General features: G+C 39.6%; 1 protein-coding gene across 1 annotated transcript; it reads right to left on the reverse strand.

Annotated features, from left to right (window-relative positions):
- Positions 1–2,452: 2,452 nt before the first annotated feature.
- Positions 2,453–28,989, reverse strand: LOC115021607 (lysophosphatidylcholine acyltransferase 1). Its single transcript, XM_029452141.1, has 14 exons — positions 28,543–28,989; positions 17,927–18,066; positions 16,487–16,701; positions 12,418–12,530; positions 12,047–12,107; positions 11,460–11,518; positions 8,285–8,319; positions 6,914–6,968; positions 6,504–6,586; positions 5,794–5,919; positions 5,091–5,244; positions 4,505–4,603; positions 3,918–4,059; positions 2,453–3,664 (listed from the first exon to the last, which is right to left on the reverse strand). The coding sequence occupies exons 1-14, from the start codon at positions 28,663–28,665 to the stop codon at positions 3,432–3,434; spliced, it is 1,638 nt and encodes a 545-aa protein (XP_029308001.1). The 5' UTR covers positions 28,666–28,989; the 3' UTR covers positions 2,453–3,431.
- Positions 28,990–72,089: the final 43,100 nt, after the last annotated feature.

The raw sequence follows: 72,089 nt of genomic DNA on the forward strand, positions 1-72,089 counted from the left end.
TTAGACCTTCACATGGTAATTTCTTTTCAAAATAAACAAAAGAAAACTGCATGAGGGGTTACTGTCGCTCAATACATTTCATTCTGGGTCAGGTCTTGAATATCATTCTTTGTTTCAGTTGAAATTCACAATCAGATTCCCCAACTATGGACACAAATAGTATGGGTTCCCTTATACATACAGAGGGACTTGTATAATTAACCACCTGTTGTAAAATCACATCAATTGGGAGTAGGCTACATTTAATATTTAATCATTCCACGGTGCAGTTTTTAGATATTCAAATCGGTAAGTTGTTGCCAAGTCCTACACGTTTACAAAGTCCTTACAAGCTACAAAACGTCCACAATCCTGAGACAAGGCAGGAAAGTAGGTCAAAAAAGTGATTTTGACAGTTTAAACTAACCAAGCTTTCTCTTACAGTACAAAACAAATGTGGGACAAGGACAGCTTCCTTTAAATGTGTGATCCCTAATTTCCTCTGTGCTCCCATTATTGCAGCAGACAATATGAACACAAAAACTTTTCATATTAACAAAATTGAGCTACAATAACTGTAACTTAACAACTTAGCATGCTTTACAGCAATGTGATATTTATTTTAAAAAAAGAATCTAAAGAAAATATTCTAAAGTGCAAGCACAAATATGTATTATTTAAAAAAAAGGTCAGAGTAGTAAGGGGGGAAATATTAAAAGATTGTGATATAACATATAATGTTAGCTTATATGTGCGTACAGTCCGTTTGTGCGATTCGGCCCGTCATGTGGTGGCAGACATCACCTCAAGGCCCGACACACTTTGCCCATTTCAACCTGCATGCTGCCTTAAACATAAAACAAGTCAATGAGAGAGGGTTTAAAGGATAAGGATACAAAGTGTACATTTGAAAACCATGACCTCTTGGGAATATGTCCACTGGAGATCAGCGCTTTGAGTAGCTTCTGATTGTGACAGGATTGTCTATACATTCTCTTTTTTTTAGCATAAAAACTCTATAGATTCAAGGCTATCGGTTTCCATAAGAAATCTGCATTGTTGTTTCTAAGCAGTCAACTCAGCGATATTAGTAATAATATAACAACAATAAAACTTTACACTGTGTAGGAGGAATACGGCACAAAACAATTGCAGTATTATACAAAGGAAAAACAAAAATGTGGCTCATTTTTCACCATCAATACAATCTGCAGAGGAGAGAAGATCACAGATCTTTGTCATGGCAGTGGAAATAAAAATCATTCATATACGTATATCAAAAATTCACAAAATGTCCTGCATTTGGAATATTCAAAATACATATCAGAACTCTTTAAAAGCATACATCTTGAGAAGGCTTGAGATGTGAAATATTGCTTCACCGAAAGCCATAATGGGGACACGTGTACAGTATGCATGGTCGTGAATGTGATGTGAATGTGAGGCTCACGCACACAAACTTATCAAATAAAAAACACAAGTTGTAAATCCTTATGCGATATCAATACACAGAAACTCAATGGAATCAAACCATGAGCGCACAGATCCCAAGTATAACTGGCCACAAACCGAGTCTAATGTGTTTCCCCATCTGCTCAGGAGAGGTATTCCTTTAACAGTTGGTTGTGCTAGAAAAATGACATTATGTAAAAGAACTGCACACTTTGAGGGACGTTGCAGCATAATCTAATTTCTAATCGTTGTGTATTTCTAGATAGAAATAATATGAAACAGCCAATTAATTGTTAGCAAATGATTGAAATAAGCATCATTGTGTGTGAAACTTTGACTGATACATCCAAAAGTTGATTATAATTTCAGATAGTTTCTTGAATTAAAAAAATAATGTACAATTCTGGACAAATTGCAAATTGCCTGGGGAGAATTGCAAAGTCTTAATACAACTTTTTTTCTTCACCATCAATCAAGGTAACTGTGTACTAAAACATTAATAATTTAAAATAACACTAAGGACTAATGAACAGTGATTAAGAAGATCAAATGTAATCCTAAATAGTCATAATAAAGCATAGGACAACGCGGCCTGTGATAATAAATGCATTGTATGGCCACGGGCACTATGAAGTATTTAAATCACATTCTGTGCCTCTTAGACCACTATATACAAAACACAGATGGATATTTTCCATTTCCAGAACTGGTCCCTAGAATATGATTAGACGCTAGGGTCTCTTTTAAAAACATGATTCTAACAGTGAATGAAAACAAGTGACTAAAGGGCCAATGTTTAAATATTCCATTAACACATGAACAGTAGGAGTTTCAGACAGACTGAGGAGATCATGTGAAAATGGTGGGAATGAATAAAAAGATAGCAGTGTAAGACAGAAAGGGAAGTAGAATGACCTTGCCTTTTAAAATACCCAACAAAGCCACCTAACTGAATGTGCTTTCAATGACCACACATTGTGAATCCCCCCCCCTCCCCCCTCCCCCCGCAGCCATTACACCACTGACTGAAAAGGACAGTACAAACATGACAGGGGACATTAAATCACCCAATGCATTTTTGGTCCACGTTGTGTTATTTCAACAATAAAAAAAAGACACTTGAATTTGCCAACCTGAAAGAAATGTGTGAAGATAATGTGAGTGGGGAATAACAGGGCAGAAGATTACTGATGTAAGAAAAAAAGACATGCACATAACCCAGTGAGTGTCAAAAATGATGACATCATACATCATACATGTTACATTTTTCATTTTTGTCACTGAACCCTGAGCTAAATCAAATATATCACTGTATAATTATGTAACAGGCTCATAGCAATTATGACCGTCAACTCACAGAGACCCCGAGTTCACCTCAAATGTGGCTGCTGTAGCTTAACACTTAAAGCAGTCGCACAATTGTCACAGGTACCTTCAGGCCTCCCTTCTTTAGATAAATAATCCTCAATACCGCTCAAAATAACATGAGCCCATGCATTCTGCACTTTCAGTTAAAAAAGGCAGCTACCATTAAAGAGAGGAAACAGATAAAAGTTACAAGTAAAAGAGAATCCAACACTGATTTTACTGAAAACTTCCCTTTCCAGGGTTTTTTCTTGCTTCCCTCATGTTAAAATCATGCACAGTTAGCACTATGTTGGAGAGAAAAGAAAAAAAGGTGCTTGCCCTTCAAGCTTTCAATCATCCGAAACAGCCATTGTTTGGCATTTTGACAATCCTTGCAATGAAAAAAAAGAAAAAGGATTTTATAACAAAATAAACTTGTTATCAGGCTGAAAATAACCTCATGGACACTATAATAACAAAAAAAGGGTAAGGTAAACGTCTTCATTTTTGTAGTGCTGAGATGTAGTCCCTTACTGTTCAAACAAGTTACTAACCAACAAGTACATAGCTACCCTTTGCCCCCCCCCCCTCACACAACACCCTCTCACCAGGAGAGGTGTTGGTTTTCTCCCACAACATTTTTTAAAACCCTTTCAGTTGTGTTTCTTGAAAAGTCCATCTATTGTGCCGTCATGGTTTTTTGGGCTGAAGTCGGGGCAGATACCGTTGGCTGTTTTGGTGGTGGCAGTGCCTCGCGGTTTCCGGGAAGACAGGCTGGGCTTTGTTTGGTGAACGTGGCAGGGGCCGCTGTGGAGGCCTGCGTGTCCTGTGTACAGGTACTCTTCTGCAAAGTCTGGGTGCTGCTCCACAAAGCATCTGAACTTATCTGTGGAAAGACCACAGGGGGGCGCCAGAGACAAAGGCAACATGAGACAAAGGCCTAAAAAAAATACCCAGAGACAGACTGCACTTTAAAACAGAGGTGGCCTGGTTGTTCATTCTGCGGCTCGTCGTGACATGGTGAGAAGCCAGAAAAGAAGAGTAGTGCTTTGATGAACGAAGTTCAAAACAAAGATTTGATTCAGAAATATTTAGCTCAATCACTGACTGGGTCTGGTTTATTTTATTCGGTCTCTTACCAAATGTGATCTTCCCTGTGTCTTCAGGATCGATGGCGGCAAAGAGACGCGACGCGCTGAGGTGAGTCACTCCTAAAGCCGTCTTCAGGACAACTGCCAACTCCATCTCTGTGATGGCACCGTCCTCCTCCGCCTCAAACATCTGCGGAAGATTCAAGGGGGAGAAATGCAAGTGTCACCTCTTGTCATCGCCACTCTGATAGGGTGGTCAGATGAGGAGCGAGTGAAATTGTTCTTTAAAAGTGTGTTCCCTTTTTTTTGGTGGCATTATAAATAAATACAAATCTGCTCTCAGTGGGATTTATGAGCCCAAAGGTCACATAACTTGCTCAAATGTAAGAACTGCGATGACAACAAGAGAATGCACATTTCATCTGATGTTATGAAAAAGGAGGATCTGAGCATAAACATGCACAATGTGTAAACGTGCGTCTGTATGCTTGAACTATTTCATTACTCTGTTATTTAAAACCTACAGTAAGTGGCATTTTAACTGTAGCAAATGTCATGCTGATCCTAAGCAAGCACAGAGAACTCTTCTTCTGCCTGGTGGTGAGATAAGCGCGACGCTTGAAAACAGAACATACCTTGAAGGCCAATTTCATCGTTTCCAGAGTTTTGGCAGGTCTGCATACGACAGATAAGGCGATCACGTATTCTCTGATATCCATGCAGTTATCTTCATGCTGGGAGAACGAGAGAAAAACAACGCATTACGAAAGATCAAGACAGAGGATGTGAGCAAGGCTACTTATTTATTTATTTATTTCACAGAAATAGCTGCGGGTGATTGTTGTTTAGGTTATAAACACATTGCTGCAATAAAAAAAATACCTTGAGTGTTTATTTGGGTGCTATACTGCAAATGTTTCCCCTGAATGAAAAGCAAGGTGCTGTGATTAGTTTCAAAAACCTATCTGGTATTTAATCCAGCCTCCGGTCTTAAAGTGTTTTTCTTTTATAGAAGCACTTTGTCAACTGACTGCTTGGAGTTTATTCATTCACTAAACTCAGGCACAAAGTGCTCACTACATACATATCACATCTCTGCCTATATATTGTAACTTTATTACTGTGTTGTCGTTCTATATTTGCAGTGAAGGCAAATTCTGACTCCTAATGAAGAAAGCGACATTAGTTATCTACGACTATAGAATTCTCCGCAGTCTTTACCTCATCAAAAAGAGCAAACATATCTCGGAGCATCTCTGAAACTGGCACGTCGAGGAACTGAGCAAAGTCGTCCAAGTCCAGCTTCTGACCTTCCAGCTTCCTGGCTCTGTTCCCATAATCCTGCAGAACCTTCTCAGTGTTCCGGGGTTTCAGCCTGGGACAGCAAGGGGGAAGAGATTTGATGTTAATGAATAATTTAGCCACAATCCTAAAGACTGTACCATGGAGTTGTATCCATTTTTTCCAAACCATTTACATTTTCCCCCCCCATTTTCTATCCCTCACCATCCTTTCCCCTCCTCTGCACTGTCAGTGGCCCTTATCACTGCCAACTGTTGGACCGAGAAAGGAGTAGGCAGTCATGTACCCCCACCAATACACATCGTGCTGCCAGTTACTTCTTTTCATCTTCCAGAGAGGAGTTACACTAATAAACCAAACCATGTGTGGACACTATCCCCCCCCCCGCCCCAGTATCCCATACTGTGCAGGCACCGGACCAATCAATGGAAGGGACAAGGACACAAGCTGCCTTCACCACCTGTGCCCACGACCAGTTGCGTTTGCAAACCATGCCGCAATCACCCCTGCCAGTAATTTAATCTGGGGTGTTTGCTGAGCATTTTGCCCCCGTCTCACCTTTTTGCTCCTTACTTGGATGTCTTTGATGGGAGCATAGCATTGGCATGTTTGAGTGACTCACCCCAGTCTCCTGACGAGCTTGGAGAACTCCAGCAGACAGGTGTCGACTGGCAGTCTCAGCTGGCCTTCTGCCATGGCCAGCTGGCAGTCTTCAAATGAGTAGTCTGTGATGGGCACCCCCAGGGCTCTGAGCATGGCACAGAGGAGACAAAGATGGAACATCAGTATGTGCAAATCAATAAAAAAAACAACTTTGGCGAAGGCTTGTAAAAGGCCAATGTAGTAGCCGATATGGCTACTTTGATTTGTCCACCTGCAGAACTTACATTTCCCATCTCTGTGTGGGAGTGAATGATAACACAGGTAGCCTGTACAACCTGAGCACTGCGTAAGATTGAATAATAGTTCATGTTACACTCAATGCAAGATGACAGTTAGCACATTAATACTCAAAACGATCAAAGAATTACAATATTTAATAAAAAGGCTTATATAATATTCCATTTCCATATTATTTCTATAGAGCCCCGTCCTGCTCCCTGGTCACATTCCAATATTGTTGTTGACGCAAAAGCAAACACAGGCACTCCCTTGCTTGTTGCATAAAGCTCTAAGTCACTTCTAAAAATAAACACAAAAGCATATTGTGTTTGTTGTTTAGAAGTGAAAAACAACTGCTGGAAGTTATTACTGGATACCTCAACTTCGCCCTTTGTACATTCAAAAGGATAAACTGCCACATATCATCTGAAAAAATACATTTTAACTTACTTAGCCATGACACGTCTCACGTTGATAGCAAAGAGAGCCGGGTTCCTTTTCTCTTCCTCGGAGGGTGTGTAGATAGGAAGGAACTGCGGAGACAGACAGAGGTGAATCACAAGAGAGTTTATTATTGAATGGACATTTTATTATGTATTTATTAAAACATATATTCCATGTATTGTGGACACATGTATTCCCTTGCATGAAATGAAGAATTAAGAAAACACAGAAAGAAGGCACATTCTGTCGCGTCTGTACCGTTTCATACGCAACATCTTCCAAACATAAAATGATGGATGACAGGAGCTTCCTTTCACATAGGACACATTTAATAATTTGGAATGAGCAAAGTGCAGTGATCATCATGAGTAATTGTGGCACGATCCACAGCGACAGCGAGATCATTTCAGGCTTACCTCGACCACAAACTCGTTGTGCAACTGGCAGAGTGTCAGCCACAGGATTTCAAACCTGGATGATAACAGGACATCATCAACAACAATAAACACATACAGACACAAAGAGCCTTAATTGGGGTCTATGTCCATGCGGCAATATATTATATATTTAACATTGAGAAAATACAGTGCGATTTGAAAAAGGCACCGCTTCACTTTCATCAAAAATTTCATCATATAATAAATCATAGAGACAAGGAAATTATTGTCTGTGCAAATTAAGATGCAACAGCATAATTATTCAGATCTGTAATTCACCAAAACAGTTTCTCACATCTGGATCTGGACAGAGGCATTTTTAGGTTTTCAATAATTTACCAATAAGATGCACCTGGCCTCAATTTAGGTATGAACACATATGCAAATGTAGTATTACTCTTAAATTTACTATGACGTGTTTGAAAAGGAGATGTCACTTCATACTCTGTGCTTAATGCGTCTTTTAGAGATTTAGTCAAATAATGTATAGTTCTGCTCAGCTGGGAAGACAGCCAACTAGACGATAGACGATTATGGTGGAAGCCAAACCAATACAGGACATAGTATATTCTGAGGATGCTACAGAGACAGATAACAAGGGCAGTGTTTCTCCTGCAGCCATAACTAATCTGCTTCCAGTCTATTTGAGATCTCACTTCAGAGATTCTGGTTCAGACCACAATGTTCATTCCAAAATAGTAGCCTGCACTCGAGTTGTAGTACGAAATGACAACCATTACCATGTGAGCGTAAGTTTAGAATCATATACTATATTTATGTATGTATGCATGTATGCATGTATGCATGTATGCATGTATGTATGTATGTATGTATGTATGTATGTATGTATGCATGCATGCATGCATGTATGTATGTATGCATGCATGCATGCATGTATGTATGCATGCATGCATGTATGTACTTAAGAAAAACGGTATAGTTCCATTTTCTTTGTAAGAACAGAAACACACCATCAAATTATCAAGCAAATTATCTTTAGATCTTTTTTTTTTTATATTCAATTTGTATTTTAAAGCCAGAATAATTATCTTCCTGTAGACTTTGGTTAATGAACTGGATGTTGAGTAAATGACTTATTATCCTTTTTTAATTCATCACAATTATATATGAATATCCAATCTAAATATAATCATTTTGGTGTCTGGAAGAACGCAAAACAGCAATATCACATTATATTAATTAAAAAAAAATTCAAAAACCTTCAGCATATTTCAGTTTACATAAAGTTTAATTTATTAACAGTTTAAATAAAAATAAAACATTGCAGATACATCGTGTACTGTACAGCAAGTAGAAACGGATTATGAAATGAACAAATTGTGTACTTACGCTCCAGGCCCTTGCCATGTCCATGTGATTGAGTCCTGTAAAAAGTACATAAACAGACATTATTAGACAGTTTGAGATAAATATTAAATGAAAATATTTCAAAGATGAATTCTTTTGATCAACCGTTAACTTCCTTTCTGCAGCTGCTCTTGCAAAGAAACCAGATTACACGTAATCAGGTTAAGGCAGGAAAATCAGCATGCACGTACTCAAACACACTGGTTTACATGCAGTTTGGATAAACACATTGCTCAGCCACCTCCTATCAAAAAAAAATCATATTCCAGTTTTGGCATATTTCTAAAGGGTTATTTAATCCCAGCTCTGGGTTGACATGGCTAAATGCTCAGGTCTTCTAAACAGAAACGTACAACTGGGTTAACAAATATGCTTTCCCGTTTCCATGGACATTTTGGCGGTTCAGGTTACTGCAAAACGTGGGAGATACTGGAGTTACCGTGGTTAAAGTGCATGCAAACACAGTGACTGCGTTACTGCAAACAATCTAATTGAATGGAATTCAAAAAATCTAAATCTTTGTTTATACTTGTGACAACCATGTGCCTCCATTGATTTCAATAGCCTAACCACAGTTTCAGGACTGGCACTGATGTAGTTCTGCAACTACATTTGTGATTTCTGCAACTGACCTTCATTAGAAGACGGTTTAGGTTTGCTGCATTTATAAGATCCTCAAACAATTCCACTTCACAATGTCCTCTGCTGGTTTTCCCTAGCGTCACTAACAACAAGCCCGAGAAATGCCTTGTATTTGCCTTCCGAGTCATATCCCGATTAGCCAGATTCCCAGTCGAGCTATGAGAAAGTGGCTGTGCACGCTTCACTGTATTATCCTCATGACCCCACTTAAACGACTTCAACTAAATCAGCGTCTTTGGCCTGCCAGTGTCCACTGAATCAAAAGTCCACCCCTCTACACGGAATGTCAGACACAAATGAGTTTAGTTGACAAACTCAGCCTCGTTTGAGCATCCAGAACAGGGCAAACTCGTGCTTTGTAATTATTGCCATGGGCTGTTTTTGCAGCACAATGGGTACTACATTTAAATCATAAATAAAATAAATAGATGTAAATGTTTTATAAATAAAACAAAAAAAGTCTACATGCCTACAGCATGTTGTATCTATATATACTGTAAACTACTCGACTGGATCACAAAGCTTTTACAGACACACGCCATCTCTGCAGAGCATTGCAGTTGAGCAGGCACAGGCCATCAGTGAACATAAAGCACCACGCAGGACCTTTGTGTGACTTCTGATGGCACGGATTGTGCTTATAAAGATTCATTGTTACTATATTTATTTTAAATTTAGATTCAACATCTACTGTACGTGTTCTTTTCTGTAACTTTCCAGAATAGGCCGAGTCTGACAAAACGTGCCCTGCTATCCTGTAAGAGCTCAATCACACAATGTGACCACGACACTGAGTGTTGACTGAAGGAGGATCTCATAGCACCATATAGTATTCTGCTGAGTTTGCGCATCTTTCTGCATTAGTCAGAACATTTTCTCCTTCATGGATACTATATATAACTGCAATACCTTTCTTCCCACCATGTGACCGGCAAGATCTGCATCTACCCGCTGAGTGATACTCTGGTGATGTGCCAAGCATAGTATACAAACAGACACACACAATATGGCCCATGCAAATGCTTCGCAGGAATAACACAGAGCACTCGCATTTTAGTACTGCCACTGCAGGTACTGCCACTGCAGGTACTGCAGGTACTGCCACTGCAGGTACTGCAGGTACTGCCACTGCAGGTACTGCAGGTACTGCCGGTACTGCCACTGCCGGTACTGCAGGTACTACCACTGCCGGTACTGCCACTGCAGGTACTGCCACTGCCGGTACTGCCACTGCAGGTACTACCACTGCAGTCGTGTTAACCAAATATTTTCACTGATGGATTTTTTTAAAGAATGACAGAAAAATCTTCTCTGTCATTTTGACAGATTAGAACACTGACTGAGGGCGATCTATGGTAACTTTAAGTTATTCACAGCGCATCTCCTCCTCTCCTCTGTGTTAGGAGCAGCGGCGCTGCTGGTGCAGGAGGAGCGCATGCTGCAGGAACAGTAGCACTGAGATCGGAAAGTGGCTGATGGTATGCCGCTATGGTTCAGCGGCATATGCCAATCTCTGGAGTGGTATGCCACTGGTTTTCCACCGACATACTGTATACCGTTCCCTAACAACAGGTGCCGCTTGAAAGTGGTATGCAACTGTCAGACCAGTAACATCCCCTGATTCAAATTTCCCATAAATGTGTATTTTGTTTTGTTTTAATTAACAATGTTGTGCAACATAGCGCAGTTTCTCTAGTCTAACATGGATGTTGTTAGCCAGGCATACGTATGGCATATTGATTATTCACCATAAATACTTGAGTAGCCTACTTGCTATCATTATGGACATGAACCGTTTTCTACCGGCATAGATATGATAGACGGGGTATTTTCTCACGATCTATCTTCGGATAGTCTGATATGTGTGTATGTATTGCACCTTACACCTGATACCTGGTATAAAACAAACAAAAAAAACGGTGTATGCCCCTGGATCAGAGTGGTATGCCAGTATTCAAAACGCCTAATGCCACAATGAAAGCAACAGGTACTCCTTCAAAGTATTTATAGTAAATAATAAATACTATGTCACATGTATGCCTGGTTTATGTTCCGCTACGTTTATATAGTGTGGCAGCAGAGCGCCGCGGGTGGACTCCGCGGTCACTGCAGGGAAAATAATTCTTCATCTGCTTTGTAAGTGTTGACAAGAAACTCTCTGTTCTAAAAGCTTGTTCTCTATGTCAATTATTTTAAATGGATGTATGGCAATATATATCGCTATTAAATTACTTATTATCTCAATAAAAATAGGACGGGTAATAATAGATGACGGAAATTTTACAAAATGACGGACACCGTGAAAGTCTAACGCATCCACTGCTCTTTAGTGTTTAGCTTTTATTGTATGCAACTATCTGCACATCATTATCACAGTTAAGCTGTGAATAAGGGGTCACTCACAATGTATCCCCTATCTGTTTAATATTAGAAAGTTTCAATATCAAACAGATATTTAATTGTGTAAACCAAACGTTTGAAAGAGATGTTTCAACATAATGTTCCATTATCTTACCAGTTTATTGGGGTAACGAATCACCACAGGCTGCACTGGTACAGCGGGGATGAAGGCCCCTGCAGACAAAGTAAACAAGACAAACACATTTGGTTAAGAACAAGAGCACACCAATTCTAATATTGATAGCATGTTTTGAAGGTGCATTCAATAAAACAAATGTACAGTCAAAAACACCAATGTAACTAATGCAGAAATGTAAACGCACTTATTTTGTTAATATAAAAATCTGCCAAAGAAACGGATACAGCCATATACACAACCCTATTTTATACCAATTTCTTATTTGTATATCAACAAATCAGTCACAAGTTAAATGTCAGGTTAGACTTAGACCTTAGATCAACTTTCACATCATAATTCAAACCTTGGAAATGCCGACAATAATTGTAGCTCTTAGTCCTCAACGATTAAGACCACACATCACACTTAAAGCTAAATTGGACATTAATTCAAAACTTAATGTCAATATGCCCACTTGAGTTTGAAATTTCCGTGCCTGCTAACAAGACGGCAGCAGGACTTCAAAAGGAAGAAAAGCCGAGTAAAGCTGAATAAGAAGAAAAATGATGACGGGAGAGTTTTACCTGGCTTAAAGGTGATTAGGCAGGATCTATTGGTACATGTTCCCTCTGGAAAAATCATTATCTGGAGGAAAGAAGGATTTGGGACACACATTACACAAACGGTAGCTATATCCGAAACAGAATGGTACAAAGCAGAAATGCGTATAAGCGTGCATTGTATTGCAAGTCGCTGTAAGTCGGACGTGCAGTTAGTTGTAACAATGTTTTCTTCAACGCTGGATTTTACTGGCAAAATGTCTGTCACTCATGGCATCAGAGAACCGGGGCTACAGTTGTAACCTTAAGATGGCATAGATGTTGTAAAATATTCTAAATAAATGTGCGCCCAAGACTGCACATACAAGTGTGCACAAGCATTTCCAGCAATTTACCTGAGGCCATTCCCCTCCAGAGTGGGCTCTGCGTTTGATCTCCTCCACAGTCTTCCTTCTGGAGTTCTGGTCTGACCGTGAAACAAACACTGGCCTGATGAACTTAATCAAAGCTAAAAAAAAAAAAGAAGCAAGAAAGCAGACAGAGTAGAGAAAATGCAAATGAATACAGACACTTTTCTTCTTTTATATTTATTTTGACAGCAACTAAAGTGTATCTGCATTATCTGTATCTACTGCATTTAGTGCTGGAAGTAGGGGGGGAGGGACACTCGTTTAACCTAACCTGCTAATACAGGCCATGTCTGTAGAGTGCAGCAGGGAGGGTATATTTTTGTAGGCCAACCCAGAAGTTCTCGCTCTGGTTCCCTTGACAAAAAGCCAATGACATTTTTTGATTGCATTTTTGATTATTGCAGAAAATAAGCTCTGTGGCAAACACATATGATACATGATACTTATTCAGTAATATAATCGTCACAAATTAACATTACTTTGATGATTTTTGAAGGGTAAATGGAAAAATCGCCAGAAGTATAAAGCTAATGTTAGGCTATAAACAAACTGAACAAACAAACGGTTGCATGACTTTGACGACATCTCCACCACTGAGTAATGACTTTTCCAGTGTTCGGCGTGACGATGTTTAATGTCTCCGACAACCTCTGTAGCCTCATTTAGCCACTTGTTAGCAAGTGCCCTTTTTTAAGACAGGCAAAAGCTTTTAAATTCACAAGTGGGGTATTAAATGACACATTTTATGTCATAGAACAAAACGTGCAAATCTCTTAAGCTCGTGTTAACCACAGACGTAATTTGATGCAACTTTTCAAAAACCTATTTGAAAAACCCAATGACAGAGACGAGAGAACCGGAATTGCAAAAAGAATAACTCATCACCGAGCTTTACGACTCCTGCAGCACTCCATTGCCTCAAACAGTAAATATTTTTGCAATTAACATTTTCAAACAATCCGATACATTCAGTAGCACAAACACTTCACTGCACGAGCTTAGAGAAGCCAGAAGGTGAAGAGAACATCGCTCCTCTTTACATCAACCACCACTCTCGATGGGTCCTTAAATAAAGCACTCGAAGCCAAATCATTCTGCAACAGAGCAGCACAGTGGTCAAGAGTGGAATAATGTGTTTGTAAGTTCCAATAAGGGTGGGAAATTGACTTTTTTGTCCATCGGCCAAATTGCTAGTAAATGTATACATTTAAACAGCCACTTTAACCATTGGTGGTTTTTTTGGCTGGTTAAACTTCTAGCCAGCATTTGACTGGTAAAATAGTGCTTATGTAGTGCCCTGGTTTCATAATAGTTTATGTTGTCCTGGATAGTGGAAAGGCAAGGTGATATTCACAAGCAATATGTTATTATCAATATGGTATAAGAAAGCCTAAAAATAAACATATTGGAGTTTAAAGGCCTTGCTAACAAGTAATATATTCTTCACAGAACGACTGGAAGCAGGGGGAAGCAGCCACCAATGCCAGAAAAGGTCTGCCTTCTCTCTCTGATTACAGGCTAGGAACAAGGTAGATTTAAGAAATCTATGTGACACAGCAAAAACAATAGCAGCGGTGTAGTGTGGAACTGCTGGCTGGCCTGATGATGAAACCGTCTCCCTCTTATCCAAAAATGGTCGAGGATCAACAGACTAAATCCGCATTGTACTAATATCAGCTGGTAAACTGGGCTATATTTTGGGCTTGGACGATAACTTGATGTCTTCTTTTAGAAACTTTTAGTGCAACTGTATCAAGACGATGTTATAGTTTTACAAAATCTAATGAGATGAGTATTTGCACTTTGTTTTTGATGTGTAAAACGTTTGAAAGTAATGCATTTTTAAACATTTGCTATATTACGATTGATACTGACACATTACATACATATGATTTATATTATGATATTAATGTAGGATACCATCCAGTTAAATTGCATGTGCCTCAAAAAGCCAGAACAGACGATTTTACAACCAACACATGAGTGCAACAACCTGATTTCCAACTGAGTGTTTGAAATAACCACAACCACACCCACACCCACACCTTTTCTGAAGAGCAATGTGACAGCCTTACAGTGCACTACAGTCAATTTAACTTCCCATAAGCATAGACACTTCCTAAAAAAGGTCAGACAGAGTGATGCAATGAATACACAGCTGGTGCATTATGACAGGAGAACGCAACAAAAATATACTTGAATAATGTTCAATTTGCAGGGCAAAGATAGAGGGTGTCTCCAGCGTTTGAGACCGGTTTAGCATAGCTGAACTACAAAGGGACAATGAACAAGGAATGAAAGACGAACTGTGCTCAGACAAAGACTGGGTTTGAATATTCTTGGTTACATAAAAATAAATAAAAATTGTGTTAGATGCTGGAAACATTTTGTTGTACAACCCATCTTTATCAATACACAGAGAAAATAGCAAAAGCAATGTTTCTGGAAGGCCGGAGATGGAGAGAAGAACAGAAAGAACGAAACAACAAGTTAAGGAGAGTGGTGGCAACATAAAATGAGGGAAAGTGAGTGAGGGCCATGAGAAGAACAAATTGATTCCAACTGTGAGCTGTCTGCCGACAGGAAGGGATTAAGACTCGAGCTGGTACCCTGAGAGACACTCTGCACACGTCACTGTGGCTGATCAGGTCTTAATGCCTTTTCTGGATTCTACTTGCTTGGCCAGGCATTGGTGCCTGCCAGGCCAGCATGACTAGTCAAACTAGAGTTAAGCAGACACATTAGTTGATAACCTTTTAAGCAAAAATAATACTATAAATGAATCCTAAAATATAAGACGTGTCCATTGTTTAGCTGCTTAGGTTCCTTCGAAACATCACGTTGATACTAATGACAATTAGCTTATGAGAAAAAGTGACAAAATATGCTCTCAATCCTGAAATACAAGCAAGAAAGGCTGCTGGAGTTTGGCACCTTCACTCAGCCTGAAGGCACCTTACACACATGGACACTTACATGCATGCACACACACACACACACACGGCTAGGGGCATAAAAAGAAATGTCTAAACTGGAAAAGTAACTGAATGTACAGGTTTGTGAATAGGATCTGCTGTTACACTAGTGTGTGTACTGACTGCAACTGAGAAGGGCCTTCTTGACCTTAAGTGGCCACGGGTGATGCACAGAAAATAGCTGCAGCTGCTTGGTGGGATCCATCACTGGCAGTGGTGATACGATAAAGTCACAATAAAGTCTTCCTTTAACAATTTAGTGGCAACAATGACAAGTTGAGGATTTAATTTGGGGTAGCATTTTCTCTAACATTATAAATGGATTGATCGGAACAGAGTCAAGGATGCAGATTGAAACTAAATATGCAGAGAACGCGAGTCATAATGAGACAATTATTCCCCTCATAAAAGCATCCATGGTTATCATTCCAATCCTTTAATCTTTAGATCAATAGCAATAAGTATTTTAAGGATGCTGCAAATTAGTATTGAGTTATTTTCCTTCGCAGTCCAAGCATGATCATATAACCCGGAGAAGACATGAGGAAGAACACTTCCTCATGTCATGCACGGTGTTATGACTTTAACAACGTCATTAAGACTATGCAACCGAAGGTGAGTACATAATTAACTTGCTGAGTCAGATATGACAAGGAATGGTCTTATTTTTGGAAATGCTGTGAACATTAGCCAAGCTGTACTTGGCTTCAACCCTTGTGAAGAAATTCTGCAAAGTAGATTGAGCAATCGCCTTTGTTTAGTGTTACAGCAGCAAGATCACATAAACTGTTGTGACCTGCCCTTTGCAAAGTAGTACATCACAGCACAAGGCACATTCTGTAGATACTTAACCTTCCCTGGAACCCAAAGGTGGCTAAACAAGTTTGGGTAATAACTGTGCCTAAGCATAGAGATTCTGTACCTCATTTCAAATAGATATTGCAATGCTGTCATGAAGAATCAGAACACTTTTTTTAAGATCGAGTCCTTAGAGCTCCTGTTCACTCGCTCACAATATAGGTCATAGTCATAGCGGTAACAATGACAGAAATATATCCCAGTATGCGTTTGTTACTTACTGCCCCAGAGAGGTATGTCCTTGCTCTCGGCCTTCATGACAATCGAGGCCATCGTCATCGTGACTGGGATGGCGTCAAAGTAAGACGAGTGGGGGGCCAGGGTGAGGATGGGTGCTTCTGCAGGCAAAGCCCTTCGCCCTTTCACAGTCATCCAATGGAAACCACCCGCAAACCACATGACCCGCATGATTATCTTCAGAATTATGTCCACCAGTCTGCAAACAAGATCGTGCAAGTGTGAGGGGCAGTTTTCATTTAAACTGCAGATGGGGGACACCATCTCCAACACTGGATAGTCTGATAGATGTCCAACGACATGACATGGTTGAAATAGAAGATTACAGCTGGGTAGTTTTAGAGTGAGTTTTGCACTGGACGCTCCTCTTTCTTCGTGGCCAATTTAAGTCACAAGCTAAACTGTCATCACTCTAGGTCAAATCGCCATCCTGGCCAAGATCTTGGATTTGCCAAGAATGTCATTAAACAGCTGGCATCAGCACTAAAATAGGTCTTCTTTGAAACTTTTAAAAGTGGTGACACTTTCATATGAAAACATTTAAAATAATTAAGTGGGATTGATGACTTAAAAATGTGCAAAACTGCAAAATAACATAAAAATAAAATAAATTGTACTCAGTGTTGTTGAAGAGTGATTTGCATGCTCAAGCCCAACATGGCCTATTGTTCATTTATATCCTAAACTATTCCTACTCATATCTTGTTTGCTAACCACCTGTCTTTCTCTGCTTTACACTCATCTTATTTCCTCTCTACTAGATCTTGACTCAGTTGAAGTCTCTCTAGACCTCTCTAACCAACTCACCAACCAAATTTAAAATACAAGTAGCATCTATATGACATTATTCAACTGCGTGTTCATTAACTTCTCAGGTGCCATTTTTGGTCTTGTTCAAGGAAGGGGAGACCTGTAGCTGCTGTGGGAGTTTGTTCAACAAAGAGCCAGTCTGGAGCACAAGACAGCTGAACTCTCAAAGCTCAAGAATGACTAAGAATAAAATGAGAGGTAACATCATAATGGGTTGGTTTTTTTTTTTAACCTAAAACTCAAACTGTGACATGCCAAAAAGTCCCTTGTAATAGTTGCTTTCGTACAATCAAAAGGTATAAAAGGACTACTATACACAGATTGTTAGAATTAATATATCAACAATGGTATCAATAGGGGGCTCATTCCACAAAATGAAAAATAAAAGAATCCTTCTATATAGTGTTTCCGTTTGAAGTAAGATTTGTGAAGTAACGTTTTAGAACCATGGGATTTTACATGCATACTGAAAGCAGCATTGTATGGCTAACTGCTAAAAGCATTCTACTGTTGCTGATGTGGTATATTTCTTGTTGTTAATACTTAATTCCTTACTGAAAAACTAAATTCACCTTCAAACAGACAGACACAGAAATGCATAACAAAGCACCCACCTCCTCCAGAGGCACTGGGGTTCAACGGTAGTCTCCGAGCGCCCTACTGAGGCCAGGAAGGCAAAAGGCCAAGCCAGCAGCATCATGAATGCAGCCATGAGTAGACGGATGGGGAACAGCGTGACTGTCATTAATGCAATCTGTAAAAGATTAATGAAACAGAAAGGTTAAAAAAACAAACAAAAAAAACATCCAATTATAAACATGTTTCGTCACGTCATCAGAAATCCTTTATTAGTCCCACAACGGGGAAATGTACCGTGTTACAGCTAAATAAAAAGTAAAGTGGCGAGTACACAATAATTAAATTGAATAAAATAGAGTAAAAGTAGTACAAGTACAAAGTGGTTGATAAAAAGTTGTAAAAATGAATATTGCAGGTGGCAGTGATAATTGCAGAAGTTATAAAAAAGCGAATATTGCAGGTGGCAGTGATAATTGCAGAAGTTATAAAAAAGTGAATGTTGCAGGTGGCAGTGATAATTGCAGAAGTTGACAAAGTGTCCTGAGACATACCATTAAAGTTTGACTTTAGTCTACACATTATTAAGCCAAAAATCCAATCAAATTTACTCTAAAAACATGACACAATGACACTTTTTGTCTTGGGGGGGGGGGGGGGGTGCAACAACATAGCTGACGTTATTGCATCTTTAACAAAGCACACTAAAAGTAGTGATGGCTTTGTCTTATGAAAAGCAATCAACTAGTAGAACATCTGGTGTAAATAAAAGAAAAAAAGAAAACTGTATTTACATTACAGTTCATTTGTGTATGTAGTTTAACTTCCAACATATAATGAAGCCGAGAGGTTTTTCCCCCCCGCATGTGCCTACCTACATCGTACAGAGTGCAGCAGGCCTGCAGCATGGCCTGTACTGGACCATTTAAATTGGATGGTGCATCTGCCCTCAGATCACAATATGGTCTTATTTATATGTACTGTATACATCCTAATCATGTAAATCCTACAGAGAGCATAAGCTCTTCATACTTGAAGGGGATGAGAAAAGCTTGTATTGTGTGGGACTAATGGTGACTGTTTACTATACAGCGTTTTATGACTCCCTGATAGCGGCGCTTATCTTCCGTCAATATTGGTCTTGATAAAAAAGCACTAGTGAAGGGCTTGAAGCCTATCTGCACTATCTTATCTGGGGAGAGTGCTTGTCAGTCAGCATGGTCAATTTAAATCAATCGCCTTAAAGCTTGCTTGTTAAACTACTGACAATATGCAGCAAGCACATTTTGGATGGTACTTAGTCTTACAGTTACACACTTTTCTGCCGGTTTGGGAAATAACCATGTCTACAGTATAATGGTATTATCTACATTGTGTTGTGTGTTGGGAGTCGCAAAATGACGATACAAACTAATCCTACCACAGTTATAGCAGTGTCACACCACCCTCGTTTCTCTTTTCCATAGTCTTCCAAACTGTTTACTTTCACATGATCCTCTTAAGATACATGAATCAATTATACATGTCTGCCACAAACAGTTCTCTCTTAATACAAATATGAAGTATACAGTTTTGCTCAAGAAAAACAACCAGTACTTTTTTCCTATAAAAAAGGAGCCTTGCCAGGAATGCTTGAGAGCCACTGTATAATGCATTTGTTAAAATATTTATTCAGACCCAAAGCTTGAGAATGCATGAATGTCACTTAGAATTAAAATAAAGGCAATGCTATAAAGGCAGAGAGGTTTTTTTTAGGAGTGAAGGCATTGTACTAAAAGGCATCTTTAAAATGTATGCAATAAAAACGAAATATCCCGGTCTTAAAAGTGAAGGTGAAAATAAAATAAACTTGTATTGTAGCCTAAATTGTAACAATACTGTTAATGTACACAATTAACTTTGGCTTCTTGGGCTCAAAATCTCAGGCTAGTGAAAAACTGAGAACTCTTCTCCGTGTTGACAGCGTAGCCATCTGTAGGTATTACTGACAAAATACAAACCAGCAAATGCAGTCAATTGTGAACCAGCTGTTACAAGTCTGTTGTTCTTGTCTCTGCACTGATGAAGACCCTGCGAGGTTGAAACCAGTCTGTATCGTTAACCATTAATATGCAAACGGTTCGGAGAGTGGACCCTGTGTGTGCACCCGTTTCAAACAAGTTTCACCCGAACCTCCAAATGGAACGGTTTTGTAGCGTTTTAATCTGAATGCATTGTCAAACCAAGAGGACTTGCTTTTCAAAGCACACGGCCCATCATGTATCTGAGAGACATGTATCCTCCTTTAGTGTGTAACCAGATCTATACTGTAGGTTTAACTGTTTTCCAATGACCATGTTAAACCGTGGCCACAAAGCATGCTTTCCATCAGGTCCTCATATCTTTCCCTGACTAAACCCACTCTGAAATAGAAATATGTGTTTAATAAAGCAAACACATTTCAAGTAACTGATAGAAAGCTTGAACTGTAACCGTTTTATTGGTAGTAGAGACATGTGTGTAAAAGGTGACTGCACTGTTAACGGGCACTCCAAAAATAGCAGTGTCAAAAAAAGGTCCGTGTTGGTGTGGAAAATAAAACGGAAAGTTCACAGTTCAAACCATTTAGGCTTTGCATTAACCACCACCTCAGGTTTCCATGACAATCAATACTTTGTTATTGACAATATACTGGAAGTAATTGAATCTTTTCAACCCCGGGCCTTAAGTTGTGCAAACTGCACTTTCTTCTTGTGAGGAACAGTGATGCCACAGAAATATTGTGGCCGGTTGCATGAAGCATCTTAATTTAAGATGTTCCTTAAAAATGTACTTTCCTTACAGAGTTGAACAAATTCACTTTAAGTGATGTCCTAAAGGCCCTGTCACACATATCCGTATGACAGAAACGTATGCCGGCGCATACGAAAATTTGTCAGAGTCCAAATACGTCCAACTTTTCATCGGATCGGAAAAGTGAACATATACAGATACGCATGTCCAACCTATTGATAGCGCATCAATTCCTAATACAAAATGTATCAGACGAATGCCCAACGAATGCATAAGATATACAAAATATCGGCAACACGCTGGTTTACGTAGATATAAGGTAAGGTACAAGTAGTATTCGTTAAGAGCAGGCGGTGTTACGCTGAGGTGCGTTGTTGAACACTGATGTTTTGAGCATGTTCAAAAGTACCAGACGTACCCAACGTGTACTTCATAAGATATGCAGATGTTACGTGACGTTAGACATACGTGAATACGGAATACGTAGGTGAATATTTACCTACGTAAATACCTACGTGAATACCTATGCGACTACATTAGAGGAACGTTAGATATAGGCTACGTCGGCTGACGGTGAATCCCTACAGCCAATGTATTGATAACGAGTGGATACCCTATTCCTACCCTATGTTAAGATGATGCCTGACGACAGAGTAACTTATTAAACGTGTTTCTACAGTACAGCTAGCGTTCAGCATTCTAGCCGTTCTCCAGCATCAGCATGACGTGAACCAGATGGCACTTTTCCAGCTCCGTTGGCCAGACGCTCTGATATGTTTTAAAGTGATAAGCTATCAATGTTTGACATACGTATAATAATTAATTATGTATTTGTTATGTATACGTCAGCTACAACACACAAAAGTTGGACGTATTTGGACTCTGACACATTTTTAGCTAATTTTCATATACACCGGCATATGTTTCTGCCATACGGAACTGTGTATGTCTGCCGTGTTTGGCGTAACATCTGCGTTCCTTCAAACGATCACAACTTACCCATAATTTATATCAACCTATTGCCGATATTTCGTATGCACCGGGATATGTTTCTGTCATACGGATATGTGTGACAGTACAGAATAGAATTCAAAATCCTTCTCCTGACTTACAAATGGTTAGGCTCCAGCATATCTTAAAGATCTCATAGTACCTTAGTTTACGTCAGGATCATGAATCGTGTTACATGTTCCTGCTGCATTAATGTGTGTGTTACATGTTCCTGCTGCATCAATGTGTGTTACATGTTCCTGCTGCATTAATATGTGTGTTGCATGTTCCTGCTGCATTAATGTGTGTGTTACATGTTCCTGCTGCATTAATGTATGTGTTACATGTTCCGGCTGCATTAATGTGTGTGTTACATGTTCCTGTTACATTAATGTGTGTGTTACATGTTCCTGTTACATTAATGTGTGTGTTGCATGTTCCTGCTGCATTAATGTATGTGTTACATGTTCCTGCTGCATTAATGTGTGTGTTGCATGTTCCTGCTGCATTAATGTGTGTGTTACATGTTCCTGCTGCATTAATGTGTGTGTTGCATGTTCCTGCTGCATTAATGTGTGTGTTACATGTTCCTGCTGCATTAATGTGTGTGTTACATGTTCCTGCTGCATTAATGTGTGTGTTGCATGTTCCTGCTGCATTAATGTGTGTGTTACATGTTCCTGCTGCATTAATGTGTGTGTTGCATGTTCCTGCTGCATTAATGTGTGTGTTACATGTTCCTGCTGCATTAATGTGTGTGTTGCATGTTCCTGCTGCATTAATGTGTGTGTTACATGTTCCTGCTGCATTAATGTGTGTGTTGCATGTTCCTGCTGCATTAATGTGTGTGTTACATGTTCCTGCTGCATTAATATGTGTTACATGTTCCTGCTGCATTAATGTGTGTGTTGCATGTTCCTGCAGTGTGATGATTCATGAACACCGCAGGTCTGCTCATAATTTTAGTCTTTTACTTTAACTTTACATTTCTTCATTAGATGCTTTTGACACAAGAAAACAGTTTTTATCTTTTGATGATTACATTTTATATTTATAATTGTCTGTAAATCGTTTGTTCAAATGTTTGTTCTTTAGCAGCAATTTCTATTTTTGTGTAACGTCAAGATCTTGTTATCTTTTGCGGATGATATTCAATATTGTCAAATAGAAATGAGCCAATAATGAATTATCTCCCCTCAATCTTTCCCCAACAGTTTCTCGCTCACTCTCATTGATGCTCTCGACACTCTTCTGGTAAGATCTGAAGAAAAAAAAATGTCATTCTGTAAAGGTGGCATCCTTACTAGATGCCGAACCACCTCAACTGGCTCCTTTCAACGTAAAGGAGCAGCGGCTCTACTCCGAGTCTCTCACGGATGGCTGAGCTTCTCACCCTATCTCTAAGGGAGACGCAAGCCACCCGTCTGAGAAAACCCATTTCGGCCGCTTACTAGATGCCCGAACCACCTCAACTGTAATATATAAAGCAATTATTGGTCTTCTGCTCACATACAGTCTTTGTGTCTCAACCACGCAGAAAAGTGCCTGGACAAAACCTCTTTGTGTTCTCAGGACTTCTTGTTGCTTGTTAAACCCATAAGTAACTTAAGTTAACTAAACTAATTAATTAAAAAAAGGCTCACCCTAACACTAGCTACATCTTGTGTAAAAACAGCACATTTTAACAGTACACAAAAAGCATATAAATGCTATTTAAATAAAGAACTGCTGATTTACATGTTTCAATGGAGAAAGCAAAAGTATAGGAAGGATCTTTGGACACCTGTCTGTCTCTCTGTCTAGGTGGGCTGTCTAGTCTGTAAAGCACACTGAGACAAATGTACAATTTGTGATATTGGGCTATAAAAATACATTTGATTCGACAGGGCCTTAGATACTTATGTTTTCCACCTTTTGTTGTGTTTTTATCTTAAGTAAAACCTTAAAAAAAAGTCATCCACAGCAACAATTAAGAAGAAAAAGGTTCCATGTGCAATTCTAAGCCACATGCTCTAAAGAAATAGGACGAGTATTTCCCCCCTAATTAGTGGGTCAATACAATCTGAATTCATCAATCATAAAAACCATCCATTTCTAAAAAATCGTCTAGTGTTGATATATTTACTGTGTGTTCTTTACAACTGTGTACGCCTGTCAGTCAATTACACCAGGCTGCTGAAACTCAGTCAGTCAGTCTAAATAACACTGCTCTTATAATCTTCATATGGGGCTTAGATATCTGTGCGTTTACTGTGGCACCGGGGGCTGTACAGTCCGTGTAATGTTATGTTTTGATACTTTGTATGTTGGCTTGGTTCTGGGTGGCAGAGACGAGGGAAAAAATAGTGTTATTGTTTCATATATTAATGTTTCCCGGGAGGGGAGCGTCCAGCCGGCTGAAGTATATCCCAGCACCTGGAGTAACAGTGGGCTGATGGAGCGCTGGGTCTATCCTGTGTAATGGCAGCAACAGAAGGTTTGATGATCTGGCGGGGAGTCGGCTAAATCGGGTGCTAACTGTTGACTGCTAACGGAAGATCTTTCAGTCTCTCTCTGAACGGTGAGGAAGGGTGTTCCTGCCACTTTGGATTAAACCGAAACAAACTATCAAAATGTGCAGGGATCATGGCTGTAATATTAACAAGCCCCGAGTCTGCCCGAGTCAGGCAGCTCTACTTCCTCTCCCTCTGTACTGAGAACAGAATGGCGCTGCAGTGACTCACTATCGCCTCTAGAGGAACAAGTGGTATTTCAAGACTGGCGGAGCGGAACTAGTCAGTTAGATGCTAACTTCAGTAGATACATCTGCAACACAACACATAGACGTCTTTGACATAACGTCAACACGGTTACGGCATTTTCATACTCTGTTGATAAAGTTAGTTCATTGTTTTAATGTTTAAATTCTGCCATATCTTACACATTGAACCTTTAATGAAGCAACAACAGTTACTTAACCTCTACTAAATGTTATCTGGCTGAGTTGTTTTCATTGAGGAGAACAAAGTTGTTCTAAAAAGAGTGTTTTGCGACAGGAAACACCCGATGGACACACTGACTGACAAGCAGCTGCTGGTAGATTATAGACTTAACCGGCAATCAGTTTATTTGTTGGCCAACAAACTGGCACTGGATTTGGAGCACCCAACACAGCGCAGCTGCGCTCTTCCTGCTGTCCCGCAGTAACTAATTGTACTTTGCCGCTGGCTTATGCCAGTCTGTTATTGGTGATGTTTTTGGAGTAAGTCCATGGTCTTCTGAACAGTGTTGTGAAGTTTCCCTCAAGAGCAGAGCGAAATGCTCAATCCCGAAAATGTTTCTCTACAGCTGGATTTCCCAAACTATGTGGAGTTATAGACGGTACTTGTGCACTTTCAAGCCCGCTAGACATTAGATTTTTGGTCATTATAAGCATACGTTTTTAACGTTATAAAACAACTATTTCCATTAAACACTACATCAAAAATCTTGGGTCAGTGTTCCATCACTTTGGTAACTGTGGACTGAGGTAAACAACTTGTTTTTCTTACCTAAGGAATCAGTCGGAGATTGAGATGTACAATTTCATTAACTAAGGATAAAGAATGGCTGAAGTGCAATCCTTATCAGAAACACTTAATATACTTCATGCAACCGGCCACTGATCTATATTGCATCTCTAGTGTGGGAATAAGATATCGACTCATTGCTGCTTTGGCAGGATCAAAACAGATTTAGGTCTTTGTGAGATCGTTACCCAATAAAATCACACAGGGAATGTAAATTAGGCTCGTCAAACCCAGGCTGGGAATTAAATCAACTTTCACATTAGGAGCTTGCCCTCTGACACACCACCAACCTTTAGGTTTTAAGGCTAGATTAGGAATGGAATGTTTGCTGATATATTTAAAATTGCTAACAAAAACACTGCAACGTGTTCTCACAGTAGCTCTATGCCAATCAACTCTGTAGATCAATTAATTAGCTCATCTAGGTGCAAAACTGCAAGAGCATCTTTATATGGATTGAAAGGTCAGGCTACTGAATTACAGTGTCGCCTACTAATGAGAATATGCACATTTCCACAGTTGTTCCAATATTTGGGTCAATTGACTAATGTGCCTGTTAATCAGACGTATAAAACAACCCTAAAACTCACAGATTAATAAAAAAAGGTCTCCAGGTCCTCACAATTGTATGTTCTACTGCACAGATTTACGACCTATGAGCAAAAATGCCAATTTGGCTCGTTACAAACAGGATTGTTTTTAATTCAGGTACAGCCTATTAGCTTGCTGGCCTTTTGCCTGCACTTACAGGCAGCAATGTAGTTGTATGGTCAAACACCAAGCAGACTGTCATTGCATGTGTTAATCCAACTAAACTCATCTGTTCCTATCATAATCTGTAATCCCTCCGAGTGGGCAATATGGAGGACTTTACAAATATAATATAGCTAAAACGGATTTGCTTATCAAAATACAATTTGGATATAAAATAAATAGGCTGTATAAAATACATCTCTGGTCAATCCCTGCAACGTTAATAAAACAAACCTCCCATGCACAGGTTTCATTACAGTAATTCTAACACTGGTGTAAGAGTCCTGAGTCATCTCATGCCATTCATTGACAGCCTTAGCACCGTAACTTTACAATAGACAAGGGGCACATTTAACAAACAATCCCTTTTCTCTTTGACCCTATAAAAGGACTATCACTTTGTTTTTTAGTCTTTAGTGTTTCAGTTCAGATAGTGTCTTCCTCATGTTGCTGCGGATGCGAAAGGAGGAACGGCGCAACATGGAAATCAAACATTCTGCAATTTTATCTGTAATTTGCACATATTATAAAAGTGCAACGAACAAGCATTCACAGCCTGAGATTTTTTAATTGGTCTAAATGAATAAACTAAGAGCTCTGTTGTTATTATGATGATAGCCTAATAGGTGATACCAGATCATCTGCCTTTTCACTTGGCTTTGATGTATCTGACATTTGACCTTTTTCTCTTCTGTCTCTGTCAAAAGTCCTCTCTCTGTAACTATTCTTACTTGTAACAAGATACTCGCTTATGCCTGCTATGCCAGAGTAGCACCATTCATAAAACTGAGGTCCTCACATTGGACTGAAGTCAGTTAGTGAAAATACCTCACAGCTGTGTCCCAATTCCACACTGTTTACTAATACTTTACACTATACCATATGTACTAGTCTATATGGACGCCATATTTGATTTACTGTTTTGTGCTTACAGGAAATAATACGAGATGTGCACTGCTGGACGTCAAATAAAACAGCAACTTTTAAAAGCTGCTGCCATTTTCAAATTTGGAAGCTTTACAAAGAGATGGAAAACTAGTTTTGACAAGGTTTAATATATTTAATATATTTCTTTATCTTAGAGCTATGGGTGATAAGAGGACACCAACAATCCATTCTTATCATACAATTATAGAATGCACGCTGGCATTTTGAATCATACTTTTCTCGGCTCCATTTTTCTCTAGTGTGAAAGTACTACATACTCAAACATGATAAGAAGTAGGCCGAGAATATAGTGTTTAACAGGGACAAAGCTTCTGAAGCCCATGGACACGAAACAAAAAATGGCCCTCGTCTGAATCCCCATGTTACTGGACCCATTACTTAATGCACTGTTTATTGCCAACCCGTGGCTTGTGGTTCACACTCTCTCACACACACACACACACACACACACACACACACACACACACACACACACACACACACACACACACACACACACACCTTACTATTTAAGCTCTTCAGAGAGATCATGAGGTGACCTACAAACATCCCACATGTGCCTTCAAATGTAGAAACAGCCCCACTTTGAAAGAGCAAAATAATCTAATCCTCACAAGAAAACATGATGAGTGGAGAGTTACCTTTATCTTTACATAATGGAACATGTTGCAATGTCACAATCTTAACTATCAGATAATGAAGACGTTTAAGTTGCTGTGTTGTTGTGTCTATGCAGGCAGCCCCCAATTATACATGTTCATAGTTTTTAAACAATGAGGATCACACATATAAAACCACTGTCTGTAAACTTCAAGTAGACTGCAGGTTAACACCTTTTGCAGAAAAGCTGGAAAGCTCTGTGCTGGGCTGAATATCTGCTCATGTTTGTTACATTATTCTATCAGCAAAAACATATGAATTTTAACATCTGTGGAGTCTGTAAGTTATATATGGGAGGGGGGGGGGGGGGTGTGAATGACTGTCAATTTCCCATCCCATTCTCCAACCCCATATCCCCACGTGCTGGTTGCTGGACGAGTGGGACGCACCGTAATAACCATCAAAGCATAAACAAAATGCAAGGGAAGACACCAAACGGTACTGTGTTTGCAATAAATGGCACATTAAATAAAAACATAACAATGTTGGTTAAAGCTAGCACACACCATGCTTGTTTCTGATATGACTGCATATGATAACAGTTAAAGAGCAACAAGCTAGGCCTATCCTGTACAGGCGGCCGTGCTCAAATAGCTGAATTTCCTTCCAGGTGATTGTTAACAGATTCCTGGATGGAGGTGTTGATGTTCATGTTGTGTATACTCATGTGTGAAATGCATGCAGTTGCTGCAGCTAAACGTCTCAATTTTTTTTATTATTATTTAGTACCATCATCTTTTTCCAGCAGCATCAAAGCAATGCCAGCAAGCAAACAAGACAGGAGGAGGAGGAAAGCAACATGTATGTGGCTACTGTTAGCTGGCTGGCTAGCGAACACTAGCTCAGTTGACTACATACAATCAGGAAAAACTGCCAGGTTAAATAATGGTGACAGCCTCCCCGCTGTGTTCTTCAAACTACGAAAGCAACATGTTAACATTTGTGTACACGAAAAAAGCATTTGACTGCAGACTTAAATTTACCTTTGCCTTTTCTAGAGGGGTGAATTTCAAGACGTGCACAAAAGGGTTTCTGAACGGAGGAGCTTGGTCCATCTTCTTTCCATCTTCTTCCATCGCACATTGTCTCTTACTCGGTAACCTCATTCTTGCAAGCAGTCAGGTTGGTCGAGGCTGCAGCTATATGCTTAATATTCCGAACAGAACACTGATTATACCTGAAAGGTAACGTTAAGACTCCTCACGCAAAACGCAGTTTCCCGTATCAGTCTCGCACGGTGGCTAATTCAGGAGGCGGTGCAATGTTATCTTCCTTTCCTGGACAGCATGGAGGGATAATGGTTAGCTCAAGGATTAGCTGGGGATATTTGAAGTCGCTGATATATTTCTGCCTACAGTGCGCAGGACGCCTTCCTCCACACTGTGTTGTGTGTTCCCCAACTGCTAGCTCTGGATGCTAACAGAGCCACAATTATGTTCTTCTGACAGGGCGCATGCGCCACACCTCCTTCGTATCCATAATATCATTGTGCCTTTGATGCTGCCTTCAAAACTGTTCAAATTATCGTCATTTTAATATTGCGTCATCGATTTATTTACAGTTATCTACGTTTGGAAAGGGAATGGACCAAATATAAGCAACTCATATACAGAAAAAGGCCAATACAATAGCCCTTCAATCAACAACTTTGTAAAATGTATGTTTTTAATATTTTAAAATAAGATGACATAAACCTTTTATTACCCTTAGATTACAGCAAAAGCAGCCTACAGATACAGAAAGCAAAAGAATAACATAATACATAATAATATAAAATACCTACCTAGGCTAAGAATAGAATACGAAAATAGGAATAGGAAAAAACTTTTCAAGAGGCTGTGTGAGGGTTTTAAAAACATTTATGTTTGTGTCTGCTTTTATTCTATGTTTTGCCCATAGTCTGACAGGACACTATGACAAACAGCATGGTAAAAACAAATAAAAGATCTATGGCTGGTTGTTGGTCATGTTTACCATATAGTGCATTGCTGCAACTGGCAAAGTTATACATGTGTGAATTTCTGAGATGTTAATCTTGATGTTAAAATGGAGCATAGGGCTTGAAGCTACACTCAATATCCATCAGTATGATTTGTATCCCCAATGAATACTTGTGAATTTGTACAAAATAACATCAAAGTAACAGTCATTCTGTAAATAAATATAAAAGGTTTGATAGTCAGTGATCCGTTTCTGTGGATGCATAGCAAATGGGGAGTCTGTCTGTCTATCTGTCTGTCTATCAGAGGTCTATCTACTAGTGCTCTGGTGGCTAAGCCTGAAGAGTAGGCAGCACTGCCTGCTTTGCTTAGAACAAAAGGAAAGGTTAAACCTATAAGCAGACCACAAGTGGTGTCCGGCTCTTTATGCAGCAAAAGAGTGGGAGTCATAAAAGTGAGTGTTTATTATTGGACGGCTGTTGAAACTGTACTGTAAAGTAGAATGCATGGTGCACAATAGCTATATCTGCCCTTATGGTGTGTGTGTGTGTGTGTGTGTGTGTGTGTGTGTGTGTGTGTGTGTATGTGTGTGTGTGTGTGTGTGTGTACGCACGCACACGTATGCGTTCACCACAGTCTATGGTGTGCACATTAGCAAGCGAGTGGGTGTAATACTCTGAGAGCAGTTATTGTCTCTGAGAAATGACTCACATCAGCCAGATATGACATATTATATTTATAGATGATATATATTTATAGTTTTTTTTTTTTATGTCATTAATTGCATAATTGTGGGGAACTATAAAAAGAATACTGATGCTACAAGTTAACAGCCTATGATTTTAATATGTCCAAAAGATATCAGTAGTTCCTCAAGTACAAATGTGCAACTCATATCTGCATGAATGCAAATACACTTTACACTTCACAGAATAAGCCCTTGGAGTTATAGCCTTTTTGTAAATGTGCGTATGTTTCACAGCAAACATGTATGTATTTGAAAGTATTGACCACAGCATTGTGGTTTTAAAGCTATGGAAGAAATAGTGCATAGGGCAATTGACAATTTTGCAGTCATCGCTTACAGACGCTTGATACCTTTTGGCATATTTCATTTAGTAGTGTGTCTCAATTGAATGGTCTTTCATAACTGATTATATGCTTCCCTCTAGTGGGGAAAACCTCGCAGTACATTCAGGGGTACTGTATGTCAGAATAAAACTAGAAACTGAAACAACACACCCACTCAATCATATGTGCAAACACACACATTGGCACACACAAACACACGCATAATTACACGTACAGCTCTTGTGGACCATATTAACCTTTAATTTAGTTAAGCAAAGCAGGAAATGTTGCCACTTTATTAGTAGCTGCAGCCATCAGAGAATGTAGACACCTGAAAATAGATGAGGTTTATTCAAAAGATGAACAAATTAATTAAAGCATCCAGACGGGGAAACAAATTCTACAGTATTTTCAAGGGATAACAATAAAGACTCATAACACAACAAGACAACGCTTAGATGAATCTATACGTTTTAGTATATAGAGATGGCTTGCACGTGACTTGTAAATAAATGTGGGCACATGATGCTGAGTTGATTTCTATCCTGAACACAAAAGTATTTTAGGCTCAAATGATAATCCGAAATATATTAGAGAGCCAAAAAGCCATAATTTAATACACATGTAAGTACAAGCAACAATTTAACTGTCTTTATGTGGACTGTAACATTAATGTCAGCAGTGACCTCTTTTTCATCATTATCTGTTGATTGTGTCTCAATCATAACTTCCTGCTTTAATTCTCATTGAAATATGTGACAGTGAAATATGTTTTGCACGTGTTAATGTGTGAATGAAACATGGTGTGAGTACAGAAGATAAAAAAAAAAAAACTTGAATAAAATGTTCTGTGTTTAGCCAAGATGTCATTAAAATGCATTGCATTAAGATAGCACACATTTATTCCACAGTAAAGCTGTTAACTGGACAATTTTGAACGGACCACAAAAGCCTTGCTGTCACATTTTATTGGGCTATTTTCTATTTGTCCACTGTCTGAGTATGTGATGAAGTGCTGATATTGTAACAACTTGAAATCATAGCCTGACATTTTGAGAATAAACGTTTTGGAAGACAGAAAAACTAAAAGCTGCACATATCTTTACCACAGCGCTTTACTCTACTGCTTATAAGCTGAATTGTGCGTGCACAGCAGTTTATAAAGTCCCAGATTCACAAAAACTATTGATTGGACTACATGTTCATATAAGTACTCAAGCATGTGGTGTGAACAAAAGTGTTTTATTTTGGAAGCTGTGCTTTATTTATCACACTTGATTTCTCCTTGTCCTCTCAGCAATCATGTTTTTGCTTCCGTTTTTTGTAATTGCAAGTATGTCAAGATCAGCCAGTCAAACGAACACATGTGCACAAACACGCCGCATGCACATTTTGCAGGCACAGTCACACACACACACACACAGTCACACACACACACACACACACACACACACACACACACACACACACACACACACACACACACACACACACACACACACACACACACACACACACCATTCGACTTCATATTTTAATTTGGGTGTGGAACGTGTAGTCAAAGTGCCCTGTGGGCTGACCATATCAGGTCGTGACATTTGCATTTGACAGGAATCACATCAGACAGGGTTAATACTGGAGAAGATGGAGGGATAGAAAAAGGGAAAAAAAATAGTGGAAAATATTTCCCCCCCTTCCTCCTAGAGCCCCTTCCCTCTCTCTTTCCCTCTCTCTTTCCCTCCCTCAATCCCATAGCTGAGGTGCTTAAATTAAAAAGGAAGAAATGCAATTTAAAGACATGGGGTAAACAATCACAAAACACTTGTTTCTGGAGGAGACACAATTTCCTGGTGCCTTGTCCAATTTCTTATGGCCCGGAGGGCTGCCGCATGCGTTTTAACACCTGGTTCTACACCGCTGATTAAAATTGTAATGCCAGTGTTGAATCAATCCATATGACATTTTGGAAATACACAAGTATCAGGTCATTTTATATATACAGCATTCTTTCTATTGTTTTCATTTGGAAAGGGAAAGGTGCAAGGTGGTGACTCGCACTGGGTGTCACTACTATGCCTTGCAACTGTTTAAGGGAAAAAGGAAGTTTTAGTGTCCTAAACAAGTATAAATATGTCATTATCATTGTTGTACATATTATTTACTCAAAAGCCATATGTGAGGTGTACTGAAAATATGACAATTATGGGGTTTTGTCAACATTGCTGTGGTGATCATTATTCAAAGTGGCCTAGGATTTATTATTAACTTAGGGGGAAATTGGGTGAACTTTCACTTCCCAAGGGGCATTTTAATGATGGCCAGCACTTTGGGTGCCTACCATTACTTACAATAAGCCTTTAAAGGGACAGTTCACCCCAAAAATAGAGTGGATTCTCTTGAGTAACAGGGTCACGATATCTGGAAAGTTGAGTTTTTTCAAATGTTTTTTTTGTTGGCTCTTTGAGCACCACCGGGTGCTCTCTAGTTCCATTATATTCAAGAGAAGGCAGACACCTCTCCGGCCGATATCTCCAACACTCGCCAACTCACGATAAAACGATCTAGATTGCTAAATCGCACTTCAGGTTAGAGGAAAATATGTAATTTTGGTTTTGGGATGAACTATTCCTTTAAACCCGGATCCCAATCTGAAACAGCTCCTTGCACTTGGCCAAATAGGCTCATAGAAATTGGCCATGAAGGAAATTTGAAGACTGCACGTGTCTTGTTGAAACAAGACAAAAGACCAGATTGAGAGTTGGAAAATAATTTAAGGACAAAAATACAAATGTTAGTGCAGAGTGTATGAATGGATGAAAGGAAAATGGAGGAGAGAGAATGAGAACAAGAGAGAGAATGTCCAGATTTTCGTCCCACTATTATTCCAATATACCCCTCAGGCCAAACATCTGAGGCGGTGTGACAGACGGACTGCTGTTTGCTTCACACCACAGTAATGTTTTACCAGCCCCTGCGCCCATGTCAATCAATGGCCGGCATGTTCCAAAACATATTCAACACACAAAGAGAACACTTTGGCTCGAGGAAATGGATTGTGCACAAGATTGGCAGGCGACTCTCTGGATGTGTCAATCACCAAAGGCCTTTTTGTTTTTTATCGCTAGCCCAAGCTTCAAGAAAAAAAGACGTTTCCTTTTGTCTCATTTGTCTTTGTATGCGATATAAACATATCAATTTTTTTTCTGAGATAAAAAACCTCAAACAAAAAGTATAATACTGTCGGTTTATTCCAGAGAGGTGATTTTGTCCAACAGGTAAAAGCGGAATTCACAATACTCATCTCTGTGCAGCATGCTTTTGTGAACGCGCTAATCTACACATTTCATGAAATGCTCATGATGAGAGCAGGATGAGGGGGGTGGGGGGGGGGGAGGTGGGCAGACAGTCAGATTGTTAGCGTTTGAAACCACAATTTCACACAACGGACATTTGAAATCTGAGAGAGCTGCCGGTCCCTTCTCTGGCATCGAATCTAAGCGGCTTCTCTCAGTTCCCCCCCCCCCCCCCCCCCCCTCATCTCTCTCCTCTGGTCTCTTGTCCTTTCTTCCTGTCTGGCCTCTCCAGGTGCCGTGCTATCTCACAGCTAACACAGGAATCCATGAGCCATGTACATCCACGGCCCTTTGAAAGAGGAAGCCACTTTGCCGCTCATCTTGGAAAGCACCTTCCATCGTCCTCTGTGTTCCTCAGGGAGATGAAGGGGGATCCTGCTGGAAGAGCGGGTTTTGTAACTAAAGCCACATGCTAGGCAGGACAGCCAGTTGTAAGACAAGAAAGATCTTTGTGGCGAACACAAGTGCTTGGCTGTCCTCTTGCGTGCCTGTCTGTCAGCATTGCTTTGCCGGCTGGACACCTGTACAACTATAATTTTACACAGGCAAAAACAAAGACATGATACACAGGGGCGTGTGTTTGTGTGTGTGTTATTCTTTGTAAAGAATTCAGTAAGTGGTGCTGAGTGCCCTCTTCTGAAGGATTACGTTTGATGGGGAAAATCATCACTCTCCATCTCAAAAGAGTCAGCCTTTCAGGAGGTGAGACTGATATACTGAACACGTGAATGTGACATTTGACACTTGTGAAAAATGTAGCTGGAATAGTCAAGAGATGGCCTTTGACCTTGAGAGAAAGCTGGTGTGAGAACTGAGTGACTGATAATTCTGGATTTTCAACATGCTTTGATCTTCTCCGCAAGCTTCACTTTCAGTAGTGTTCTCAAGCTTCTTCTTGTAAAAGAAAGAAAGACAGAAAGACCAAAGTGCTGAATAAAACAGAGGAGGGACAACAAATAGAGACATAAGCCTGTTTGGGAATGAAAGGGGAGGTCATGGCTTTGGAATGTGACTGGATGATAGAGAGCAGGAAGAGGAAACAGATAAACTCTTGCATGGACACACACACACGCACACACACACACACACACACACACACACACACACACACACACACACACACAACACAGATACCATGCCCTGTTGTGCTATCATCAAGGGTCGAGTGTTAGTTGACAGACTCCACTGATGTGCCTCAGTGCTAAAACCGTGATAAGACACTATGACATCGGTGACCTGTGTCTGTGTGTGTATGAGAGACATTAGAACCAAGGCTTCGCTTTAGAAGGGAATACAGAAGATTCAGGCTATGATCTCTTATGAAGTTAACTTATTTCCTCTTATTTATTTTCCATAATTGGAACAAGCACATAATGCTCTCTAGATCTTCCACCCGACTATCATGATACGCTGGTTAAGAACCAGCTCTTTCAACAAGCGTCACTCTGGTTTCTAAAGTATAAAACATCACAGTGTGGCAGGTGTTATGCTTAATAATTTAGTGGGGATAATCTATTATGTATATGATTTGGCTTAAATGATACTCACTTAAAGGCACACCCATCACTTCAGTGGTTCACATCTTCTGTTATGTGCAACCCTGTCTTATAAAAATGACGTTTCCATACAACTAAACTGAATTCTCAATCAGGTTTTGTCGCAGTTTCTAACATGCAGTTAACTTTGTGAATTGAAAGAAAACAAAAAGGAAACAAAACTTCTTGGTTAGGTTTAGTGAAGATCATGGTTTGGCGTAAAATAAGTTTGTTAGATAGCTTAAGTTACGTACGTATTAAAGTAAAATGTGGTTTCACGTGGGATTTGTTTGACCCATCATCCAACCCAAGAAAGGTATTTTTGATATGTCAAAAATACATTTAATCCGGGAGAAAATATGTTTCCCTCAAAACGGATGAAGACGATAAAATATGCTAAAATAGGCTTCAACATGTTATCGTAAGAAGCCCTTTTCTTTAGTTTTGTTATGCTAAATATTGATTTCTGACTCTGCATTTCAAGGAGAAAGGTGACTTTATATTTTATAGAACTGTAGATTTCATGTTTTGGAGCAGATGTGCAGTACACAGTAGAATACATTGAAGGTTAAAATGTAGGTTTACAGGTGTCCACATATTTGTTTGTTGAATTCACGGTAAATACAACGTTAAAGAAGAGTAAAGAGGAGAAGAGTAGTTTAACATTTTTGGAAATGGGCTTATTAGCTGTCTTGCCGAGAGTTACATGAGAAGAGTGATACATTACATTACAGGTCACTCTTGTGTACCAGGTAAAGGTACGGTAGGTTATTATATGTATTTCACAAGATCCTTCTAAATCCTTTTGCTGTACACACTCAAAAAGAAAGGCAAACATGCCTACAAAAGTATCTATAGATGGCTACAGAAAGTACCCATCTATTTTCAGTTCCCTTCCTACTTTCATCCTCACTTATACAAAAGCAGGAATACGTGCAACACAATCAGCCAGACAAGAGCTTTGGCTCAATTACATTTCACAGTAGAGGACCAGCACACACATTAGAAGACAAGGCCGGGCAGAGAAGCAGAGAAAGAGAGTCAGACGGTGAATACTTTTCTCAACAAGCAGGTTGACATGATGTAGACAAAAACAAAATGACCCTCCTTTGATAAGAACAAGTGGTCAGGGAAAGCAGGAACGGAAGAAGCATCAGAGAATAAATTCACGGTCAGATTGGTGAAAGGCTGATGTCCCATCTCTTGTCTCAAATGTTCTTGCTGAGTTTTTTGGGGGAAATGTCCTTCCGTGTCTCCACATCTGTCAACACTGCAACAAATGTGTCTCTTTCTCTTTCTCCGACTCTCTTGTCCCATCCTGTTCTGTAAGGCAGATACTGTTTAGTCTAATTGACCATCTATGGTGATGACACAGGTATCAAAGCAATGGGATTTTCATTTCACGCTCTCTTTTCCTGTTGGACTTTTCGCCTGCCATTTCCTCATCTTCTCCAGGGCATCTAGTTCAAATCTCTATGTTGGTGGTGACAACCCAGAGGTGATAGATTATGATAGTAGGGTAGCCTGTTGTAATCCTCAGACTATGAAAATATGAGGATAGCATGTGAACGGATGAGAGGAGAAACCCCATCTCCCTTTCCAGTAACCGCCATATTGCTGCTGAGCAAAGCAAATAACCACCAATCAACACAACAGAGATTCTCAGTATAAGATAATTGGTAATACTGTCTGGTTTTTAAATGTTTATTTTATTGTTTTATTGTTATTGTAAAGAGGATCCTTGGTGTTTTTTTGTTAAAGGATGCAGGTAGTTTATTAATACTTTATTTATTGTAAACTACATAGTATATTGCATAATACAAAATAGGGAACAAATACATTCATATACTGTAACAAATAAATGTAAAATGATGTAGGACATTTGTAGGAAACAGGTCATAATTATTCAACTTCTCATTTTGCATCATGCAAGGATTTTCATGGTATAAATAAATTCTCATAACTCTCTATCTTATGTCTTTGCACCTCAGTGCACCTAACCTAACTGTGATCATGCTTAAGTTTCTACTCATTCGGGTAAATATGTAAAACGGACTATATTTCATCATATCTTTTGTGGCTTAATTCACTTATTAATACTTGCAACTGTTTATTTTTTTTTTACTGATGATAAAAAAAAGAAATCACACAACAATGTTATATAAAATATATATATTTCTTTTTTTCTAAATAGTTGTTTCTTGGTACATGTTTGTGTTGTCAGCTGCTACAAAGTGGGATATGTCCTCCAGGATTTTGTTTGTTGCAGTACTAGCTGTGAGCAAGTGGAGGAGCTCTAGTGATGTTCTTTTGACCACTTGGGAAGACCACTGGGAGGACCACAAGACAAACACTGTGTCTCTGTGTGTGAGAGAACCTCTACATCTGCATGAACGTGTGTGTACAGTAATCTTCCTTACTGTATGTGTATTACATGTTGTAACTGTGTGCACACACATACATATGCATGTGTGGACGTGGTTTTGTTTTTGTATGTCTCTGCAATGATTCTATGTGATTGTTTATGTATCTATTTACATGTATCTCCCTACATGTATTTTGGGTAATTTTGGATGATAAAGGGAATTCTAGTACTTTAAGTAAAAACAATGTGGTTGTGAAGCGACACATAATTACCGGTATGGCTGGTGAAATCTTGCTATTTTAGTCTAAGCTACATGTGATTAGCTGCTCTATGTTTGAATTGTACACTTTAGGAAGAAAATATAAACATATAGGACATACATAATATCTATTATACAGTGATTGGCAGCTTCAAAGAACCATGGAAACTCTTATTGGCCACGTTTGTATTTTGACTTTACAGGTGAGCAGTTGCAGTGCACTTGGAGTTCTTAATAGGTGATCAAACATGCATAACAAATGTTACAGTATGTGATTAGATATATTGTGGGACTTATCTAATATGGGTGCATTGGGATAGAAAAAAAGAAATTCCGGTATTTGTAAGTAAGTAAAAGTGGTTGTTATGTTATCACTATCTGTAAAGACAGGAAACTTCTATTGCTTTAAAAGTGAGCACATCAGTAAAGTGTTGTTTTGCTGTGGGTCTTTTGTTTGAAGGTATCTGGATGATGAAGATGAAGAAAAACATTAAGGTCCTAGAACTTATAAGAATCCAAAGGTTGAAATGTTGGATGAACATAACAAACCCCACACAACTCTACCAACGTTAGATGTGTCACAATTCACTTGTACACTTTAATCGAGACTCGGCACATCATAATATGAGTATGTATGTAGCAGTGTAATTATAGCTCAAATAATGTGTGCCTTGCATAAATGAGAAAAAAAAAGAAAAGAGAAAGGCATTTGTTCATGATAAAAGAATTAAATGAAGGAGACAAAACTCAAAACAGACAGCAGTTTAACAGAGACGCACTGCAGAGGAAAGTGAAGACGTGAAGGTCAGTGTGCATTTGACTCTGGTGACTGGGGGTGACACGTGCCATAACTTGTAATTATGGGGAAAAAAGAATAAAAGCATGAGAGGATTCCATGGTGTTTTGAAGAGTTAATGTAATTTTCCAATGTGGCTGCAAACAATGACATTCAACAGCAGACAGATTATCAAGCAGAAACATCCATTCTCTACATCTAAGACCCAGCTGTCCGGCAGCCCTTACATGGTGTTAAAACTGTCCCGGCACAATGGTTGACATTGGTCTTGCAGCAAAGAAAACAATGGCCCTACACGCTCCTATCAAACTCTTACTTAAATCCCCCCTTTTAACCCGCTTTCATTCTGTGTCATACTGTCTTGTATCTGGCCAGGATTTACAAGTCTCCGGCTGTGACATAAGGGATTCCATGTTGTCCACTCCTAACAGATTACACAAGGACGCAAAGACAAAAGAACAGCAACATGGCCTGCGCATTTACTTGCCTTGCTAAAGAGAGAGGGAGAGAAAGAAGTAAGGGAGTCAAGAGGGTGATGGGAGAGGAAGGAAAAGGGAAGGAGTAAGGGAGAAAAAGAGAAAAAGAGAGTGAAATAGTTATTTATGGTTATGGATATTTATGGACTGAATACAATAATGAGAGAAAAAAGAGGAAAAGATGGGAGAAAAAGGGGTAGCATTTATTTTTACTCTCTCCGGTTATCGCTGGTCCAGGCCGGCATCTTTATTCTACCAAGAGAAAATGCTAATCATCAATCTCAGGCTGCATGCTACGTCTCTGTTTAATAGCTGATAGGGAGTCTCCACAGGCTGCTTTGCTTCTTTGTTTAAAATGACATATAATGGGACTGAGCCTTATCTATGTGTCTCAATGCATTCTCTCTCTCCCAGTCTCTCTCCCAGTCTCTCTCTCCCTCTCCCAGTCTCTCTCCCAGTCTCTCTCTCTCTCTCTCTCTCTCTCTCTCTCTCTCTCTCTCTCTCTCTCTCTCTCTCTCTCTCTCTCTCTCTAGGATAGGGGTCCAGTGTAAAGGAAAAAGGAATAGCAAGCCACGATTGATTTTGAGCCAGGGATAACTTAATCCATCAATTTAACATGAAATGAATATGTAAAAGTGAGGGGGGGGGGGGGGGGGGGGGGAGAGAAGGGCATCGGCCAAGCGCTTCAACAATAACAAAAGAGGAGGAAAAATAAATGAAGGGAAGAGAAAGAAATAGAGAGAGAGAGAGAGAGAGAGAGAGAGAGAGAGAGAGAGAGAGAGAGAGAGAGAGAGAGAGAGAGAGTCATAACGGATGGGGGTGGCTTTCATATTATTAGTTACTACCTCCAAAAAACATATTCTCATCTTCAAGGCAATATCCATCACTAGATGTTTTGGTGTTCACCATATTTCAAAAAGACAAATAAGATGTACTGAAAGCCAAATCACAACCACAATTCATTGTTGCACACATCAATACATCAACTGATAAAAATGCATCACTCCTGTAACCTGTAGGGGAAACAATGCCTCATATGTATGTAGGGCTACTTCAGATCCAGGTCTGCTGGTAGATATGTTGGTAAAATATTGTGGTATTGACTCAAGCACAGGACGCACTGACTTTTTTTGGTGTTTAATTGTTTTTTTACGCGTGGGTCCCTGCTTTGTTGGACACGATACACATTCTTGTTAATAGTTTTACACTATTCCACTCATCTACAGGTTGTGGTAATGTGGTAAGACATGCAGTAATGTGTCAGCAAAAAAAGCAGGGAAGAAGCAAACTACGAAGTTAACATGGTCATAAGTAGGTTTCAAACTTTTAAGAAAAATCTCATATTTATGTGATTAAGCACATCGGGTCTAACAAGCGCAAAGCACACCTCCGGCAGCCAAGCACCCAAACCTTGCCCTCCACTCGAACACGTGCACCCACTATTAACAAGGAAGGCAAACAGAAACTTTGTTTGTTTACAAAAAAAAAACTCTACAGGACATCTTTAAGGTAAACCTAAACATTTCAATAATGCCAGACTCCGATATCCTGTGCTTTGTACGCCAGACCATCCATCTTTTTGTTTCTTTTTTTCAAACGGGCACACTGCAAAAAATCATTGTTTAAGTCCTCTTTGGTTGTAAATAGTCACTAGTTTGGTGTTTTGCATTGCACTTCCCTGTGATCTCAAAGCAGTGTCTCTACTTGCCATTACTGAACTCAGTGTCAACATCTCAAATAGCTGTATAATGTCTGTATCTGTTTAGCCATGGTGGCTTTTGCTACCAGTGCTCCTGTAAAAGTTTTTCTTTTATGCTGTCAATGTGTTCCCAAGAAGCCACTGTAACTGTGAAATGCATCACGTCCTGTGGAGAAGAGGGCTTTTTCTGTGAAAGACCGAGCTGCTTATATCGCATGCTTCCTGTGTTACAGTGAAACTGTTACTGATCATGTTAGTAATAAAGCACAAACAGTTAGTTACTTCACGGTCTTTGTTGATGCTCTGTTGACACACTCGTCAGTTTGATCATCTGATTATGTAATTGATTTTTCTGGGAAACAAAAAAACGGTCTGCCAGGCTGGTCTTAACTGTACTGAAAAAGTCAATGAACATAGAAGTAAGGAGTTGTTGCCTTTGTGTTTTTATTGAATTAACTGTACCTGTGTTTGTTTTCAGTGGCCTGAGAGCACTCTTTATTGACTTCATTTTCATTCTATTTCCTGGCAGAAACGAGCTGTATTTAATTTCCCAAACTACGCTTAATACATAATATAACAGATTCAATTTATTTTTTCCAGAATATTTCAGGAATACATTTTTGTATTTGGGTTTAAAAAAGGTTTTCAAAAGGTTTTCAAACTCGAGCGTGGCCCCTGCCTAAGTAATGACTTTAAATGAAAATCAAATAATGTAGCTCGATATTTCCATTTCCTCACCGTCATGCACTTACAGGTTGCTACTGTTTATGGTGGATTCGGGTCAGCTGCTTGTCTGTCACATGATCAGGAAGGAAGAAAAACATTAACATTGAACATGGGCTGGAGCAGATGAAAGCTCTTGGTCTGACTGTCAGTGCTCTGAGGTGATGAGAGATGTCATTACTTATTCATGAGTCCTAAATGCAGAGCAGAGGAGATGGGCATGGCTGACCCTGAATCATAGGGGGTGGGTTACGTGTGTGTGTGTGTGTGTGTGTGTGTGTGTGTGTGTGTGTGTGTGTGTGTGTGTGTGTCTGTGTGGTGGGGGATATTAGATGAAAGCAGTGTGATTGAATTAAACTCAGTGGGCCAGCTGTGATGTTGACTTTATCTACAGGGCCATTTAAGATAAACAAAGAGCAAATGCAATCTTTATTTCTAAATCATGCTCTTTGGTCATGCCTCTGGGGTTCTTTAAGGATATATTCCACTTAATTAGTGCTCTGGATACATTATCAGTTAAAAAAAAAAGGTGGTTCTACACATGTTAAACCATTAACAACTAATCATATAACTTATAGTATTGTTGACACTTTGTTGTTGGCACAACAAACTATTTGAGATTGTTGAGATGGTGCTGGTGTGGAACTGGTCCTGGAATCTGAAAATCTTAATGTCAGTATTAATGAACAAAGAATGTGTAAGTCAATAAGAAAGGAGATAAACTAAAGTCAAATCTTCAAAAAAATAAAACTGTTCAGATTTAACCAACTCTACCACCTTACAGGAATGCCGATATTAGAACATTCTCCAAAACTCACAACTCACAAAGTTTTGTGACAACTGTGGTGTGGTTTTAGGAAAGGATAATTGTTATGGCAACTAAAAAGGTGTGGTTATCGTTAGGCAATTAAACGTCTTGGTTAAAGTTCCAGTAGGAATGATTGTGGTGGAGGTTAAAAGACTGCATGAAAGTTGGACCCACTACACTTCCACATTAAATCCCTCATTCACACTGATTGTAAGCAGAATGAGTTAAGAATGAAGAATGAATCTGCTATATATATATATATGCAGCCATTGTTATCACTTCTATTTCTCAACGTATTATGTGTAATGTATTTGTTTAGCAGGGACAGTTAAAAGTCAGAATTGTAAGAGCTAATGTAGAGAAAACACATTTTGATGAAGAGAGAGAATGGGCTGCAGAACCACTGGTATTATTCTTTCAGCAAACCTAAACATAAGTTTCTTTAACATATGCGCTAGTCTTAAAGGGCATTTATAAAGGGGCCACAGAGTACACTACAGTAGTAAGAACATATCAAAATAGTAAAAAAAAGGTTATTCAGGGATGCAGCTGTATAAAGTAAACAGTAGGCTATCATTAGTTGCTGTAATGAACTCCCGTTCTTGAGAATGAAGTCTTTGCTGCTTCTAAATACTACATATAAACAGTTTAATGACTGAATATATTTGTTCATTCTCTTTGCCCGGTGAACATGAGCAGACACCTGTTCATGTTTCCTCCTGATACTTTGTTTAAACTCTCCACTCATCCTCCTCCCTCCTCTGCTGATTTGAGTTATAGTGGAATGTTTTGGATGGGATATTTTGAGTGAGCAGCATCATTTATAATCCATATCCAGTTATCCAGTGACTCAATTTCCCGCTGAATGCAGCTCTTGTGTGATCAGAGACACAGCTGAGGGCGCTACTGTTTCAAAGCAGCTGGAAATGACCTGTCATCAGGGATGGGGGTGGTGGGGGGGGTGGGGGGGGTGATGATGATAATGGATGGGTATTATGCGTTGTATCTGAAGGCTTAGGAACATCACACACATTTAACACATGTGCACACACATGTTCTGTGTTTAAATGTGATACCTGTGAAACTGAAGCCACGCGGCTGAGTTGGTTCTGATCTTACTTTGTTAACACACAGTAAAATAAACTCAACATAATATCCTTGAATTATCACTGCGACTGTCGCTACTGCGACCATAACCCGCTACTGCGACCATAACCAGCCCTCGCAAATCCAACCAGCAGTTCTCTCAATTTGATACAGCTGGCCGTGGATAAAAAATGTAAACTTAGACCCAGACTTGTAGCTAGACAGATGATAGCAGGTGAAAACAGTGTTGCCCCATGTTTGCAACCTGATTTACAAACTCTGCGCTCTGTTTTCTATCTACCAGACACATGAGCAAACAGGCCAAAGAGGTTACACTACAGGAAATGAATTCAATATCACGTAACTATTTCTATTTGAAAGAGGTGGGTGTAAAATATGCAGGTCTGGACTGCGTGGGACAACACCGCCACGCTATTATTGACTATTCATTTTTCCCTGCTTGTCACTGATGTATGTGGGCAAAGGGATAAGTAATGCATATGTAAGCTATAGCATATATACTCCTTTTTAAATATACATTGGCCAAGAAGTAAAAAGCTGCCCCGGTGATTTTTCCACAGTCCTTATCTGCATTTGCAGGTTGCCCAGATCCATCAATGTTTATGAAGCCGAGGCCAGTGTAATTCGAGCACATTTATCCAGCTGGAACACACACGTGCGTGTAGACGTGCACATAGAAACATACAGACACAAGCACACACACTTAGAGGGACTTTTCCATTATGCCATGAATATCTCTGGCATGGCCCAGTATGTTTTTTTCACTTTCTTAATATCCAACCCAGACAAAAATCTTGAATTATTTTCAGAGGAAAAATTCCCAAATATTTTATAGTAGATAAGGCTGAGGGAGGCTCCTGGCTGGGCGTCACTGGAAGATAACTAGTCTTTATTAATGACCTGACAGTGGAACAGGCTAAAGTAATTAGGCTCTTCCCGCTCTCTCTCCCTTCTGCCCTCCTTCCCTCTCTCTGCCTCGATAGATGGGAGAGCAAATTTTGGCGATAGTTTGATAACCAAAGGGACACCAGCATCCTGCGGACAACGCAACGGGGAAAAAGAGAGCAGAATGAATGAGTGCAGTAAAAAATAAGAGGGATGCCATTGATGTTATCGAAGTTCATTCGATTTGCCGCAGAGAAAGCAAGGCGCCTATCGGTTACATTCACCTGTGAATAGTTAATTGTCCAGCCCATGCATATGGGTGAGTCATTAATAACATTTGACGAATGGTTTAATTCTCTCTCTCTTTCTCTTTCTCTTTCTCTTTCTCTCTCTTCCTCTTCCTCATTTCCCCACTCTAAAACAGACGCAACATTACTGTTTTCATATTGTTTGTATTCGTCTTAGCTGCTAAGAGTACGGCCACAGCAAGTAAGGGTCACATTCACAACAACCTAAATTAAACTTTTAACATTAAACTTCTTGATTCACTCAAAGCCAGTTCCTTCTACCACTTTTTTTTATTATGTATATTTGTTTTCCATTCTGTTGATTTACTCACAAAAGTATTCATGCATTTGAGTTACCATGCAGGTCTGCAGTCACTGCAATAAGCCCAATTATAGGATATTAAGATTCCAGCTTAATTTGAATGTTTTATCTTTATTTTATTTTTTTTCAATGATTAAATCTGACACCATAATATTTTATGAGTCGAATTTTTGGGGCAGATTCACCTTCATGTACTTCCAAAACATTTTGAATAAGATGCCAACACGGTACAGGGAACATCATTAAAAACAGACCATACTGTAATATAAGTCAAATATTATTATTCATACTAATGTGCGCATTTAAAAGCACTAGGACAAGTAAGTGACCTACTACCACGTGCTGCTTCATTTTCCTCTCTGAAATAAAAAAACTGTCAAACTATGAGCAAAGATGTAGGTAACCTTTTGTCAAACAGAGGTTACTCAAGTCAAGAAATAAACCTCTCACTCTGTGAAACGCTATTGTTGCTACTGTAAAAATAATAAACATTCACTCGTAAAAATATAAAATTGGTGTCATCTTTCTTAGCTGTTCTCAATGACAGCCACATGTGACAAACTCACTGTGCGCAGGAACTCATAAAACATGTAGTATACAATGTGATACATTGCACTGCTGCAGTCGCAGAATACATTTTCAGCTGAGCTAATAAAAAATAGCATATGATAAAAATCACCAGACGAGGAATATGTCATATAATTATCTTCTCAAGACACACCACCCATGTGGGGCCAGCTCTCCCTTTTAAAGGCCCATTTGTCTTTTGATCCATTAGTAGAAACATCTGCAGTATCTGTCTATCTCCCACAGCAGCTGTAGGACGGAGGGGTAGAGTCTGAGATACATTAAGACAGCCAGTTGGTCTGTTAAGTGTTCGAATGTGATGCTATCCATGCTCCGGGTGTGTGACCAGACCCTCAGACTGTGTATATGAGTGTGTGTGTGTGTGTGTGTGTGTGTGTGTGTGTGTGTGTGTGTGTGTGTGTGTGTGTGTGTGTGTGTGTGTGTGAAAGACAGTGTAAAACGATGTCTATGCTGAGAACTTGTATGATTTGATAATGACCCTGACAATGTTTCTGAATATGTATATGTACATTTGTGCATGGTCAGACTTTGTGTGCATGGACGTGTGTGTGTGTGTGTGTGCGTGTGTGTGTGTGTGTGTGTGTGTGTGTGCGTGTGTGTGTGTGTGTGTGTGCGTGTGTGTGTGTGTCAGATGCGGCAATCTGGCAGACAGAGAGAGCAGCAGTCACTCCAGATACATCCAATGTCCACCAATCACAAAGGAGAGGATAAGGAGATTATCTCTAAATCAAAGGTTGCCGGTGCTATCAGAACTGGTACTTCTGAGCCGGATGGACAGGCTCGTCTCTCTACTCCTACTGTCTGCTGCTTTCTCCCTCTCTGTCACTTCCACGCTGCCCGATTCTACTCTTTCTCTCCCCTTGTCTCTTTACCTCTTCATCTCACTTTATTATTTGTGTCTTTCTTTCTCCCTCCATTCTGAAAGCTGAAGTCTTTGCCACGGGCTGCAGTTCAGATGTCTCACCCTATGAATGGACTTTTCCCTCACTGAAGAAGCTTGTAAATGCAAGTTCAAGCTTGTTCTACCTGGGGGTTGGTGGGAAGTTGAGATTTGGACTGTATGACTTGAGTGAAGGTTTGAAGGGTGACACGTTTTATTTTCAAAATTGTGGAAATAAATGATATAATCAACAAGTTATCAGCTGCTGAAGGTACTAAGACAGTAGAGGAATTGTATCTTGCTCTCTTAAACAACATATGCATATATCTTGAAAAACTAATTTATGGTTTATCAAAATGTCTACTGAGACTAGGTATAGGTTTGTCAAACCCAAACGATGTTTGTCACAGTGAGAAACAGTGAATTCAATCAGTGAAAGCATAAGAAAGTAAAGCTTCAACATATAAGTTATGGCATTGTCTGTATTTGATTTGACAGGACGGCGCTGGTTCTTTGGGCAATTCAAAGATAGTTTGATGTTTTTTGAATTTATTTTGAATTTTGAATTAAGTTTAATTGTTTTGTAATTACAAAATCATTGTATGTATATGTAACCAGGGCACCATCAAAAATGAGACCTCGGCTAAATAAAGGTTACATGTATTTTATTTTCTTGCAAGCCATTGGTTTAGGGCAATATATTTTTGACTTTAACAAAGGACGTTTTTACAAGTGTGTACTGGCTTAGAGGTGTATGGGTCGGGCAAATGAACTGACATTGAGTGATATTGGAATTCTTCCCACAGGACTGTGTCTTACAGCAAAACACAAGAACACATCCAGTTTCATTTGGAGTATACTGACAGTATATGTGTGCTGATGAGTATTTGGTTGCTTCCATTTATGTGTATGTCTATGTACTAGGAAGGAGCACAATTGTTGTTATGTATATCTCTCTGAGTGAGGAAAACGGATGGGACTTTGGTCAGTTAGATTTATCAATCTGGTTGTCAGAAAACAGCTGGTGAGGTGCTATACAAGCACACAGTCAGTACACATGCATGTATTTATTTGTGCTATTTATGTCCTTGTAATTAAGCCAATGTGTAATGGTGTGTGTAGATGCATTATGTCCATATAATAAAGTCAATATAACATTTTCTTTGAGTGTGTGTGTGTGTGTGTGTGTGTGTGTGTGTGTGTGTGTGTGTGTGTGTGTGTGTGTGTGTTTTATGTGTAAAATCCATGGAGTCATAATTGCCTCAGTTTGCAGCCTTAGGTTTGTAACAAGACAGACTAGATGTACTTCACCCAGTACAATGATGGACCCTTGATTTAAGACGTAGTAGAGCAGTTTAGCTGTGGTGTACATGTTAGACAGACAAGATGTTCTTCAGCCTTTACAATGACAGATCTGCGGTCAGAGATGTGTGTGTGTGTGTGTGTGTGTGTGTGTGTGTGTGTGTGTGTGTGTGTGTGTGTGTGTGTGTGTGTGTTCCTGAGTGTGATGGATCAGCCCTTGGTTGACATGATGTCCAACAGGAGTGTAGTACAAGCTCTGAGAAACCATGTTGCTTCTGGTCAACATGCTCTGTGCATTTGTTCAACTAACTAGGTTTCCTCTTGTGGTGAGCAACAAGCACGTTCCACCTCCGGACATCTTTCTTTCCTCTCTGGCATCCTTCCTTCCTTCCTTCCTTCCTTCCTTCCTTCCCTTTTTCCTTCATTCCTTCCTTCCTTCCTTAAGTCTTTTATTTTACCATTTCTTTTTGTTTTGTTTTACTTTAGTTTGAATATTATTATTATTATATATGTTTATCATTCTTTCTGACAATGTCATGCATAAATTAATACAAGGCATGCAACAAAACAACAGGGACATCTTACAATATCACACAATCTAAGATTTAGAACAATAATCTCTAAAACGATCATAGATTTACAATTTTGAGCATTAGGGACAATTGTCACATTGACTTAAATGTTATTATATTCTTATTCATGTTAATGTTTTGATATGCACCTGTGTCTCCATGGTATATAGTTAAATTGATGTAATAACCATATTTAAGCATGAAAATGTGGTTTTCTTGTGTGTTTATTTGTGATTTTTAAGTGGGTGGGTGTGTAGTTGGGGGATAATTAGGGCAGAAAAGTTGCTGGATGAAACACATTTTCTCTCTACTGACCTGCTACAGCTGCCTGCCATCACAACTCAAATCCCCACAGAAAAGCTTGGTCTCCCTTCCTCCTCAATTTACTTTGTCTACAAGGAGAGTCCCTGCAGAGCATCACCACAATGCAACACACGCACTTAGACACACACACGCACACAAAGGGCCATTATAAAATGCCAATTTATATTTCATATGTTCCTGTTTGAATCTGTTTGGGCCACACAGTTACAAATGGAGGCGACATGGTTAAAGTATTTATGCTATGCAACCCAACAGTCTATCTATTAGTAATACGGGGGAGTGAAGGGAAACATATTCTTTGTCTTATATCCCATTTGTTTGTCAGGATGGATTCACTCATTCAGCAAGATGCCATACGGGGATAGCAAGGGGTTCATAAGGGGCAGGGATGAGTGAGTGTGTGTGTGTGTGTGTGTGTGTGTGTGTGTGTGTGTGTGTGTGTGTGTGTGTGTGTGTGTGTGTGTGTGTGTGCGTGTGTGTGTGTGTGTGTGTGTGTGCTCACCAGAACTTTACTTGTCTGTGTGAGTGTTGGCTCGGTAGATGCAGGGCTGAGGACAAAATGTATTTATGCTGTAATCACATGTTTTAACGGTAAGTTCTTTGTATTGTCTATTGTTTATCTCTACCTGCCTAAAAGTAGATATTAGCTAAATAGGGTACACCAAATCATCTATTATTTATACACACTTATATATCTGTTCATGGTTATTTATATATGGTTTGGTATTCATTGTTCCCGTACAAATACGCTTAGTACATAAATGAAATGTGACTCTTTTGATCACCTGCAACCTGTGGTACACACTGATAAAACACTGCATTGTGCAATCTGGAGATGTACAGACTTACGTATAAAGCAGCAATAAAGTACATTATGTATACATATTAGTTATGTAAACGGTTTGGAATCCCTCAGTGCCACAGGAGATATAAAAAAATACATGTACAGTAATTATAACAATAAAGGAGCCAATGTAAGTCATAAATGAAAAACAGTAAATCCCATCCAATTCTAGTAATGTGAAAGAGCACACCTTTAAAGTGTAGTCCACACCTTAAATCATGACCATATCACTCCTTAGTCAACCTTAATAACACACTAATCACTGTTACTTGATGTAATTAGGATCTCCGATCTTCTTTGTAAAGATGCTGACTCGCACATCTTGTACTGTAGGTATCTCTGTAACACCGAATCTATTTGTTGAAACAAACAAACTAATGTCACCACAGTAGTAGTAGTCAGGCTAACATCATGTAAACAAGCAGAACTGGATGCTGCATTAGGCTAAATGACAGTTAAATCTAAGGCATGCAGCGCTGCTAGCGATGTGCTAAGTAGCAGACAGCGAAACAAAAGGAGAGATGTTTACAATAGTTTGTCAATGAGCCATGCCAGAGAGAAAGGTAAGAATTAGTAGTTACAAAATGAAATCTTGCTTGGGATGCATGTTTACCTCTGGTTAAATGCATATTAGATGATGGGTTGATCTTCCAAAATAAAAGCAAATAACATTTCAAAGCCAGGCAGAGGTGCACGGGGGCATATTGTAATCACAACATGCTGGAACATAAGTTAAAAGTCTTTCAGAATTTATATAACATGGAAGCAACATTATTTTGCATGTAAGTGAAAAGAAAAATCTGCATGAGATATGAATTACTTATAAGGGCACAACACAAATTTTTTGGTAGTGAAGGCACCAATCAAAATTAATTATTTCTATTGTTAATTTTTTATTGTCTCACCACACGACTGAGAAAATGCATTAGTCACTTAGCATCCATTTAATTTTTCATGGCAAGCTGCTCGCGAGAAAAGGAATTATAGTCACCAAAGAGAAAACAACAAAATGGAATCACATGATGCGCACAGTTGTCATACAGAGTCAGACCTTTGGTAACATAACGGCATTGAAGTGTAGGAATTCAGTATTTGCTGAGTTTTAGCTGAGATTATTCACAATCATTGTTTACTGAACTGAATTTGAAAATGCACAACATCTTTCAGGGAGCCTAAAATGAAGATTTCACCATTTTACTGTGTTCTTTTTATTCTATTCATTACATCTGACTGCTTCGCAAAGTGAAGTCACAGATTAGAATGGATGAATGGAAACATTATGCTTAATTTCAGGAAAATTAGCACCCCTCATTCAGCAGTAATAGGGGGGGGGGGGGGGGGGGGATATGAGCATCACAGTATGGTTTAAAGACCTTTTTATTTTACTAGATGTCTCTCAATCTTTCCCATAATATTACCAAGCCAACCCCATGCATATTAAAGACATTCATTTTAGTGTCAAACCATGATGATGATTCGACTGAAAATATGCTCAATTAGCTATTAATCCTTTACCTCCGTGCAATTAGCATTCTTTGTGGAGGAGGGGGAGGTGGGTGCCTGATTATAACAGTTTGGTTCCAGAGGTACTGGAGGTTTTCAATCTGATCAATAATACAGGCCTTAATGAGGCGCAACCTGTCCCCAGCTGGGAGGATTTCATCCAAAATTCATTAATTTCCTGTTTTATTAATCCTGAACCACAAGCTGAGATGTTCAAAGCTGCAGGAAGGCCAGAACCTGTGGTGCAGGGAAAGAGGGCAAATAAGTGAGCAGGAAAGAGACAGAGGAATTATGTATGCATGTTGGCCCACACTTCATCAGGAGCCCCTACCATCCCGATCTTCAAAGTTATCGGGAAAGTCACTAAACTCTAAAGAGCTGTAATATACACACACACAGCTGCCTTTCATGTGTATCAGGGCTGTCCAATATCAGATTCTCCCTACACGATTATCAAAATAATAATAATTTACAATTAGGATATTATTACGATATCTATACAAAATAAATATGCCATCAGTCAAATTCATCTTTGACTTTTTTTATTCTGTGTTTTGTCTCTTTTTTGGCAAATTAATTACAGTCAAAATGTAATGTGTAGGGAGGCGGAGAGAGCATCTGTAACCACGATAACGTGTAACCTTGTAACCTTATGATCTATCATACAAGTGTGATGATAGTCAGTTCTGGCATATTGTACGATAAAGAGGTGTTAGTAGTAAAACCCTCTGTCTGTGCGTAGAAGTTAGAGAGGGTGACATTGCATATTTATTTTAAGTAAGCAGCAGCACACATACAGGGGAGACACCTGCACATTCTACCATAGTAAATCTTCTTTTGTGTGTTTTTGCATCAGAGTTGAATTGATTCACACCAAAATCAAAGGCAGTGATTTTTGGTGCTGTTTTAAAATATTGCATAAAGAGTTTTGTCAATAAATCTGTATTTATAAGTATATATGTACATGTCTGTCCCTTTGCATCAATATGACAGTTATAACATAACAAGAGACATACATTATTTATGTATTATTCAAACTCTTTATGAGGAGTCTGGAATGGTGTGTGTGTGTGTGTGTGTGTGTGTGTGTGTGTGTGTGTGTGTGTGTGTGTGTGTGTGTGTGTGTGCGTGCGTGCGTGTGTGTGCTTCCATGGACACAAATGAATGGCCCACAATTCACATACATTAATTCACTTGTTTGCATTAACCAGTGGAAACCAAGCCAACCACACACACACACACACACACACACACACACACACACACACACACACACACACACTCGCGCGCGCACACACACTTTGGAAGTATATTTCCATTCATTGACGTGGGATGCCGCAAAGAACACGGGGCGTCATGTGTTTTAACTGACAGGGTTTTTGCATACACACTGTGTGCAAGACGAACATATGGAGAGGACGGGGGAGGTAGAAGTGGGTTGAAGAGCCTAGGGAAAGAAGATGGGGAAAATGTAGATGGAGTGATGGAGAGAAAGAAATAGGTGCGAGGAGCGGTAGGTACTGTATGTTGGGGCAGAGGTGAAGGGAGTGGCTGGATAGCTGTAATTGATTGATTTTGATCCAAAATGTGGCTGTTGTAAAAGCTGGTGTGATTAAGCTCTCACAGATGTATGTTCCAAAAAGCTTTTTCATCATCATCATCATCATCATCATCATCATCATCATCATCATCATCATCATCATCATCTAATTATGTGTCCAGCTTGGTTGGGAAGAAATCAAGAAAGGGGAGGAGAGGAAGAACATTAATAAATATAATGAACACTACAATAAATTGAATAATATACAACATAACAAAAACCTCTTATAAGCATGACCTTCATGACAGTTAATGGATTAAGCTTTAGCTCCTATGCAGAAAAATATTAATTTTCACAAATCTGAACCCTCACTTATGTCTTTGAAAATCTCAAAGTATGTTTGTATACTTATATCAAGTTGTCGGCTATTTTAAACACATTCATTCGTATTTAGTAAGGGTTAGGCCGTCTATGCTCTTTGAACAGATCTTTTTTTAAGTATGTCCGTCTCCCTGCTCCTGGACCTCCCATGGCTGCCCTTGCCTCGATTTGCATTCATTTTCATGATTGCTCCATGCCTGTCTCTCTCTCCCCGCCTCGCCCTCCTATTACCTGCCTGTCCACTCAGCTTTGCGTCAGTCTACAGACAGATTTCACCATATTCTCCTCCTTTTCAAAACCACAGGCATGGTTGAGGGGAGCTGTAGTCGAAATCGTTCAAGTGTGCTCGTTCACTTTTTTTAGGGGCTTGTCATTTCACAATTCTACCTTTGCCAACGCTGCTGTCGGATAGAAGGGGATTAATAGGCATCACCTCAGTGCTCTTCAGAACTGATTTTTTTCTTTGCCTTTGAAAATATTAATATAAATTCATTTTCTTTGCTGAATTTATGTATTTTAAAACATCTTTCCTGACCGAGAGCATATCAATGACATTTAACAATCAAGACAATAAAAGGTGCTTTCTAAGATCTACACAGGTGATATTCACAGAGAAAGTATTCACTTTACATCGACACCAATTTCTTTTAAAACCAACTGACATTTAATAAAACAATGATTCTTTTGAGAACAACCATATTGTTACATTTCTTCTTAAGGACGTATCTATGCCGGTTACAGGCTCAGCCATGGGGCAACAAGCTATTACAGCTAGACACTGAACTGTGTCAAAGTACAATGTACAGTAATATGGACCCATAGTACACTTATTAAAGCTCATAATGAAAGCTAAAATCAGTGAAATAGTTGCCTTTGTGGACAGAGAAAAAATAAATAATAGCTAAATATATCTCATGAACAATACAGTTTTTATAGTCTTACTCATCAGATTTATGTTCAGGGAGATACTTTTTCCTTTCGTACAAACAGTAGGCTACATCTTGTTTTCAGTGTCGTGCTACTTTTAAACAAGACTGAGAGTCTACAGCCATGCTATTGCGTTTGTGAGCCACTGTAAATGTTAACATAACATAATCACAATGACAATGCTGATGTTTAGCAGGTTACCATGTTCACCCTATTGCAGCAGTTTAGCTTGTTGGCATGCTATTAATCATAGTAATAATTGGTGGTAAACAAAAAGCTGAGGCTGAAGGTGATGTCTTTAGTTTGGCAGGTATTTGGTCATAAACCAAAGTATTGGACAGATATACTTCATTCTGGACAAAAGTGGTAAAATAAAAATGACACAGCCAGGTTATTTAAAAAGCAAGTTTCTAAATGGGTGTCAATTAGAAAAGGCTTTACTTCTTCTTTCTTCATTCTCTTTTAAAATATAAGTTCAACATTTACATAAGAAAGGACACTTGCCCTTAAGTTCTCCCGTATGACAGTTTAGATCCAGAATGAATGCTGTGTGTGCACAACCAGAAATGAAAGAGCAGTTTAGTATTGACTGTGTTGTACTTCAGTCAGATTTAACTTGTAGCCATAAAGAGCTCTGATTTCAGCCACACTGGAATGTTGGGCATAAATAAAAGCTAATTGAAATGAAACCACATAGCCAGTTTGTGGCTCATTTACTGTGTTGCAGGAAGATTGCACACATTAATTCGTACTGTATTTATGCAAGCTTGTATTCACATTTTTTTCACTGTACTTTCACTGTAAGATATTGACATTTTAACTGATCCTCACACCCTCAGTCTAGCACTAACCTCACCTAAAGCTAAATATGCAAAACAAGATAAACTGGTAAATATTGTCTCACTCACACACACACACACACACACACACACACACACACACACACACACACACACACACACACACACACACACGCACGCACACACACACACACAGTATCATGCCACTCTCATGTCAGGGAACTTATGAAGACCTGGCCATATAGTGAAGTGCCTTTGGTATAAAAAATAAAACCAGTGTCATTATAATATTCATGAGCTTTTGCATCCCCTCCCCCTTTTCTTCTGCTCTCCTTTCTCTCCTTTCCTCATTCCCTTTCCTCTGAACTCCCCCTCTGCCTCCCTGCTCTCCTGAATGCCAGAGGTGACAGACAGAGACTTTCTTGTCTCTACTCCACAGATCTTAAATACAGAAAAGGTTAATTCCTTCAGTGTGTACAGACCTCTATTCAAACGCCAGGGTTATATCCCTGCCCCCGTCTTTTAAAGACAATGTTTAAATTTTTAAAACCTACCCGTCCTAACCAATTTAACTCCAGCTGATCATTCTACAAAAGCACATGGCGCAATAAAAAATGCATTGCAGCCAATCTTGGAGAAGTTTTTAATGGTTGGGATGGAGAAACAGAAACAAATGCATCACGTGTAGATTTCATAATGAGAAGGACTCTCTTTGGGGTCAGAGACAAGCAAATAAACCAAGACGTCAAGTGATGATGAAAGCCTAGTGGTCTGGTGGTACGCATTCCAAACCAGAAGGTTGTGAGTTCTATACCAGGCTTCCACCATTGTGCCCCTGAGCAAGGTACTTAACCCTGAGTTGCTCCAGGGAGACTGTCCCTGTAGTTCACTGTAAATCGCTCTGGATAAGAGTGTCCGCTAAATGACCTGCAATGTAATATGCTTGGGTTGTTTTTATGAACTAGTAGGGACTTTTCCATAAACAAACAAACAAACAAATTGGAACAAATTTATTCCATTTTGAATTCAAACAGAAATGTAGCCTTCGCACATAGCCCATTCAAACATATGCAATGTGTCTCCGCTGCCTCAGTTGAGGGTCACGCTAACGATCTAACAGTCCTCCAAGTTAAACATCAAAATGTGCCGTTGGTCAGTGCTCTCCAGAACAAAACTTAAAGATCTTGATCTTACTTGACCTTACACCCCCAAGGGTACGACTGGTTAGGTTTAGGGACAAAGTTAACTTTGTTAGGGTAAAGGAAACATCGTGCTTTGGGATAGAAACCAAATGGTTCAAAGAAGCTAATGTTGAATATCGGTACAAAACAGGAAATGAGCAGCGATGTGTCGTGTTGACGTCCAACGTTCAGCATTCATCACATCCAACAGTTTTGACATGCAGTTTAACAATCAACTCAGAATAATTTATCCGTCCTCAACAACTCCTCATAGAAACTAATTGGGTAATTTGCTTGTTAGAAGACCTGTTTCACCTAACTCTGTGGCATCCTATCTGTGCAATAATACTATACTTGTCATGTCTCGTCGAGTTTGCTAAAGTTTTCATGTTGTAGTCACCGTGTCTTACGTCCAGTCTTGTCAGTCAATGTCTGTCATTTCACCTGTTTTATTTTGCACCTACCTCATGTCCCTCATTCCAGATCCCTTTACTTCCTGCCTTTCTGTGGTTTCCCGCCATCGTCAGCGTCTGCCCCGCCCCTGATTGTTTCCACCTGTGCCCACTCACCTTGTGTATAAATAGCCCTGTCTCCCCTTGTCTTGTGCCAGTTCGTCTTGTAATGTCCCAGTGTATTGAACCAGTGTGTCAGCAGTATTTTTGGATTTTTTTTCTATATCCTCCTTGTGGGCATTTTCAGTTTATACTAGCTGTTTTAAAGTATTTTATTTTACACTCTACATCTGTTTCTGGCGTCGTGCATTTGAGTCTTCCATCCCTGTGTCCGAGGTCGTAACAATACTCTACCATACCAATATTCTGATCAAGCCAAAGACCTTGTCGTATGTCATTGGTGGATGACCCATTTCTCCATATCTAACAAGGTTAAATGGCATCAAAACACTCAAAGCTTCTCATCTGACACCAGGAGCCATTTTTGTAACATACATATGCCTGCTCTTTTATCTGACATGTACACTTTACTTTAAACTGTATTCAAACAAACTCTCACAATCTCTCACTCACATACTGCTTCACCTACTCGACGTCTCTATTTCTATTACACACTCACGCATACGCAGTACCTATCGCAGTCTCTTTTTGCTCACTCTGTCTCCCCTTATCTCCGGCTTTCTAACAAACAAGAAAACAACAAGCAGAAAAGTCTGCTGGACGTACACACACGTGCCCGCCTTCACCCAGCCGCCCCTGCCACAGCATCTCTGCACCGCAAACAAGCATCTGGTTGTTATCGCTCTTCGCCATGCTTGCTGAGCAAAGTTTAAGCTGATTCTGTGACAACCCAAACTGAGCCACCCCGGCATTTCCTTACAGCGAGGCCCCCTAATCTGCCAGACTGGGGGAGAGACAGACAGTGGTCCGCTCTCTAATTCGACAGAGAAGCGAGGCTCGAAACAGCACAATTAAAAAGATACTGTTGTGTTTACACTCGCTGGCCTGTGTAACTGCTGAATGGGGGACATAAACAGCTTAGCTGCAGCCAGTGTAAGTGGCCTTCATGGGCCTCCTCCCGCTGAATACGAGAAGAGCTACTGTATTCTGTCACACCATATTTGACAGGAATTTCAAATCTGCTGCATTATGCGCTGCCCACAATAAACCTTGTGTTGTTTGAAAAGCCGGCATTAGACAGCAGAAAACTGGCATCAGAGAAGGGAAATAATTTGATCTTGTCTAATCTGGCTGAGGGGGGAAATATTGTAATCCCCTCCGTGCTCTGTGATATGTGCATGTGCCTGCATCTGGCTGTGTGTTTGTGTAAGTTTGTGTGCTTATGTAGGATTGTGCAAATGCATTTGTTACCATGCAAGACAGAGGTTTTTCGAAAGCATAAATCTGCTATTTGGTCCTTTGTGTGAAATTGTTGATATTGCCTTTTCTGTTGAGGTTCCCATAGGTGTTTCTCACACCGCAGATAATAACAGGAGACTGATTTAGAGTTGGAAATCCATTGCACACACACATACACACACACACACACACACACACACACACACACACACACAGTTCTGCTCAGTCCTCGCGGGCCAGTCAGAGCTCCATTGTAAAAGCCTCTGGTTTTATGAGTGCAGATGTAAATCCTCACATTCTCTGTGATATCTCTTCGGCATCCTGTTGTCTCTATCTTTGATCACCTATCTTCTGGGAAGTGATGAGTGCTGAGAGCCAGAAAACGCAAACAACAGACACATTAGGCCTGTTGTATTTATACCCGCTCAAAAACAATGGACCTGTGTCAGGGCGATTGTTTCCCCCAGCGACTCTCAGGGAAGGCTTTGAAAATTGAAAAACAAAAACTTTCTGTTTCACAAAAGCCTGTTCCATCCGTCATCATTGTTGTTCCTCTCTGATAACAGGCTTGAACAAAACCCCAAACTAATCTCACATGCTTTCATTCATTACGATTCCTCGATCAAAAAAAGAGGACATTTTTCAATTGTTTTTCAACCTAACTCTTTGTTTCTTTTTTCATGCCAACATGTTGTGTTCAGTCACTGTTGTTTGCTGTTTTGCCAGATGAAAGCTACAGTATAGTTATGACTGCATAATAGGTAATCAGGTGTCGTGAGAAAGGGGCCCTTTCTCACTTTGTCCTTGTTGCTGGAGGGATCAGGGGAATGATTAGCAGGGCGCTCTCACCCAGGGAGAGGAGACAATGAGCAGAGTAGATTGTCTTGTGTACGACGATAAACTAAGAGGCTCATTATTATCTGTAGAGTGATAAACCACATGGATGGTTCAGATATAATGCTTATACAACTGCTGTGTGGTTTGGTCTCACGCTTCTATCTGAGCACATTCCACTGGATTAGAGCATGAACTTTTGCTGAAATCACTGTAATAGTTTTCAGAGGCAATGTATAATAACTTTGTACAACCAAACATACAAAGCAACACTAAATAAAGCCATAATACAGCTTTAGATTGTTTTTGTCTTTTACTGTTCTGTTTATAGTGATTTAACATTGTATATTTTATTCTGAACAAATCAAGGAGCCTTTTGCTGCCTGAAAACCAATCTATATTAATAATTCAAATAGTTGGGTGACTCTTAAAATAGCCACAAATAAGCTGTACATATTCCTCCAGACATAAAAAAACAAAAACAACATATCATTTCTGTTACCTTATCCTGCTTCTTGAAATACGCCTGCAGATCGGGAGAGTTGTGTGACTTATTTACCTGTCCAGCCTCTCTGTGTACAGCGTTGTCAACAAGATGTTAGCACTCAAAGGGGAAAATAACTGCAAATATAAACATGGTGAGGTACATCTCGAGCTGGAACAAACCTGCTTTTCTGACAGCTTGACAGTCACCTGAGGGTGAAACAGATTCCAAAATCACTGTCCAACCGGCCACACGTTGTCTTGCTTTGTCTGACTTACAAACACACACACACACACACACACACACACACACACACACACACACACACACACACACACACACACACACACACACACACACACACACAGCAGTCCGCAGAGGGGCCATGCAGGAAAAGAGGCTGTCTCCGGCTGGGCAGCTGTACGGTCAAGCAGAAATATCCGAATGTTTCCCCTCCAGCAAACTGGTGGTATCAGTGGTGACAGACAGACAGTCTGACAGTCAGACTCTCACACACACAGACACAAGCATACGTGCACAAACACACAGTGATCGACACAGAGATGGATAGACAAGACTGACAGACAAAGAGACACATTCTGTAAATTGCATGTAGGCAGAGAGAAATGCACAAGAACACAGTGATGCAGGTTCCCTCGATACACACAAACAAATACACACACGCACACGCACACGTACACGCACGTGCACGCACACACCACGCACACACACACCAATGAAATGTGATCCTTTCTTTCATCTTTTAAGGCACATCCTTAAGATAAATTCCCACTTTTATGATGATACCAATTTTGCATGTTTGCAAAGTTTCCCCACATGTTATCTATGTCCATATAATTTTTTTTTACATAATATAATTAAAGTAGCTCTTAAGAAAATAAAGTGGGACAATTATGACATTTTGACCAGCTATGAAACCTAACTGGCTTAAATTCAAGTCCTGAAACTTCATGTTCGCTTCTAATTCTGTAGTTCCCTTTTCAAACCATAGAGGTCACTGTTGCTTTACATACTACTGAAAATAGATTGGCCCAATGCAAACCTCCCTTCGTTCCTTATGAACTATCTTGAGCAACACTTTTTTCAGTAGAAATGCCTCTTACTTTCTCATTGAATGGTGTCCATGATATTATTTTCTAAAAAGGTTTCTCCTTCTTTAACTCTCTCTCAAGTTCAGCCTGGTAAACTGTGCCATCGTAGCTCAAAGGGGAATGTTTAGTGTATTGGTGAAGCATAAATATACTCTAATATTGTATTAAACTGCGATGTATGAAGAGGTATATTTCTTCATGTGGTTTTCAGATTCTGGCTGTTGCACACATGAGGGAGTATCTAAATTGTGAGGGGGTTTAAGCAATTCAAGTGTAACTTCAAACTAACCCCAAACACTTTACAGAGCACTTAAGACTTACTTCATGTGGTTAAACTTGCTACAAGGAACATACCTCAAGTTTTAGCCAGCAATATAGAAACCCTACTGAAGAACTGCACCTGTCTCGTACCACAAAACCCAAACAGTTAAGGTTGGTGTTACATGCAAGTAGGTGTTAAGAACTATGTGCCCACAAGTAAAGACGGGAGACATCTTAAACACCTGTAAGTTAAATCATTTACATTTTATTTCAGAAAAAGGTATTACCAGTAAAATGTTGTGACAAAGTATTATTGATAAAATGATTACTTCTGAAGGAGGATACTCCATTATCCACCTACCTTTCTTTGTTTCAAAAGTAGTGAGCTGTCAGAGCTGTCTACCTCCATCACAGAGATGCTTGTAGTGGCAATCCACATGCTCATTATTGGGTAGGATGAAAAAAGCACAAATCAAAAAGATGTTGTCTGAAATCCTGATTTAAATTAGCAACACAAATGGCACGTTTAAACATCCATCTGCTAAAACAGTTCTACTATATGTAATGTAATCCCAGAATAAGTGAACCAAGTGTTAGTCAGCTTAAAACTTCAGTTTCAAAAAAGTGGCACTCTAACTAAATGACAAATGTGATTTGAAGACCAAAAACAACATGGAATGTATGTCTTGACAGCAGCTCTAGCTTTAGGCTATCATTGTTTCACACTCATCTTTTACTCTAACTCCTGTCAGTACTACTCGCCTGTCTACTTCCTGAAAAAAATAGTACATTTACACTGGCATAAAACACAATATCTAACATGGACATAAATGAATGTGTTATTGTCTGTTGTACTGCTGTTTATTCATTACAGCTGCAACGGAAGCATTTGAAAAAAGGTGATATTGACTTCCCGAAGCAGTAAAGTGTTTCTATTGTCTTGTACACATGACAGCATTTCTTTTTTTCTTGAGTTTTTCTTGAGTTTTTCTTGAGTTGACAAACACACACACACACACACACACACACACACACACACACACACACGCACACACACACCTCTAACCCAATCTGCTTGCATACAGTACATACACACACAGACAAGTGTATGTCTGTGTGAGGCCTCTGTAGCCCAGACATGATGTGTAAAAGTATACAAAGTGTGCAGGTGTCCATGCGACATGCTAAGCAAGTTCAACACACCTCTATACACACTGACAACCATGCCCACATTTAACACATGAACTGCTAGTGCCAAACGTTCAGGCTCTGTTGGCTTGTTCTGGGGGTTTGCGCCCACACACACACACACACACACACACACACACACACACACACACACACACACACACACACACACACGCACACACAGCGCCTCATGGAAGAACTCACTAGAGACTTTGTGGCTTGGTACTTGGCCCATCAACATTCTATTACCTCTCTGCCCCTCTCTCCTGAAGTCTCATTTCCATCGGCTGACAAACACAAAGGCAGGATCTTCCCTGCCCACTGAATCTGTTAAAATAAATAAATAAATCTTCACTCCACTGTACATCAGTTAATTATCTGTTTCACTGAGTGGCAGACTGTCTCTACCTCACTTTCTGTCTGCGTGTTTCCACACACACACACACACACACGCACACACACAAGCACACAAAGAGAAACGAAGCGATAGATAGGGAGCGAGAGAGAGAGAGAGAGATGGCAGACTGCCACAGTAGCTTTCTTTGCGAACTTGTTTAGCCAAAATAACAAGTCGGAGGATTATGAAAGGCTGTAATTAGGTGTTGCTGAATGATTGTGCGAAAGAGTGAGTGACTGCATGCCGTGCTCCTGACTTACCTTGTTAAAAAGTCCTTAAGGTGAGTTGGCGTGTCATTCGAGCTGTAATGCCTTACACCTAGCGGGGGAGTTTTAAGTCATTTTGGCATGTAATTATCAAAGGAACACTTTGTGATAGATGGCAGAGTCAACGACGGAGAGATCAAGGGAGCAGGAGGAAAAAAGAGTTTAAGACACCCAGTCTCAACCTCATCATAATTAGAGGATTCTCTGACTTTGATCCAACGGATAAGAGTTTTCTTATGAATCCTTTTTTTTAAAGTTGGTATATTAGACTTGTACCTGTGACACATCTGTGCACCTGTCAAACAAGCCATTCTAATTAGCTGTCAAAGGGAAAACTTATTAAATGTTAACCTTTGGTGATAACACTGCTAGAGTCAAAGTGTGTGAAAGAAGAAAAAAAAGCCCAACTAAAGTGTGTGAAAGAAGAAAAGCCCAAATAAAGCTTTGTGTATGGCAATAGGTATTCTGAGTGGTAATCCTTTAATATGGCATAGTGCTCTGTTTAATTTTCCTAATGTCTTTCAGGAGTATGAATCCTACAGTAAATTGGTATGGAGAAAATCATCGACAATTAGAGGCTTTATTATGTTGCTAAAACCTTCGCATTACTTCATATGGAATATGTATGGAAATGTATCAGTACGTCTTCGTACGTGCTTCTAAAAGCATGATGGCATAGTGACTACTCGCAGGGCTAGCTAGTGAACTACTGTTCCTGGCGAGATAAACGCTAACACGCTAGTCAGATGGGAACATGCTAGAGCTTGTCCGTCGCAATAACTAATATAGAGTTTCTTTCTACTCTCTCGTTTACTCCCTCGTGCAATGTTTTTCTCATTTCATTCAATAAGATGTTTTTTAAAGTGGGGAAAAAGCTCTTTGAGCGAGCGAACCTGCGGTCAATTAGCAACCTTGTTAGCTTTGTTTCTAATGGGGCAATAAGTCTACACACGTAGACTGTATACAAGGAGTACACATAGACACATAGTCACCCATTGGTTTGTGGACTATTGTTTTGAAGCCTTGCGATTGACATTTTGATCATTGCCATCTTGATTTTTGGAACCAGAAGGTACTGAGATATTAATATTTCAAGCGGAAAGGTATCCTTCTCCTTGAAGACCCTTTGGTAGTAAAAGAGAAACATAAAATAAAAGAGAAAATGCAGAACCACCCCCACTTTTTCACAGCTAATAATCTCCACTAGCTTCCTGCAGTTAGGACTCTCCGTCTCTGCCTCGAAGGTCAGCACTGTCAAGACAGTTTGCTATTGGTCAATAGTGCAAATTTGTATGTCAAATTTGCATATTGAATTTCTCCAAAGCAGATGTACTGCGCCCCTTTAAGCGTATCTACAGAATGAAGCAATTCCATAGGAATTCAATGATTTCGCAGCAGAATATTACAGTTTCAAAAGCTTTAAAAGGCCATTAAAGACATACAACATTCCTTGTAAGACCTACAACTTCCTCAAGTTTTGGTATTATTTGGAAAATATTCATTTCCAATCATAATGCCATGATTTACCCATCCCCTCTCTATCATTGAACTGCTGCCATGCAGAGGAAAGGGCATAATGATTCAACTCAGAGATGCTAGCCAAATCTGTTCTGTACATATGCATGGCATTCCTGTTTAGAGGATGTGTAAATACAGGACAGAGGTTAGTTCAAACACAGAGACCTCTGCAACCTTTCACTCGCTAATCTGCAACATTTTCACTACATGGGCAAGGGAGAGGGAAACATGAAATATTCACAGAGTACAGCTAGGACACAATGTATAATTACTGCATGTGAGGAACTGTTTTTATGTTTTACATTAACAATTAGGTCATCAAAGGCCAACAAAATAAAAATAAATAAAGCCTCCCCTGCTAAACAAATTCATACAGATACATTTTTGTTGTCACCAAAATAAATGCTGTCTATATTACAGTGTCAGAATCATTTCCTTTTCTTTTTCCCTTTCCTGTCCTGTTACATCTTCTAACAGATTTCGGTATAAATCCTCAGGAAAAAGCCATTTATTGTCGGGATTTACTTACAAACATACAGACATTTCTGGGAACATTCCTTTAACAATACAGGAGAAACGCAGAGCCACATAGAAAACACAATACATTACACACTCCGAGAGAGACGTGCCAAGGGACAAACACTTTCTACTTTTTTCTTTATCCAAGTCATATTTATTTTATTAGGTGTATTCTCCATAGGCTTCATGGTGGCAGGATAGCCATGCGCTCAGACACTCACTAACATACACACACACGACAGGACTCCAGATGTCCACTGGTGCATGTAGTGATTCTATTTTTTTTTCCTCTTGGAGTTTTTATTTTTTCTTTCATCCAAGGGAGAATAACAAACACCAGCAGCCAGACATAATTAGTATTGGAGAAGACACAAAGAGTAGCTCCTAATGACTACAAACATCTATGTGACTGACTTTTGTGTATGTAATTGAAAGGGGGGGAAAATCAATAGCATTCAATGAAAACTAATTGCGAGAGGTGAGAGGGGGGAGCTGTTAGGCATCTATTAGGAGAGGCAACAGCAAACCACGATGAAGATTCTTCAGTCAGTTAGAAAAGCGCTTTGAGCGCAAATTTGTGTGAAACTGTGCGTGAAAAATGGCTGAATGAAATACCCATAATTCTTCTATTATTTAGTAACTTTCAGGCAACATGGAGTGATGGGAAGCAGGATGGAAAACAAAGCGGAAGAAAGAGGCATTGTCTCTTGCTGTTGGTTGATGAAAGAAAAGGTTTTCTAATTCTGCAATTTGGAATTCAACCCTTGATGGCCAGAAATGACTTCATGCCTTGATATGTGAGCAACCCATTACTTATATAACATATAGTAGATTAAGCTACTATTAAAATAATATGGCCTGTTCATTTTCAGAAGAAAAATAAAGAACTAAAAAAAACAATAACTACAATTAAATAAACATAAACGAAAATCCCAACATTTATTTTTTCCCTAATAAATATCAAAACATGTTATATATAAAAATATTTTTTTTTATAGTTGTTTTAACCATATACAAGATCAATGCCAATTTGTATTTGACTCTTAAATCCCTATAAATGATAAAGACAAGTTATACAGCAAGGAAAATACATTGAAAGTGGAAGACTTAAAGGGGAAACATACATGCATAATATGTTAACTAAATGGAGTCAGATATTGTTAAAAATTGTGAAATCATCATCAATTCATTGGCCTGTTTTTTCTCTACTTTGCCTTGTAATTCTCCGTCTTTCTGGTCTCTATATTCCCAACATTTTGCATGTGGTAATATGGTTTGAAATTTGAAATACTCCACCAGTCAGTTCTGACCTACAAACCTATAAATCCTGCAAAATATCACACATTTACTGAAGTGATTATTCCTATGCGGACTGAATAAACAGGATATTGATGCCGTCAAAGTCAAACACTCGGGCCATCAGGAGAATAGATACTGGCTACAGACATCTGCCAAGTTCACAGGGGTGCATGTTTACACTGTGAGTCGAAGCCTGGAGTAACAAAGGGCAAGCGCTGACAAGCAAATTAATACTATCATGGAAAAGGGACCCCTAATAAGCCTTTAATTTATTCCATATAATGTGTTGTGATCACATTCTACAACTATTATCAGGTTGGAAATTACAGCCCGCATTAAAAGTTTTTACATTTTCACATTTTACACATTTTCAGAGATATATTGTCAGCATTTTGGTTTCCGAGGTCCTGGCTCTGTTGCACTTCAAACATCACCTGTGGTCCTGTACACACACACAGACACACACACACGCTCACAATTACACAGAGATTATGGAGAGGCCACTGCACAACAGCCGCAGCCAGTTCGCACTCACATACACACATTTACACACAAAATGTCAGTTGGCCGTGGTCGCTGGCAGTGGCCTTGCCATAATCTCTCTCTAATTATATACACAGCCAGGCTTACTGTTTCAATGCAGAGACCTGAGAAAATACAACCTACTAATCTTATTTGCACACAGAGGCAACAACCGTGCTGGGTGAGGGGAGAGGAGAGGAGAGGAGAGGAAAGTGAGAAGAGAGGAGAGGAGAGGAGAGAAGAGGAAAGGAAAGTGAGAAGAGAAGAGAGAGAGGAGAGGAGAGGAGAGGAGAGGAGAGGAGAGGAGAGGAGAGGAGAGGGAGGAAGTGAGAAGAGAAGAGAGAGAGGAGAGGAGAGGAGAGGAGAGGAGAGGAAAGTGAGAAGAGAAGAGAGAGAGGAGAGGAGAGGAGAGGAGAGGAGAGGAGATGAGATGAGAGGAGAGGAAAGTGAGAGGAGAGGAGAGGAAAGGAAAGTGAGAAGAGAGAGAGGAGAGTAGAGGAGAGGAAAAGATAGAAAAGGAAAGGAAAGTGAGAAGAGAAGAGAGAAGAAGAGAAGCATCACTAACCTTTTATACATCATTTGTCATGTTACCCTATTCTATTTTTCATATTCTAATTGTATTGCTGACACTATAATACACATTTGTAAATATATATATTATAGCTTTATAATACAGTTATAATACAGTTTAGTACTCATCACTTTATGTGCTTCTGTGATGTGACAGTGAATTGTTTCCTTTCAAATATAAAACTGATTTCCTCTCTTTTTGTTATATTGCTTAACTGACACGGTTCCCACCTGAAATATGACTCTACCTATGAACAGTGTCAATGACAACATTTCCATCTCGACCACCTCTCTCTGACTGTGTATATAGTCTATATGGAGAATGGCTGAGTCTTTGTTTCCACTTGGATGCCCTGTGATAGAATATATTCTCTCTCCAAAGGAGGTGCGATGCAGACAGGGTGTCTCACACAGACACACACACACACGCAGGCCTACACAGCTACACACACTATGTAAATAATGCATGTGTCTTAAAGGGTTTCACCCCACCACAGCTGGCCCACTTCAATTAGAACGCTTTGCACTCCTCTTTTACCTCCTTCCTCGTGCATCCATTCTCTCCTTTGCCTTGATCAGTCCGGGTGTTTATCTACCGTTTGCACAGGAACTTCAACTACAATAAAAATGTATTTCCTCTTTATGAGCTATTCCGCATGTTTTCAGTAATATGCCACATTGAGATGCATACATTTGGTAACATTCTGTCATATAACCCTCATCTCTTCCTTCACAAGTGCATGCATGTGACAAGCTAACTCAGCTTAATTGCGTATACGTACAGAAAAAAAGGCATTCACAGATTGTACCCTATTGTCATTTTTTGCTTTATTCTTTCACAGTTATATTATTTTGTGTGAACTTCCTCTAAGAAGCCACTGAAACACTTGTCTGTTCTGCTGTGCAACATATTACACTGTGCCTAAATGTCCCCTGCTGCAGGGCTGTATTTCATTTCCAGGTCATCTTCCTTTCTAAGGTGAAGTGGCATTGAATAGCAAGTCCACTTTATTCTCTTAAATCTCACTTGCATAATCTTTAAGCGTACTTTATCTTCCTCTCTCTATGTCTGTCTTTGTCTCCTGCTCTCTTAAAGTTAGTGGAGGCCTTGTGTGACCCTTGCTACTCAACCTTACTACTCTCTCTTTGACTGCCCCCCTATCCCTCCCTCTTAACTTCCACTCACCATAAGTGGAGGCCCTGGCCTGGTCTAGTCTCCTCCAAACACATCTAATTACCCCAATGCCAAGTATTTCCCATCCATCACATTATCTTTCAGAGACGAGGTATTAGCGCTCCCCGTCCCGTCAGCCAATTACCTGCTGCCTTCTGCTTGAGTCACCTGCATTGCAAATGTGACCTTTCCTTCGAGGGCTGATTGCATGTTTCCTAGAGTGTGTGAGAGAACGCAGGGTTTTGAAGTGTGTGTGTGTGAGAGAGCATGTCATCATCGAAAAGGTGTGTTAAGAGAATGAAAATGTGTAGGTGAATGTGAATGTGTGCGCATGCAAGTGTTCATTCTTATTATCTAAGAGCCTGCATATGCTTCAGATGTGTGTGTTATGTTTGTGTGTATGTAAGAAATGCAGATCTGCTGTGAGTGTGTGTGAAATGCCTGAAGGCCCTGTTTGTGTGTATGTGTGTGTGTGTGTGTGTGTGTGTGTGTGTGTGTGTGTGTGTGTGTGTGTGTGTGTGTGTGTGTGTGTGTGTGTGACTGGGCTGGGGCAGTGAGAAAACCCTCTCAGACACCCTTCTGATCCCCCCTCACCCTCCCTCATGTGACGGGCTGTCGTGAATGTTAATGTTCTGTGATGGCTGTGGAGCAAATAAGTGTTTCTGACACAGTACAGGCTGCCATTACAGGAGCAGGCCAAATGGGCTCGCTAGTGCCTTAATGAGCAGGCAGGTCAGTCAGCCGCAGCCACTGTACCAGTCCCACACACTGGTTATGCAGTGACGAACCCTCAGCACCAGACCCAGGGTAAAACTGACTTCCACTGCCGTCTCCTTACTTAAGTTTTACTGATTTTCTGTCTTTTCCTTAACACTGTGGGCTTACTCTAAGAAGCTCTAAAAGTGTACTTCTTACAGCAAGCACACTTTGTTACAGCTACCAGACTGACACTTCTCTGAGTGATGACAATATTTTTTTCAGTTGCTACGTCTAAATATTAAATGTTAAAATTTTCTAGAATTTTATGTTCAGTGAAATTTGAATCAAACATATGTTTGTTCCATTTCCCATGAGACAGAGCCACAGCAGAGCTGAGGAAAATAAGCTCTCTCTTGATTGCTGGAGTATCGTATACATTCAGGCACATATAATGAATCAAATCACTTCTCCTTTGACTGAAGATAATACCTCTCCAAAACATAGAAACCATACCCACATGTACTTTTACCCACTTATTCTTTAAATAAATGATACAATGTGAGTTGTACTTTTCCAAAAAAGGCATAATGATAATTACTAACATGGGGTTTCTTTTGAATTTATTTTTATTTTCACGAAGCAAGTTCTTTTAGGAAGCTAGTTCTTGAATGGTGTTTTCCTGTGAAAGTCAGACCCTTGAACATTATTGTCAGTTAGCACTTACTGTAGCTACCACTATGTTGTTGTTGTACAACCTAGTCACTGGTTTAAAGTGTACACCAGAGTCACAAAACATGTCCATTTAGATGTTTCTTATCTACCATGATGACCAACAACATTGCCACATACAAAATAACAAAACAAAGGGCTTTACAGAAGAAAGCCCTAATAATAATTTGTCACAAATCTCATTGTTTGCATTATTCATATGGAACTGAGATAGAAATCCATGCATTTTGGTGCTGAAGTTATTTTGAAAAGGGTAAATGTCACCTGTCAAATAGAAAACGAAAACAGAAATTGGGAACGCTTGCAAAATATTCCACTGAATGGCAAACCAAGAGCCTTGTCCATGGTAAAGTCCCAGTTAGCCTGACAGCCTGTGGACACTGTAAACTCAGTCACAACCAGTCCAGAGCAGCTACAAGCCTGAGAACAAAGAAGCTGTCTCTCCCTTCTCCCTCCGGATTGTCAAGAGAAAGTACAGCTTGTAGGTTGAGTCAAACAGTTATTTCTGAAAAAAAGGTGGAGAGCACATCGCTTGGCTGACTCATCATAATTTGGAGGGAAAATTAATCCCCCTTTTTTCCACCTGAGGAGAAGAGAGATAGAGAGAAAAGCTGAGAGGAAGGAGAGAGAAGGGTAATGTCAGAGAAGCCGGGAAGCGGACATTAGGCTTGATTGAGACGCATGGCAGACGGAGAATCACCTAGCGCGTCAGAGCACATCCTCACAGTTGGCCAGGCTGTCTCTCAAAACTCTCCAAATAGTCTAAAGTCGACCTGTTGGAGTTACTGAGTCGTCACACTACATGTTGTAGCCCAGGAGCAATGGGCCTGAAAAGGTGTCTCTTTTCCTCTCTCTGCGGGACTTGTTAGCGGTTCTATTTTGGAACCTCTCTGCCTTCATTCTCGCTGTGTGCAAAACACCTTGAGGTGTACCACATACTTTATACAATACTGGCTCTTGCTAAAAAGCATTTTTACCTTATAAAATGGTAAATGTTTTCATAGCATCTAGTGCATGAGGAGCGCATGCATGACAACAAAGCTACACTTTTTTTTTCATGCTTATGGTACAAAACAAAGTGTTTTTCCATATTTGACCTGTATGTTAAATTTTTAATTAAATTCCTCGTTTCTCTATGTACAATGATTGTGTACATGTAAAGCACCACTGGATGATGTGGATACTTTATGACAGAAGGACTCAAAAGCTGGATGAGAGAGGCTTACTGCAAAGGAAATAGTTTACTACATCCACATCTTGTAATTGGGGTATCCTGACTTGGCTGTACCTGAGCCATATGGCAGATTGGGAAATAAATGTGCTTTCTGAAGATACTGTCAAAGTAATGTTAACATTCTTCATTGAAAACAGTGATTTCTGCATTGCACTGAGTCTGATGACACCAATACACCATTTTCACATAATAAAAGTGCCAATGCAGAAACCTTTCCTTATAATGAGACTCAAAAGGTCACAGCAGCACTTAAAGGGAAAAAAAACCTTCAAGACAGCAGATAATTGTTCTGAAAAACTAATTAGCAAACAGTCTAACAAGACACCTCGTTGTTAGACATTGAAGCTTGAATAGAATCAAAATGTGAAATGTTTTTTTTCAGTTGCTGCAAGAAAAATATCCAATACCCAATCACCAGGCAAGAACGTCGATTTTAGACAATTTGACGAAACCCTAAATCACGTTCAGTGTCAATATTTTGTTGTTGTGTACAATGCAAACATTTCTCCAAATTCCTGCACAATATGCGCACGGCAACTACAGTATGGTTGAGGTTGGGGACAGATTGTGGTTATGACTGCAACTAAACACTGGGTTAAGGTTAGAGATAGATTGGGGTTAGGGTTGATAAAAAGTTGAACCGCAATGGACATACATTACAAGATGGAGAATCCTTCAATATGAATGTAATTCCTAGGATAGTGGGCCGGATTCTAGACATGTGTTCATACTCAAGCCAACAATTGCAGAACAGTGCCATGGTGCGAAAACCCCTTCTGTAGCTAACGATCAATAAGCTACAGCTGTGTGTATACTACAACAGTCATGCTGAAACATAAACGTTGGCTGGATCTTACTTTAACTTGCATATGACCAAACTGTTTAACCACTTTAAACATCATCAGACAAGCACCAAAAATAACGATCAGCATTACAGCTACGATGGCTGATGGGAAATAGCAACAGTCTGCAGAATCATGTATTTCCTGACTAGTAAACCTGTGTATGACCTGGTGGATTTGTTTAATTAATTTAACTTGTGTTGATTTTGTTTTTATTTCTAGCTGATGCAACCATTTTTCCTCTCTCACGGGCTTGTTTTTCCAACTACATTGTGTTAGGAAAAATAACCGATGTCTGTATTCTGTTCCTTGGCAATGTCTTTTTTTAGGAAGTGCTAAATTTATATACCGCACTTAACTCGGTGGGAGATAGTCAGGGTGGATGATGAGTGTACATGGTTAACGTTTAGGTGACAAATGCACTTTGATAAAGGTAAGGGTAAGTTTGCGGTTTAGGTTAAATGTTTAGAACTTTTTCAATATCAAGTCAAGACCAACACAACCTTAGAGAGGCTATAATCCATATTTTGTATAATAACAATGTATGAGATGTCAATGTGAAAAGAGTTACTTGTAGAGATAAGCCTGTATAGAGATTTATCA

Source organism: Cottoperca gobio, chromosome 16 (assembly GCF_900634415.1).
Source record: "Cottoperca gobio chromosome 16, fCotGob3.1, whole genome shotgun sequence".
NCBI classification, from domain to species: domain Eukaryota; kingdom Metazoa; phylum Chordata; class Actinopteri; order Perciformes; family Bovichtidae; genus Cottoperca; species Cottoperca gobio.

Coding starts and splice junctions, on each gene's coding strand:
- LOC115021607 (XM_029452141.1), bottom strand. CDS start 28,665: ATGAGGTTACCGAGTAAGAGACAATGTGCGATGGAAGAAGATGGAAAG. Junction 6,969..8,284: donor ACATGGCAAGGGCCTGGAGC/GTAAGTACACAA, acceptor GTTATCATCCAG/GTTTGAAATCCTGTGGCTGA. Junction 4,060..4,504: donor CGATGAAATTGGCCTTCAAG/GTATGTTCTGTT, acceptor AATCTTCCGCAG/ATGTTTGAGGCGGAGGAGGA.